Source organism: Benincasa hispida, chromosome 9 (genome assembly GCF_027475165.1).
Source record: "Benincasa hispida cultivar pf3 chromosome 9, pf3_genome.v1.1, whole genome shotgun sequence".
Taxonomy (NCBI): domain Eukaryota; kingdom Viridiplantae; phylum Streptophyta; class Magnoliopsida; order Cucurbitales; family Cucurbitaceae; genus Benincasa; species Benincasa hispida.
In genome coordinates this window covers 34,228,674-34,300,762 of record NC_143486.1, presented here as the reverse complement: position 1 = coordinate 34,300,762, position 72,089 = coordinate 34,228,674, and the positions used below count along the sequence as shown (strand labels likewise).

The 72,089-nt window shown below is 32.9% G+C and overlaps 5 protein-coding genes across 7 annotated transcripts in view; 2 read left to right on the top strand and 3 right to left on the bottom strand.

The window, feature by feature from the left end:
* Window positions 1–8,456, bottom strand: part of LOC120086808 (P-loop containing nucleoside triphosphate hydrolases superfamily protein) — a 16,016-nt gene extending 7,560 nt beyond the window's left edge. The window contains exons 1-8 of the mRNA XM_039043598.2: window positions 8,154–8,456; window positions 7,952–8,015; window positions 7,613–7,840; window positions 6,954–7,135; window positions 6,688–6,862; window positions 6,386–6,594; window positions 5,504–5,629; window positions 5,211–5,314 (exon numbers count right to left, since the gene is read on the bottom strand). Of these exons, the coding sequence (XP_038899526.2) occupies window positions 5,211–5,314; window positions 5,504–5,629; window positions 6,386–6,594; window positions 6,688–6,862; window positions 6,954–7,135; window positions 7,613–7,840; window positions 7,952–8,015; window positions 8,154–8,199 (1,134 nt within the window). The 5' untranslated portion in view covers window positions 8,200–8,456. The remainder of the gene's footprint in view (window positions 1–5,210; window positions 5,315–5,503; window positions 5,630–6,385; window positions 6,595–6,687; window positions 6,863–6,953; window positions 7,136–7,612; window positions 7,841–7,951; window positions 8,016–8,153) is intronic.
* Window positions 8,457–23,154: 14,698 nt separating this feature from the next.
* LOC120086597 (ribonuclease MC-like) lies at window positions 23,155–25,262 on the top strand. Its single transcript, XM_039043327.2, has 2 exons — window positions 23,155–23,482; window positions 24,647–25,262. Exons 1-2 carry the CDS (start codon window positions 23,195–23,197, stop codon window positions 25,070–25,072), a joined length of 714 nt encoding a protein of 237 aa, XP_038899255.2. The 5' UTR covers window positions 23,155–23,194; the 3' UTR covers window positions 25,073–25,262.
* Window positions 25,263–30,969: 5,707 nt separating this feature from the next.
* On the bottom strand, window positions 30,970–33,657 carry LOC120085108 (chloroplast envelope quinone oxidoreductase homolog). 2 transcript variants are annotated; one of them, XM_039040968.2, is made up of 4 exons: window positions 33,349–33,657; window positions 32,983–33,124; window positions 31,930–32,021; window positions 30,970–31,735 (listed from the first exon to the last, which is right to left on the bottom strand). In XM_039040968.2, the coding sequence occupies exons 1-4, from the start codon at window positions 33,412–33,414 to the stop codon at window positions 31,058–31,060; spliced, it is 978 nt and encodes a 325-aa protein (XP_038896896.1). In that variant the 5' UTR covers window positions 33,415–33,657; the 3' UTR covers window positions 30,970–31,057. The 2 variants fall into 2 exon arrangements, with proteins under 2 accessions (XP_038896896.1, XP_038896897.1); XM_039040969.2 differs by having other exon boundaries at window positions 32,983–33,119; window positions 33,349–33,586.
* A 12,921-nt stretch (window positions 33,658–46,578) lies between these two features.
* On the top strand, window positions 46,579–47,043 carry LOC120084670 (S-protein homolog 1-like). Its single transcript, XM_039040479.1, has one exon. The coding sequence runs from the start codon at window positions 46,579–46,581 to the stop codon at window positions 47,041–47,043; it is 465 nt and encodes a 154-aa protein (XP_038896407.1).
* Window positions 47,044–48,234: 1,191 nt separating this feature from the next.
* Window positions 48,235–52,081, bottom strand: LOC120086520 (chloroplast envelope quinone oxidoreductase homolog). Of its 2 annotated transcripts, none has more exons than XM_090317341.1 (4): window positions 51,660–52,081; window positions 50,599–50,740; window positions 50,095–50,186; window positions 48,235–49,132 (listed from the first exon to the last, which is right to left on the bottom strand). In XM_090317341.1, exons 1-4 carry the CDS (start codon window positions 51,735–51,737, stop codon window positions 49,067–49,069), a joined length of 378 nt encoding a protein of 125 aa, XP_090173467.1. In that variant the 5' UTR covers window positions 51,738–52,081; the 3' UTR covers window positions 48,235–49,066. The 2 variants fall into 2 exon arrangements, with proteins under 2 accessions (XP_090173467.1, XP_090173466.1); XM_090317340.1 differs by having other exon boundaries at window positions 51,660–52,024.
* Window positions 52,082–72,089: the final 20,008 nt, after the last annotated feature.

Sequence of the window (72,089 nt, the reverse complement as noted above, 5' to 3'; positions counted from 1 at the left end):
ATGGGTTCCAGAGAAGCCGTGTGAAGGAAAAGGAGATCTGTAAATTGGTGGTAGTGAGTCTATCGAAGATGGTGATTCAGGAGGACTTCCTCCGGATTGAGTTGGGTAATTTGGATTTGGTGCTTGAAATGCAGTGGCTGATGAAACAAGGAGCCATGACAGTTGACTGAAAAGCTCTTAGCATGTCGTTCACTATAGGTTCATCGAAGGTCGTGTTCCAGGGAGACCCGTGTTAGCTCGCATGGAAATATCTCTAGAGATGTTGTCGAAGACGTGGGAAGGAGGACCAAGGGTTCTTAGTTGAGTTCAAAAAGCTTGAGATCCAGAGCTCAGAATTTATAACAGACACGAGGTACCCTCATCTCGGCCAGCTGTAGACGGAATACGAGGACGTGTTTACATGCCAGAAGGATTACCCCAGCGTGGGCAGTCGATCATCGGATAACCCTCAAAGAAGGCCATGAACCAGTAAATGTGAGACTGTTTAAATACCCTTACACCCAGAAGGAAGAGATTGAATGACTCGTGGATGAAATGTTACAGGCAGGAATAATCTGATCAAGTGTGAGCCCCTATGCCAATTCGATCATTTTGGTAAAGAAGGACGGGAGCAAGAGGTTTTGTGTGGATTACCTTGCTTTGAACAAAGCTACCGTTCTCGACAAGTTTTTGATACCGATGATCGAAGAATTACTAGACGAGTTGCAAGGCGCGAAATTTTTCTCTAAACTCGATTTGAAATCCACTTACCACCAAATATGGGTCTACGAGGAAGATGTTTCCAAAACGACTTTTCAAACCCATAAGGGTCACTATGAGTTCTTGGTGATGCCATTTGGCCTCAGAAATGCCCTCGCCACGTTTCAGTCAATCGTGATTCCGTGAACCAAGTTTTTGTCCTCTACTTCAAAAATATTTGCTTGTGTGTGTGTGTTTTTAATGATATTCTAGTTTATATTCCTGATTTGCACACACATTTGGCTCATTTGATCGTGGTGTTCAACATCCTATGGAAGCATACTATGCCAACTATAAAAAAATGCCAGTTTCGTTGAGAAAGGATTCAGTATTTGGGCCATTGGGTCTCGGTTAATGGATGAAGGCAAATGGTGAGAAGATAAGAGCAGTGATGGAATGGCCCATTCTGACCACTATGAAAGAACTTCGGGGAGTTTTGGGGTTGATGGGATACTAACATCGGTTTGTCGAAGATTATGGGAAGATTTTCGCTCCACCGCATCCTCTAATAAAGAAGAATGCTTTTGGGTGTAACTCGGATGCTTCAATTGCTTTCGAATGATTGAAAAATGCTATGATGACACTACCAGTGCTCGCTCTACTGGATTTCTCGATTCCTTTTGTTATTAAGACAGACGCTTTGGGTATCAAGGTGGGGACCATCCTCTTGCAAAATCAACAACCCATTGCTTTTTTTAGTTAGGTGTTGTTCAAGCGAGCTCGAGCCAAATCCACAAACAGGAATTGATGGCGATGGTGCTGGGCATTTGGAAGTGGTGACATTATTTGCTAGGACACCATTTTTCGATACATACCAACCTACAGGCTTCGAAACATTTTCTAGAGCAGTGAGAGGTGCCTACAGGACACCGAAGGTGGATCTCACTAAACTCCTTGGCTAGATTTCGATATTCAATGCATGTCAAGCCTGCAAAACAAAGTTGTGATGCTCTCTCGCGTGTGCCACCAGTGGTTCACCTAAATGCTATTTCGGTCCCCTCTCCCATCGATGTTTCGATTGTCCAACAAGAGGTACTTGAATACCAAGTTAAACGGTTTGGTTCGACGACTCATAGGGGATGCCGACAATGTGCCTCGTTATTCCTTGCAACAAGGTAATCTATTTTATAAAAATCATTTGGTGTTATCCAAATCCTCTTCTCTGCTCCCCACTAGAATGCACATGTTTCATGGTTCGGCCCTCGAGGGTCATTCCAAATTTTTCCACACGTATAAGCGGGCGACCAGGGAACAATTTTGCGAAGGTATGAAATCGGATATCTGGAAGTATGTGGCAGAATGCACCATTTATCAATGAAATAAAACTCAGGCTTTACCTCTGTCGGGTCTCCTACAATCGTTACCTATTCCCGAGCGTGTTTGGGAAGATATTTCGATAGATTTTGTGGAAGGATTACTGAAATCCGAGGGATTCGACGCCATTCTAGTAGTTGTGGATCACTTAAGTGAGTATGCACATTTCATCACGGTCTCCCATCCTTTTTCTGCAAAAATTATTGTTGTTGCGTTTATAAAGTGGTCCGTCATCATGGGTTTCCCAAATCTATCGTGTCCGACTGAGATAAAATTTTTATTAGCCATTTCTGTACGGGATTGTTTCTATTGTGGGGTACTTAACTCAAGCAGAGTACCGCTTACCATCCTCAAACGGATGGATAGACGGAAATCGTGAATATGTGCCTAGAAACCTACTTACGTTGTTTCAGTGAGGAGAAACCCAAGTCTTGGTGGGAGCTCGTTCCCTAGGTTGAATTTTGGTTCAACACTAATTTTCATGCTTCCATTCAGACGAATCCATTTACAATTGTGTTCAGCCGAGAGCCACCACCTATGTTGGGTTTTGGAAACTATGATACGATCAATGGGACATTGGAACAACGACTTATGGAGAGAGATCGGGTGCTGACGGCCTTAAAAGCCCCAATTGTCGCTCGCACAATAACGAAAGAAATAGTTTGCAGACTTGAACCGTCAAGAGCTTGAGTTTGACGTGGACGATTATGTTTTCCTCAAGTTGCGCCCTTACTGCCAATTATTCTTAGCTTGAAATGCTATGAGAAATTGGCCCCCATGTTCTTTGGTCCTTGTAAGGTTTTGCAACATATTGAGGTCGTTGCTTATCGCTTGGACTTGTCGGCTGACGCGGCCATTCATCCCATTTTCCATGTCTCCCAGCTCAAGAGGGTTGTTGGGGACAACGTGCTTATCCAACGTTTTCCACCCCGAGTTTTTGATACTTTCAAATGGATGGTTCAGCCAGCGGAGGTGTTAGCAGTTCGTAAGTCGAATTTGAATGGGAGGGTTTAATTTCATGGCAGGGGCAATCGGATTGTGATGCCATCTAGAAGTCTATTACCCATATGCAGTGCCTATTTTTGGAATTTCACCTTGAGGACAAGGTGGATTCGAAAGGATTGGATATTGTCAGACCCCCAATCGTGAATATGTATGTTAGATGAAAGAAGCGGTTTGATGACAGTGGGCCTAGCAACTAAGTAGGCTGTTTGTGTTTAGCTGATGCTTTGGGCTTGTCTATTTTGTATCTATTATGTTAGTTGGGTCTTTATATATATTTTGTGGGGTTGTGCCCTTGGTATGTATGTTGTACTATTGTATGTCCCTGGTATTGGACAGTGACTTAGGAGAGGTCCGATGCTCTCGAATTTGGCCGATTGGTGTGTATCTTTTCAGTTAAGTATGAATAATATCACAAGGGGACCTAGTGTCCTTACACCATTGTAGAACTCGAGAGGAGTTTTCTTTTGATTTGTATTTAGAGGAGCCTAAGTACATTAAAGATGAGGAAATCTCACTTAGGGAGAAGCCTAAGTGTGTTGTATTGAAAGGATCTCATACAAAGCTTGAAAAAGCGTTATTGTGGAAGTAGGGGGAGCTCAAACTTAGGGGGGTCTTAAGTTAAAACTGAAGAAAAAGCTATACGCAAGTCATTGAAGAGGGAGTCTATCAGATAATTAATTTTCATTGTAATTGCTAAACTCTTTATATAGTTAAGTTTCTTTTCACCGGGCACACAGCCTCCTAGCTACCAATCCCTATGTCTTTATATTTTTATTTGTTTTTGTGTTGCTCACTTATCATACATATTTGTGACATTGTGCTTGACATTTGTACTCTATGTTAGAACCATTTTATTTTTTCAAAATGAACTAAATAAGAGACATCTGAAACTTTGGATAGGAGAGGAGGAAAAAGAAAATTAATCCCAATGATGTTTAACATGTGGGCAAGATTTTATGTTGCTTAGACCAAATACCTAGCAGATGATTCTGTCAAGGAGAAATGAAGCGAAAGGACAACACAGAAAGTAAAACTTCTAACCTAACCTATTCTAAATAGGTTCCATTATTCATAGGCACATGCGGGAAAATAAACAAGGGTCTAGCAAGTGAACTATCCAAAATAATTAGAGAAATAACATTACAGAAGTTCAATAGCAAAGTGAAATCATAACTGAAACCAAATATATAAGATGGTAAAAAAAAAAAAAAAAAAAAAAAAAAAAAGACCTCTATGCAGGAACCTAGTAAGATAAATCTTGAAAATCTTTCCAAGGCTCAAGAACAAAAATGAGCCTAAAATTTGAGTGCGGGTGGCTGTTCAAAATTTAAGTGTGAAGAGAAACATCCAGGGTGGAAAAATTGTATAATATTAATGTACAAAATGAGGTGGAAGGCGTTAAACAACCAGCAAGGGTTTTCCAACTCAGCAAGTCAGAAACAACCTCTTCCAAAACTTAGAAAGGCCCCAACTTCCCATGTACCACCATATAACAACTATCATATTGTCACTAAATGCTTTTAAAGACGGCAGTTCCAAAATGTGATTCCAAACCCTCAAAAATTTCATGTCCAGGCGCCGAGAAAGAAAATATTGTCCTTAGGAAGGCGAGAAGGGTGTTGAAAGAAGAATTCAACTCTCTTTCCTCAAGACTCATCTGGTTTCTCCCATTACCACGTGGGCCTATAGGAATGAAGACTGTTGACTTCTAAAAGGTTCCACAGAAACAGAGCAAAAATGACTGAGATTTCAAGAACAGTTAGGTTGAATAATTGCAAAGGACAACTGCCCTGTCTGTGCTTGACCAAAGTGTACACCAGTAAAAGACACTCTCTCAAACACACAAAAACCCAGCTCCAGCAAGAAAGACCACTTATTCCTCCCTCCCTCTTCAACTGTACCGAAAACAACTTTTCTTCAAGAATGAAGAAACACTCATTGTCTTCCAACAACTGCATGAGAATGGCCGTCCTTCTAGTGCCTGTGATGTTTGGCCTTTTGCTCATCCTCGGACAAGGAATATTTCCAATTCAATAAAACCAATTTGACCAAAAAAAAAAGGTCTAAGAAGATAGCATATATCCAAATCCATAACAAGAGAACTAAAATGAGTAAAAGCATATGCGTAAATCTCACGAGAGGAAGAAAGAAACCTTGATCACCGTCCAGCCCTTAGGAGGAAGGTTTTTATCGGCATGCTCTAGACAGTAATGTAAAATATCAATTATTGTCAACTCCGTGACTGGATCATACCGATCTGCTAGCACAATGGAATACCGTTATTTGTTATTATTGATAAAGAAAAGATTAGAGAAAGGATTCCAGTTCCATTCCATCGATACCAAAAGAAGTTTTCAAAAGAAAAAGGAAGTGGGATAATAATGAAACGAATGAATAAATATATTAATTAAATTTCACGAGGATAATGGACACAATATTATGATACCTGGGATGTCAAATATTTGTTTTGTCGGCGGAATCCCTAATAAATTTCCTAAATGACCACGTACACGAACACGGTCCGTAAAGGAAAGTAGATCTCCATGAGTTAAAACAACAACTGGTTTATCATCTGTCAGAAGGAGAATAATTATCCTTTCTCACTAGCATGGCAACAGGAAAAGAAAAAGACAGAATGAAGGGGGAAAAAGAAAAAGATAAGACATACAACATGCAACCACCGTGAAATGTGTGAAAAATACCAAATTTTACACAACAAAAATCATCTGGTTCTTGCCTTTCAAACATGCAGTACAGATGTATACATATTGATAGGCCACAACAGCTTCCCAAACACAAATTCTCATAACTTGTATGTTAAGCCAAGTTGGACATATGGAAGTTAAGTGACTATATAACAGTAATCACCCAAAAAAAAAACATCATACTCCTTGATAATCAGTGTGGCGCAAACTAAACACATGCATAAGGAGGTATATTTAGAGTAATATAGTAATTTTCACTAACGGTTAAACTTCAGTACTTCACCCCATGCCTAGAAAAATTTGTTTGACAACATTGACCACCGACCAGTTTCACAATAAGCAAATACAATAGAATTTCCCAAAATTTTTTGAGATCAAGATAGGCTCATGTTGATAAAAATAAGTACTTAACATGAATATATTCTCCAGATATTTTCTATATTCAGATAAAGTAATCATCATAATTTAACACGACATCAAAAACCAAACGGTAAACATACTGTTTTATTTTATGATAAAATAATGACAAGTTATTCTTAGAAACATGAATCTCTTTTTAGGATAACATCCAGCTACTCTTGTCAACATGATATAATAACTTATTATGAGTGAGATAATTTCACCTCCATATGATAAATAAGGGCAATTGAATGCAGTCGTTATCACTTTGCCATAATCCTTCTGTTTATCATCACCATCTATTGATTGAAGAACTGAAAGCCCATCAACGACAAATATGACAAAATTGATCATTCTGATCACCCTAGAACGAGGGAAGCTTTGGCGAGCTTTACACCTCATTCTATTTATTAAACTTGAAGCATCAGATTTCCTGGGAAGTTATTTACAGAAATGAATGAATTTAATGAGGATTGAATTTAAAACTGACAGCAGAAGAAAAGGGTTTCAATGTTAAAACTTCAACCTGGTGACAAGCTCCCCATGGCGAACACCCTTGGTCATCCATTGTTTCAATATTTCAATGTTATCGGATGGATCATCAGACAGACCGCGTGTGTCATATAAACAAAAAGATTTCGACTTCCTGAGGATCATATATTCTTGAAGGAAAAAGGTTCCATCTTCACCAGATGAATTACCTACATCCAAAAGATATTACAAATTTTAAGTTCAAATACTAAGTACTATTTTCATATACAGAGAACACCTCAAATGAATTTAGAGAAATACATGATACTTGTGCCCTTTCTGGGGTAAAATGGTCCTCCTCAAACACCTTGGAGATCCTATTTATAAGACTACTTTTACCGGATCCTTTTGGACCAATCAATATAAGTGATGTTGTTTGTGGGATATCGTAGTCAGATAGTTTCATACCACCTACCTGCTCAATCCATGCTCCAGGAGAATAACTGCCAAATAAAGGCTAGCATGTCAATATCAGCAAAGTATAGCAGCAGTCTTGAAAATTGTAAGTATAGTACGCATTAACTATCATCAACTTCAATAACTTCGTCCTCAACTCAAACAAGGCGTTTACACCACAATTTCAGGATTACTAAGGATAATAAACTCCTTTCTCCTTCAAGAGATGTTTAGACCTTTATCCTAACACAAGTACAGGAAAGGACCATTAGGGAAGCTCTCTTTATAGCTTTCACATAGCTTCAACATTTTCCAGCTTTATGCTTCACAATTTTTTCGTTTTCATGTAATTTGAATGCACAAAAACAATAATGGTAAGAGTACAAAACCTGTTTGTTTTCTTTTTTAGAAGGTTCTCACAACTTTTAGGACATTCCTCAACAGTCAATCCCCCGAAACAAAATAAAACGATTACTAATTTGAACATATCAAGATATATTTGAGCTGAAAATTAATAGAGATACCTCAAAATTTTTTGCTTAGCCTGGTTGAAGTTCTCACTACGATTCCGTAATTGATCATAGCTCTCGATGATCTCTCTATGTACCCTATTTATCCGCCGACGACAGATATCCACATTTAAAGCAGCCGAAGAGTATTCAGACTCAATCTCATCAAATTCTCCGATGATACATCCATTTTCCACATCCATTTGATCATCCTCAGTTTGCATGCTCAGGTTATTGTTACCCCTTTTTCATCAAGAACAAGACCGAAAATAAACAAAGCCATAAAACTCATAGGGTTTCAACAGGAAAATGAATGATCCAGAGAATCTGAAACAGAGCAAACAAACCGTATACCTGAGCAGAGTGGGCAGTTGAGTAGAAATTTGCGACTGATCATGCTCCAGAAAAGAATCCCCATCTGCAATTGAGATATAAAGTAAAATCGTACCGCAAAACTACTTCGGAAAGAAATTAAACTTGCAGAAGAAACATGGAAACTAGTCCCCAACTTCTTCGATCAAAAGAACAGAAAATCGAAAATACGAACAGAGATTACCGTGAAGGATGGAAGGAGTAGAAAGAGGAACTGTATCGCCGCCCATGGTTGCGCGGAAGCTTAGGCTGTGGGAGGATAGAGAAGAAAAATGAGGGTGCGTTTTCTAGTGCGCTAACATTTTTGACGTGCTTCGTTTACAGTTGCAGCTTTCATTGTTGTTCACCAAGTGTAATTCTGAAAAGGACTGCCTAATATAGAATACCTATAATCAAGGATCAAATATCCGTCAAATTTACATAACACTTGTTCAATGTTGATGTGCATCTAAACTTTAAATTTATAAATCTAGATTGATATTTTCATAAATTTACTTAAAATATTTTCTAACGGTTTTACCCCATAAAATAAGGATGGATATAAATATTTAAAATTATATTTACCTAAATAATCATTATATGCTTTGTAAATAAGTTTTGTAATATAACACTGATGGGGAGGGAAATCTTTAGATCCTGCGTGCCGCCTACCACCACCACTAAAATATGTAAATTATACTCCCAATAGTGACATTTTATTGTTTAATTTTTATATTTATTAAATTATAAAAAAAAAAAAAAAGAAAAAAAAATCTATGAACTTTATATTTTATGTAAAAAATACCTCTAAATTTTTAAAAATTTCAAAATATCCTTAAAGTTTCAAAAAGAGTTGAAAAATTATGCTTGCTCTTAGTTTTGGATAGAATTCAACTACTAACCCGTACAAATCTATTAAGATATTTAAGTCCATAAGTCCTTTGGTGCTTCCTTTATTATTATTTTTTTTATTATAGTTCATATATATAATTGAAGTGTGCAGTTGCATTTATTTATTTATTTTAGATAAACAAATGTCAAAGAATTAATAAAAAATGGGAGTAAAAGGTTATTGAAGAAATTGGAGAAAAACAGATAGAAAATAGAGAAGTAAAACAGTATTAACAATTTCTGTTCATATAACAATAAGGATATTTTTAACTTTTTTAAAAGTTTAAAGGTATTTTTGAAACTTCTAAAAGTTTAGGGATATTTTCGACACAAAATACTAATAGTTTCCATCCAAGATTAATGGTAAAGATATTTTTTAACTCATTATATTATTTTTATGTGTTTATGATTTTAGAATAAACATTCATGTCGTTATATTATTTTTATTTTCTTTTTTGATTGATTCCAAAAGGGGAGATGTAATAAGAAAAATTAAAATAGGTTGTTATTGAAATATTCATTGTTTTCAAGTTAATTTAAATTATATGTGTGTTGAGTGTGATTCTTATTTATACTTCATATCATAAACCTCTTTTGATTTCATTTTTCTTGTGTCATGTCATCATAAAAAGGAGAGAGTGATTTGTTGGCTTTATTACCTTTAATCTTATATTAATTAATTTTAATTACTAATAAACCTGATTTTATTTACTAACAATCTTAGTGTTTGGATGAGTCCATTACGTAGAACTCGAATTTATGGATCAAAAGCAATTTGAATAATTGAAATCGGAGCTGAAACGAAGAAGATAAAATTAAGTTTAACAGAAAAATATTCATGTCAAAGATGTGGTGGCAAAATTAATCAAATTAGACTCAATTAGAAGGTGACATGTGGATGAATGGAAGAGTGACACTAAGTGTGCTTTAGTTGGATTAAAAAGAAGAAGAAAAAAAAATGAATTTTGATGTTTGCTTGATTTTAATTTAAATTAAAAACAAAAAGAATTTAAAATGAAAATGATTTTTTTAAAAAAAATTATTATGTGTGCGTGTGCATGTGAGGTAACGGTAAAAATTGGAGGGGTAAAAAACAGATTTATCTTTTGCAGCAGGTGACCGTTGGTGAGGTTGATTTTTCTTAAAAATTATTATTATTATTATTATTATATTACTTTAAAATTTTTCAATCTCAACCTTTGATTTAACTTTAACAAGGTCTAAGGGCCCAAATTCAATTTGGTTTTTACCTGCTTTTCTCTCTATTTAAACTCTCATTATTCTCCAAAATTCCTACAACAATTTCACATTATTTTTCAATCTTCCATAACTTCAAGTCACCATCATTATTCTCTCCATGACTCAATTTTCTTCTTTTCATCTAATTTTTTAGAGAGATATCTTATGTATTGTAAGAATTTGTTGTAAGCTAAAATTTGTAAATTCACTCTCGTAAAGAGTTTGTCAAGTATACTCTTTATTTCTACCAACATTTTGTAAGGGTTGCTCTTGATCCTAGAAAAATAGTCGTTGTAACGATTTGATCCTCAACTGTAGAAAAGATCGAGTTTGTTCTTGCACTCGGAAAAAGAATGTTGTAGTAGTTCGACTCTAAGCTGTGGAAAGAGTCGAAGACTTCTAGTGAAGTACTTAAGAGGAGTTTGGGAAGTGGACGTAGGCCAATTGTGCTGAATCACTATAAAATTTCTAGTGTTAATTTCTCTATTTCTCTTTTATTTTAATTTTGCAATTGATTTATTGTTATATTTTATTGCATGAAATTATGTGCAATATTTGTTCCTTAAATTAATTGCTTAATGTTTATTTAGGTTGGTTGAATTGATCTTTACATATCTCATACCAATTTTTTTTTTATTAAATTCAAATTGGGTGCTTAAAAGTGTGAGTTTCAATTATTTGGCTATTTTAAATTAAATTTATTTGTATGAATTTATTGTTTAAACTTACTAAATTTCTTCATATCTTTTGTAGACCATCCAACCGAAAAGCGCTCATGAGTTCATCTTGTAAAGTTGAAGTCTCCACCAATGCACTGTGGACCAAATAGTAACTTTGTATAGATTGAAGATTTAGCCATAAGCATTTTCTCTCTTTATAGTCACATGGACCATAAATATTACAAATCCAGCAATAGTTTTTGTTGGGGTCAAGAATTTCATGGATAAGGAATAATCTCCTTTTAGAGTTTCCACCCACCCTACGTTACTTTCATCCCACATGGTTCCTAATCCTCCAGATTTTTTTACAAGAATCCACAAATGACAAGTTAATATCTTTTGACCTCCATATTGATATAATTAAAGAATCCACTTCTTCTTTCTTAGTCTCCTGAATTAATACCACATCTAAATTGGAAAAAATCGGCTATTTGTGGAATCAATATAGAAGAAGATAAGCTACAGACGATAGCCTTGTAAAACGTTGCACCTTCCTTTTCTATACCTTGGTCTTCCCTTGGGTGGATACCCAAAAAAAAAAAATGGAGTTTTGGCAGCCGGTTATCGATAAATTTCAGAATAAACTGGACAAATGGAGAAGATATAACCTGTCAAGAGGAGGTAGGACAACTCTAAAAAAAATTGTTAATTTGTTTAATTGGGTCCACATTAGGAAAAAAAAATTAATTAGTTCAATTAAACCCTGTTCACCCCCTTTAGGGTTGCCATACCGATCCTATATTGTCCTCTCATTTTGAGCCTCAGTCATATCATCAAATTGTTTAATGGGATCACTGGCAAGAAGCTATTCATACTAAATTATTTTCCAGGAAAGAAAATAAGACTTGTCTATTACTTCTTTACCTCATGGTAAGCATACTATTGGCAGTAAATGGGTTCATAGAATTAAATTCAAGTTTGATGATTCAGTTGAACGTTATAAAGCTCGTTTGAATGCCAAAGATTACACTCAATAGGAAGATTTAGATTTCTTTGAAATTTACTTTCGTTGCTAAACTTGTCACTATCAAGTTTTTGTTTTTAGTTGTCGCTATATGTAATTGGCTGCTTATTCAACTTGACGTCAATAACGCCTTTTTAAATGGGGATCTATTTGAAGAAGTATATATGGATCTTCCTCTTAGATATCACATGTCTCCTAAATCTACAGTTGAAGGTGAAAGACTTGTATGTAGACTGCATAAGTCTATATATAGTCTTAAGCAAGCTTCACGATAGTGGTTTTCCAAATTTTCCAAGATTTTATTGTTTCATGGTTTTTCTCAATCTGAGCCTGATTATTCTCTTTTTACTAAAGGCAGTGGTGATTCGGTGATTCGTTTATTGCCTTATTGGTATATGCGGATGATATCATTATTACAGGTCTGAATGTTGATTACATTTCTGCTTTAAAAGGCCTCTTGCATGATAATTTCAAATTAAAGGATCTTGTATCTTTAAAATACTTTTTCGAATTAGAGATTGCTCAGTTTGTTAAAGGCATATTTATTGTTAGAGTATATTAACATGCGGCAGAGAAAAACAGAATCAATAAGCACTCTAATTATACATAATTTGAGTTTAAAATAACAATTACAAAAGAGGGTTTATTGAACACAATAGCTTTGAAGAATCCTCTTCAATACCAGCTGAGTTCCACGTGAAAGAGCTTCAATCTTCAAGTAGACAACCATGAAGATCTTCTCCACTATTCTCTTGCAAGGGTTGTGTAGTGTAAACACTAAATTGAGCTGGGTGAATATAAGATATGAAGAGGGTTTGAAGGATAATAGATTTCTATATAGAGTTCTTCAAGGAAGTCTTGTAAGCATGAATCAATTATTTAGCTCAACACTTCAATTTATAGAGCTTTCATCATGCAAATTCATGACTTATATGAAAGTTAGCTCCTACTTCATAGAGAAAATGGAATTGAGTGAATAAGGTGGTTTATATCATAGTGGAAATTTCCAACTTTTGGAAATCTTCACTTTGAATTTTTTATTTTCAAAATGTTTTTTCAAAAATGATTTCCAAAATCATTTTTTAAATTAAACTTATTTAATTTCATTTATAGTTTTATAAAAATTAATTCAATTAATTAATTTTTAAATAAAACTAATTAATTAAACCTTTTAATTAATTTTGTTAATTTAATATCTAATATTAAATTAAATAATAAACAATTCTATCATTAATGAAATTAATATTATACAATTAATATTTAAATCATATTTTAAACATTAACCGTTTCTCCAATTTCGTTTAATTTCAATAAAATTAAACATTTTAATTATACCGAATACAATAAATAGAAATCCTAATTGAATTTGAACATTTCAAATTCTAAATCCTAATTTCAAATCTTATCAAAATTACTCAATTTATTAATCCATATTACGAGCTAGTAGAGGGACTTATGGATCTACAGATCATGAGCTCCAATGACTTGTAATTAATTGGTTAAACTATTTTAACCGAATTAATCACACTATTCATTAACTACCAAGACATTCCACTAAAACTCGATCATTACATTCTTCTCATTGTATATATATTTCTGTTCATTTTAACCATAATCGGTAAGTCAATCCTTCACAGGCCGTTCATATTAACAGTTGGGTCAAAGATTACCGTTTTGCCCCTGTAAATACAACTTACTCCTTAAGCTCCCACTGATCCTCCATTAAACAATTGATTTATAGTCCAACTTATAAATCATAACCATCTCTTCCATGAGAGGGCGGGGCCCTATTGTTCAAGACAAGGCATCAGCGCTTAAGAGAACAACTCATCTGCTAACCCTAAATCGGGTAGGAGTGAATTCCATATTGCAAAGCTATGTCCCCATCTATCTATCTGGTTTTATCCCCAAAATGGGAGGCTTATTGAGCAGTGTTGTTCGACTACTCTCACCTATGCAGATCAAAGGATAATCTCAAATAAACAGGAGTTCATAGTTAGCTCAAGATTAAGATCGAGTTACCCTAGGTCATTGAGTTTGAGATAGTCAGTTTTAACAGTAAACGATTGTTATAAATAAAAGTGACTATTCGAGGTCCGGTCTTATGCAAACTTATTGCACATGATGCCCCAACTCACATGTCTCTACATAAATGATTTTTGGATTACATCATTTGTATCAGTATACAAAATAGGCCGCATCCAATAGTGTCACTACAATGACATACCCAATCTCATGTGTATACTTATAGACCATTTTGGCTACATGCTAAAACTTGATCCATTTTTATGTCACCACATAAAGTTAAAGTATTCATGTTATAGACATGAATTCGTTTGTTGGATTTTCATAGAAGGAGGCAATATCAATAGTAATTTGGTAAATAAAAAACTCAATAACATTTTTATTGATAAATAGAATATGTTAACAACATTTACTAATTGCGTGTTTAGGTCATTCCCAACATTTATTTCCCAATGCCATTATGCCTTACAATTAGAGATCTCCAAAAAATCCGCTAGGTTGGTGCCCCGCGGGGACCTGCCCCAAACAGGGCAGAGAATTCTCGAATACACGAGGAATGGAGGAGAGAGTGGGGAATTTTTTTCCCCATTTACAATTCGGGGTCGGGGACGGGGAATATATTCTCCGTCTCCAGCTCCGACCCCGACCCCACCTCTCCCCCTCGACTTTGTATATAAATTATAATTTATTAATATATATATATATATATATATATATATATATATATTAATATTAATATTGTAAACTTTATTAAGATAATTATGAATGTTTTAATTATTTAAGTTTAAGTTTTTTATTAATTTAATTCTTTAGATGTTGTAATATTTAAGATAGGATGCTATAAATATTGAATTTTAATTTTTAGAAATTATGAGAATTTAGCATTTTAATTATATTTTAAAATTGCATGTGTATTATTGTTTTAATTAATAAAATTGATAACATTTCATTTAAATGAAAATTCCATTGAAAATATTTAAAGAATTGTAAAAAAAAATATTTAATTGAAATTAAAAAAATGTTAGAGAAAAATAAAGCCAGGGAATTTTTCCCTCCGGTGAATCCCTCCTCCGTTCCGCGGAAAAATTTGCGGCGATGGAGAATGGAATGGGAGCGGGGGAAGCCCCGTCCCCGCCCCACCCCACCCCGTGGACATCTCTACTTATAATTATTGAAAGATACTGGCTTTTTAGGCTCAAAATCTACTTCTTCTTCTATGGATCCAAATTGTAAGTTGAATTCTTTTGAAGATGACATGTTATCAGAATCTCTTCTATATCGACATCTCATAGGGCGATTGTTATATTTGACAATCTCTCATCCAGATATTACTTTTGCTGTGCACAAACTTAGTCATTTTATTTTACAGCTTCAACAATCTTACTTGGATGCTGCATATCATCTCTTACGTTATTTGAAGTCTTCTCCAGGGCAAGGTTCAATTTTTTCTACCAGTTCTTCTTTTATATTGAGGGCCTTCGTTGATGTTGATTGGGGTTCTCTTGTCCAGATTCTCAATAATCCATATCGGGATTTTGTATCTTTTTGGGTAATTCATTAGTTTTTTGGCGTACTAAGAAATTGTTGGGTGAACATTTAACTTTAAAAAACAAGAGGGAACCAACCTTTGGTTGGAGAATCCCACATTGGAAAATTTGGATTTTGAAGCCTATGTACTTCAATCTTGAGTTTTGGATTTGGGCCTAAGGGGTACCCATGTTTTGGAGGGAGTGAGGAGATAGACCAATGTTTGTGTGATTATTAATTTTAATACAAATATTTTTATTTTTATTTATTTTTTATTATTTAAATGAAAAAAAACAAAAGAAAAGGACCTCCCTATTCGTGCAAGTCTGCTTCGTCCGCGCAAGCGATTCGTCCATGCATGTTCTGAGGTTCATCGCCTATTTCGCTCCCTACCGTTCCACGCTGAAGGCCTATAAAAGGCATGGCCTTCAGCAATTCAAAAACACCTCTTTTCATTCACTCCATTCCAGTTTTTCTCTCATAACTCTTCCATTTTAGTTTTTGCCGGTGCATTTTCGGTTTCTTTAGTTGTTTTATCCTAGGGACGACATGGCATTTTTCAGACCTGCTTGCACACTTGGGCAGAGCCACAAAACGTCTTAAAGAGAGCGAGTTCCGCGACTCAGCCTATAACAAGTTTCTGTTTTTTAGGTTTTTGTTCTTTACTTGACCGCTGTGCCTTGACCGTTTGCTGTTCGTCGTTCTGAGGGTCTGCCATTTCCAACTGAAATATACTACAGTTTCAAGATCTTCTGTTGAGGCCGAATATCGTGCTCTTGGTACTATGTTAGTGAATTTGTGTGGGTCCAACAATTGCTAAAGGTTTTACAAGTTAATTGGCTCTCATGTTATGTGAGAATCAAGCAGCTATTCACGTTGCTTCTAATCCAACCTTTCACGAGCATACAAAACATATTGAGTTCGATTGTCATTTTGTATGTGACAAGATAAATGATGGTGATATCAAACTGTTGTCAATCCGCTCCCAACATCAACTTGCTGACACCAAAGCTCTTCCTACGAAGCTCTTGAATTTGCATTTGTCCAAGATGACCATTCTCAATCTTCATCGTCCATGTTGAGGGGGGAGTATTAGGTTCTATTATATGTAACGTATTTTTGTTATATATTTTTAGGTAGTCAACCGGTTAGGATTTAATTGCAGATTTTATTTGTGTATAAGTTAGGATTACATCTATATTTTACTCTATCTAAAGCTGCAAGCCTATGTGTAAATCGATTAAGAAGAAAAATATACAAAATATTTTTTCTCCATTTGTGGACTTACCCTCTCTCAAGTTCTCTTTTTAGCTCAAAACTCATATTTAAAGATCTTTTAGCTTAATCAATACTATTCTGTAACATTTAACTAATAAGAATGCAAATTTCCTCACGAAAGTGGTTAGCGATAGTAGCTAGATAATCCTTAGGAAATGAGAATTACAATATCGTCGAAGAGAAAGTGTAACGTGGGGGAGGAGTAGCTAATGGTGGAGGAGGAAACAAGCAAGGAAGACAAAACGGTGAAGTGAAAAACAAAGCGATATACACTTGAAACAGCGAAGAGAAAGTGCATTGAAGATGAAACGGTGAAAGCATAACGAAAAAGATGAAACAGTTTTGCTATTACTGCAAGCATCCTATTTCTTAACTAAAATTTATTTGTATATAAACCGCATAATTTTATTAATATTTATGTGATATCATGTATATTTTATTAACTATATGTAATAAATTTTTATCCATTTATTAAAATTTTGTTATTTTATATAAATAGTTTTCTTTATTTTTTTATTTTTAAGATCTCGTAGATTTATGTACCAAATAAAACAAAAATATTACCTCTGTTGCGCAGTACGTGTGACATGCTACACTGATTCAACTTTACATATAATAAATAGAGAAGTTTAAGACGAAAACTCCCACTATATCAAAAGAATCCTTCCAATTACCCCTGTACAATTGTCCACTTAATGGAACTAAAAATATATATTTTTTTAAAGTCCACTTAAATAGGACTAAATAAAAAATAAAAAAAAAAGGTTTGAAGCTTCTAGTGCAACTTATAAAAAAAGGGCACTTGCTTGTATAAGTAAAAGAAAATCTGAAATTCCAACTGTGTTCTAGGTTTTCTCTTCTACAGTTATAGCAAAATTTGAGAAAAGTCTAAATAGCTCTTAAACAAACATGGATAGAAATTAGTATATCAATAGATACTATTGATATATTGAATAGCAAGTATATTGTACTGTATGATATTCCATTTTTGGTATATATCAATAACATTATTGATATACTACTTATTTAGCTTATAACTTATATACTTTATTTTTAAAAATAAATATTAGATGCACTTTGATTTGTTAATAACTTTTTGCATATTTATGAAAGATTGAAGAATAAATATGTGAAATAGTATGAGAAAAAAAAATTGAAGAAAATCAACCTACGCAGAAAATAAACATGAATATCAATGTTATATTTAAAATTACATTTTGAATGATGCACTTCAACTATTATACATAACTCACACGCATATCATTATTGATATACAATTATATATCATTGATTTTCTTTATATTAAATATAACAATGACCTAAATACATTAGTACTGTGACATCCAAAATTTTAGGTAATTTTAATTTAGTTATGTTAAGTTAATTGGGGTAATATGTTGAATTTTGGAGTTGGAATTTAATATTTGGGTTGAGATAATCTAATTTGAGTTGTAAGTGATGAAATATTTTTCTCAAATTTGGATTGAGCTTGGATTTAATTTAATTTAGAAATTAGAAGGGGAAAAAGAAATAATTTAATTTATATATAGTTAATTGGAATCCATTTAGGGCTTGAATTTAAGTATTTTATATAAATATATATGGATGATTTTTTATTTTTTATTTTTTGTGAAATTTTTTGTGATATTATTCATGATTTCCTTGAAATTTGCAGTATTGTCAAATGCTTTAGATTTTTCCCCCAATTTCAGTGGGTTCTGTTATTTTTCTTTTGGCTATTCTTCAAAGGAAAAAGGAACATATAGATTCTTTCTTCTTAATTTACTTTGTTCGGGAAGTTGAAATGTATCTATATATAGATTTTTTCTTTTTTGTTAATTTATGTTATTTTGTAAATTGTGGTAGTAGTGGGTCTAAATTTGGCATAAGTTCACCCTCTGGCATATGTGGCAGTCGATTTTATTTTAGGTTTTCCACTAAATTTGCATTTTTGTAATTATATGTATGAACAATGGTAATTTAAGTCGTGAGTATTGCACAATTTATGTTATTTCTTTCATCGACTTATATTGATATGTTTTAATACCAAACATAACGTGCTCTTGTCATTATGTTTCAAACATAATAAATAATATCTCAAGTTATATTTCTTGAGAACTTGTTCGGTAAAATTATTTACTTTGGTTCACAATTATTTGATGATCACTTTCACATGAATATCATCAACGATACAATATCTTGCACCATTTTTTTTTTTTTATAGAAATCATAGAGAAATTTAATAGCAACGATTCCAAATGATGACAAGATCTTTGACTTTGTCAAGATTTTTTAAAGAACATACTATTGCAATGTTTGGAGGAGAAACCAACAAAGAAAAGTTCCTTGCACTTGAGGTATAGAAACATATGTAAAATATTTATGCAAGAGCCACATTTTGAGTGGACCTGATAACACACTATATAATGTATGTAGTGGTGGATTTGGCAAAAAACTACAGAATCATTAGAGAGAAATAATATATATATATATATAAAAGATAGAAGATGTCATAACAATGAAATTTATAGTCAGAAATTTTCTAATCTATAAAATGATAGATTCCAAAATTAGGATAAGACATATTTCTTGAATGTCTCCCTATAATTAAAGGTTAATTATATTTTATATGGAGTTTCATATATGAAAATATAGAAAATTCTTTATGAATTATGGAAAGGTTGAAACCTTCTTAAAATTTTATTTTATTGTGGGGTATTTGAGAAAAAATGGCTATTCCAATATTATAATCCAAGTTTTAGAATATTAGATAATAATTTTAAAAAAGGTTGGAATATGTTTGAGTTGCATACAAAAAGTTTTTGTATACCTCTTTAGTGAATAATAATAAGTCTTGATATAACTGATAAAACTTAATACAATTAGACAACTGTTTTCTAGTGAAATTAGCACAATTGACTTTGTAAGGTCAAAAGATAATATTGTAGATGAGATTGTAAAAGGTCTAACTAGAGAGTTGGTTGAAAGTTCATCCAAGAGAATTTATAGCTTAATTTTAAAAAGTTAACTAGAGAAGCAATCCAACCTAATCAATTAGAGATCTCAAGATCTAGAGTCAGTGGGCAAACCGATCTCCAGGTAACTTAATGAGTACTTCGGTGAATTTTTTTTCCTTCTTACCCATTCTTAGGATGATGAGATGGTGCAAGTGTGGTTTTAAGGGTAAGCATTGTGCTTTTAATTATTTCTATAAGTTGTTGAATCACTATTTATGAAAAGAGCATATACGATGTCCTTTATAGGAATCATCTATGTGAGCGTGAAGGGGTTGCTTCTATGAGAATTTTAAGGCAAATTCTCTAAAACACTCATGAGACCGACGGTGTTCAAGGCCAAAATAAACACAGTTATGAGAACAAACTTTGTTATAATGAGAAACTGTATGACTTTATTTGTCTTAGTTTACTCTAGAATAGTTGACAATTAAAGATACCGAGTCCACTGATTAGCTAAGTAAACTCAATTTATGTCCACTGGAGAAAGTTCAAAGTGTTTACTACTTATTTTGATGTAGATTTTTCATTGAGAAATACCAAATTTTTTTTTTCTTTTATCTTAAATTTTCAACTTACCATTTATGGAGGGAGAGATTGTTGGAATAAATAGTAGTGTTCATTCGTGTAGAATTGTATTGTTGCATAAATGAACATGTTTTTTTCGTAATTAACCAACTCGAAGAAGAGCCATGACTATTCAAATGACCATGAATAGTCTATAAATATGTCTTTTCTTCAAATTGTAAAAGAGAATTTTTAACCATTGCTTTTCTCCTATAAAAACATTTTCTCTTGTTTTATAAATTGGTTCAAGTTTGATTTATTTTCACGAAATATAGTTCGTTGGATCTTGTGAATGGGTGCTACTTTCATAAGAAAGTTAATTTGTTATATCCTAGGAGACAATTACTCAAGAATCTGAGACATTAGAGTGAGTAAAATTATTTTAAGGAGACAACGTGAAGTTATTCAGCTCAAATTTTCTTCTATATACCGGATTCTATATTGTTTAATTTTTTATGAAAGTGCTATAAATATAACAAATACTTTATCACTTACAACTCAAGTTAGATTATCTCAACCCATATATTCGATTCCAACTTCAAAATTCAACCTATTACCCCAATTAACTCAAGATAACTAAACTAAAATTATCTAAAAATTTGGGATGTCACAACTATAATTCATCCATTATTGATATACATGATATACTCAATCATAACTAATAAGGATAAGAGTTAACTAAACGCACCATATTTTGTTTCAAACGAATGTTAAAGGAAATATACAACTCATAAATTGCTAATATGCTTGAAATATCAATAAAAAGATACACCCATGTAATAATTCAAATAACGATTGATTGTTATCAGAATACTACGAATATACTTAAATATTAATAAATGAATGGTGATTGATGTCTCCTATACTGCTCATATAAACTTTAAATGTCAATAAAATAAACTACGCATGCTTTAATTCAAAATAAGTCGATGATTGATGTTTGATTTACTATTGGTAGATTGTCATACTTGAAATATCAATAAAATGATCTATTATTTATTTCAAATAATGATCGATTGTATTAATAAAACGTTACACTATTTATTTCAAAATGAGTCATTGATTGATGTTTGTTTTATTATTGATATATTTCTAATGTATATGAAATATCAATAAAATGAATATTGATTTTTATGAGATATGTTGTTGGTATATCATTGATATACTAATGATAGACGTAAACTTAAGTATATTAGTGGCATAAACCCACGTCATCAGATATGCCTTTGCAAGTATCCAAAAATTCAACGACAAATTTCTTAGACTTTTCTTCATAAATCATCTTTCTCTACGTGCAAAAGAAATTTAACGTGATAGGTGAATGAGCTAGAATGATAAACAACATCAACGATTAGAGATTATTGTATTATATTAGTTTATACTATATTTAAGTATATCAATTAACTGGTATATATAAAATATATCCGACAATATATATATATATCAAACAATATATTCTCTCTTGAGAGTATATAGTTGTTCGTTTTTTAACAACAAAGCTAGTTTAGAGCTGATTATAAAACCAAACTTTGAACCTAAACAATTCAATTATGAAGCAAAAACATAGTCTATGAGTTGTATGACTGCAAAAAGGAAAATATTTAAAAGGGAAAAAACTATAAAAACAAAATACAAAAATTATACAAATCAATGAAAAAAAAATATACAGATAATATATTTTAAATTTGATATATTAGTTGATTGACATACAAAAAATGTGACTTTGTTAAAAGGACAAAGTTGGAATGCAAAATAAATGAAGATTTAAAGTTGAGAATTTTTCCATATCTACAATTTTCGTATGTTGAAGACACACCCTTAATTATACATTTTGAATTTGCCACCCATTGCTAGAAAAAAAAAAAAAACCCTTTAGTTATTTCTTTTAAGACATCTAGAATAATGAATTAAAAGAATCGGGTTGAGTTCTAGATTTTGGCCCAAAACTTTTTCGAGTTGTGAAATGCGACCAAAGTCTCACATTGACTAGATATAAAGGAAAGATTCATACTATGTAACTAAGGATAATTATCTTTCTATTGGTATGAGATCTATTAGATGAAACAGAAAACAAAGTCATGAAGGCGTTTATGCCCAAATTGGACAGAATATCATACTACTGTGAAGATATATTGAAGAGTTTGTGTCCCTAACAAGTAGCTAGTTGGCCTAGTTGAAAGTGATTACTCAGGAGTAAAACACTAACGACAACTATTTTAGGAGAGGATTTGGTGGTGCTTCGTTCGAAGGAAGGATTGTTGAAGTGCGTCATTCTAGGGAGGGATTGTTGAAGTGCGTCATTCTAGGGAAGGATTGTTGGAGTGCAACCAAAGTCCTCACACATTGACTAGATAATGGGGAAGATTCATAGCATGTAATTAAGTGAGGACAACTATCTCTATTAATACGAGACCTTTTGATTTGAAACTAAAAACAAAACCATATAAAGGTTTACATCCAAAATATAAAATATCATACCATTGTAGAAATATGTTGGAAGAAGGTTCGTTTTTCCTTAACAATATTTTTATAAGTTTCTCTGTTTTAAAAGTCTTGTGCACAAAGTTATTTAAAAGTCTTGTGCACAAAGTTATTATTCTAGAATTTTATCATATAAAAGATTTAAAATTTATAAATTTGTAAACACTTTTAAAATTTAATGGATATATAATTATAAAATCTTCATTGTGAACGTAGATAACATCATTAATAGAAGTGAGTTTAGTTTAATGGTATTTGACATAATTTTCGTACCTAAAGATGGAAGGTTTAATTTTCGATTTAATAGCTAAAGGTTGATTACTTTAAACTTTACATAATATATGGATAGAATTTAAGACATAATGGAAAAGCCACCCAAACCCACTATAACATGTGTAATCCTCCACTTCTTAATGGCATGCACTATATGAAAAGAAGATGGATCAAAGTTTTTGATGCCACTTGTACAAGACATTTCACAAGAACAACCAACAATAGAAGAACAATTGGCTATATATTGCACACTATAAATAGTGTTCTTATGGATGAATTGTTATGTGTCCATGAATCTCAAGCCAAAACTAGTACTATGATGAGAAAGAAAGCAAGTGTGTTCCTTGTGAGTCTATTTCTTTCGATAGCTTTGTCCAAACAAGATGCCTTTGACTATGTTCAAGTGGTGTATGAATGGCAACCAGCCATATGCAACCTTGGAAAGAGCTGCAAAATACAACCCGAGAACGAGTTTGGCATTCATGGTGTATGGCCTAGCGTCTACTCCAAGGGACAAATTGGACCTTGCTCTGGCCCTTCTTTTGACCCCCTCAAAGTAATTCATCATGTCTATATTAGTATTTATATATGTTTCTTTGTCAATTTAAGTTACACTTGTTTAAGATTTACCTCTTTCTCAATGTTAAGTGTGTTCCGATCCCTACAAAATAAATGAATATGTTCTCAAAATTAACCAAATGATCACAATAATTAACATCTAATTTGAATAGCTCACAATATACTCGATAAGAAACTGAGAAAAGTTACCTTTCTAGTCCCCAAGTTTTGAATATATAGTATGTGTATTTGATTAATAAGTTTTAAAAATGTACTTTCTTAGTCTTCGTGTTTTTAAGGAAAGTATCCTTTGGTCTCTGAATTTTCAAAATGTATTTTTTTAGTCTCGAAGTTTTTAAGAATAGATTTGAAAAATTCATAAAATAATTTATTATTATTATTATTTAAAATAATTATATGACATTTTAAATTAAAAAAAAACTTTTTAGAATTATTTCTTCTCTAAATTATATTTTAAAATATTTTTCTAAATATCATATAAATATTTAAAATAATAACTAAAATTAATTACTTCAAAGAACCTTTTAAACTCATTCTTAAAATTACAAGAATGTTTGGGACGCTGAGTTGATTATTTTGGCTTATAAATTATAATATTTCGTATTTAGAGTGCAGACTATTTTAGTTAATGTAGGAAATTATAGACATTGTAACATCGAGGGAAAGATAAGAAAAGTAGGAAATAGTAAGCAAAATTGCATTGAATAGTACTTTTAAGAATAATTATTAAGTGTATGACAATATTTTTAAAAAATTACAAATATAGTATAATGATAGACTTTATCATTGATAGATTCCAAGAATCAGATCTAAATTTTGCTATAATTACAATTTTTTTTGCATTATGTTATATTTATTAATACTTTGAGCCACATTGAAGATGAAATAGTAATCTTATAGTTAATTGTAAGTTATGATAGTAAGAAACATCATCTATTAAAATTGAAACTCAAACATAAAGTGGACTTAATAAGTTGGAAAATAAAGTTTGAAAATTCATGAATGAAAGGTACATATTTAAAACTCATAAACTGCACACACATGTTCTTCCAGACTTGGAAACGACGAAATATAATATTTCCAAAAATAAAGCTCCCTCTAGCATAAGATTTCTAAACTTACTCCTGATTGGGTTATCTAGATCGTCTCATTGCAAGACCGGATGAGCCAATACTGGCAAGACCTGGAGAATGGGAACCCGATAGAAGCGTGGGCGAGTAAGTGGGCAATCCACGGGACTTGCTCGGCGACCGTGTTTGATGAGTTCAAGTATTTCTGCTTGGGTTTGGACACCTACGGCCGCCATGCCATGTTGTCATTTCTAGTCCATGGAGGTTTGGTTCCCAGCTCTAGCAAGTATCTAGACAAGACTAGCTTTGTCAAAGCCATCGCCGACATGACCTCGAAGAAGGGTGGCGTTATCTGCGCCGTTGATCAACGTGGCCGGACACAACTTCAGAAGGCAGTTTTATGTTACGCCAAAGATGGTGATACTCTCATCGACTGCCCAGATAATGTTAGTAGTTCCTGCCCTGATAACTTCTTGTGGCTTGCCTTGGGCGATTGAGTTATGTAATGGAAGCTTATAAAAGTATTATAAGCTAAGCTAATATACGTAGTTAATCTATAGTTAATGAATAAAACTATTCTTCTGCCCATCATGCCTAGCTATGTAGCAAAATGAGGCAGAAGGGGAAGCTTTGTGTTTATTTCCATGATGGTTATAATCTAATTGCATATGGATCTTTGAGTTTGAATTTCACCTTTTACGTTTCTGTCTTGTCAGCTTCGAACTTTTCCCTCAAACTCACGAATGCCCAAAAACTAAATAAATAACAACTGAACTTCAAAACCCGGACGTTACCATGAGTTCTTCCCTTCAAAAGGTAGAGAATCATTGAGAGGTGTGGGCTTCGGGAGATTAATTTTGAAAGGGGAGAACTTTTTGATTTTGAGAGCAATTTATTTATGAGAGTGCACATGGGAGCCAATTCAAGTTGTGCGTTGAATGTAGGAGAAGATCAATGAATATCCCAAAAAACCTCTCATGTACCCCATTAATGAGAGAATCAAAAGGGAGTTATCAAATAACACCCTAAAAAAACTTATTATTTTCAAATAATTAATTGAAAAACTAATTTTAAAATTAATTAATTTAATAGATATGTGTGTGTATATATTGTTGGGTTTTATGTCCTAAAACTTGTGGTTTGTAAACAATAAACTTATTTTGTAAATCGATAAAGTTGTTATTAAATATATGAATTGCTTATTTTGTTTTAGAAATAAATCCAATAAATTAAAAAATCCATGACTATTTCATGAGTACTTGAACTTTATATGGAGACACAAGAGTGAATCAGGTTCGAGTAAACAGTCAAAATGATCTATAGTTGGGTATCTTATTCTGGTAACATTATTGGATGCAACTCACTCTGTAGTTGTTACAATTTGTTGTAAAGTGCTACAAACGAAGTGATCCTGATTCGTTCATGTATTGAAATGAGAAGCAGGGGCGTCATATGCAATGAGTTTGCATAGACTGGACCAAGAATTATGTCACTCTTACTTTATAATGTTGTTTACTGTTTAAGACTGACTATTTCAAAGTGATGACCTAGGTAACTTGACCTTAATCCTGAGCTAACTATGAACTCCCGTTTATTCGGGATTATCCTTAAATTTTCATGGGTGAGGGTTGGCTCAACAACATTGGCTCAATAAGCCTCCCATTTCAGGGGTAAGACCGGGTAGATAACTAGGGACATAGGGTGCAAGACGAAATTCAATCCAACCCGCTTTTAGGGATAGTAGAGAGGTTGTTCCCCTAAGTGCTGACTCCAGGTCTTAAACAAAGTTTGTTCCCCTAAGTGCTGACTCCGGGTCTTAAACAAAGGGCTCCACCTCTCATTGGCCTAAGAGAAAATCACAAAACAATTGTTTATTAGAGGATCAGTGGGACTTAAGAAGCAAAATGTAATCTCAGGGGTAAAACAACTTTTGACCCAACCGTTATTACGAACAACCTGTGAAGGGTTAACTTACTAATCATGGTTATATCCAGTATATGTCTACAGTGAGAGGAATGCAACTACTGGACTTTAGTGGAGTGATCTTATAATTAACAAATGGTGGTTAATTAGGTTAAAGAGTTTAACCGATTAATCGCGGATCGTTGGAGTCCATGATCTGTAGGTACATGAGGTCCCCCTACTAGCTCATATTGAACCAAACCTTAAAACAGTGTGACGAACGAATTGAAGTGTTCAAATTCGATTTTTGGAGCAAAACATTAAACATATACGATATATTTAACTTAATGTTTAATTGTGAATTATACATAAAGAGAAAGAAAATATGAGATATTTAAATAAGATTTAAATATCAAGATTATGAATAGGGATTCATATAAATTGGGACTAGTGTTGGATTTAATATTAAATTAAATTATATTAATTATTTTATATTAATTTAATTTTAAAATTGATTATTAGAGTTAATTTTGAAATTAAATGGAATTGGTCAAAATTGCATTAAAAATCAAATTGTTGATTGGTAAAAAATGCAATGGAAGTCGAATTGTTAACTTTTGATTTTTGAATGTCAAAAAGTCAAATTTATTGACTTTGGACTTTGAGAGTCAAACTTTGACCAAGTTAGTCGAAAGATCCAACATTTGTGAGTGGGAAATTCCAATTATTGAATTATTAAGTGTTGTCTTCATTTGAAGACACTTGCCTCACTTAATCCCACTTTCAGTTAGTGGATATTTGAGTATCAAATTCTCATCAAACTCAAAGTTGCATGTTTTGCATGTAATGGTCTTTTAAAGGGAGTGGTTATTGAATTTCAAAAAAAAAAAAAAAAAATGGCCTTAGTGGAAATTGATGGGATTATTCCCTTTTTCCTCTCAAAATTCTAGCTTTTTCCTCTCCAAATTAGTCACTCATTGGATCCCACCATCCCATTCTAAAGTCGAAGAATAGTCGAAAAGACTCTCGTGGTGGTCTATGCATCATTCGTGAGGAGATTGAAAATAATTTGGAGAAGATTTAAAGACCACAAAGGTTGCATTCTTTTCCTCTTTTATTTGTTTCTATTGCATGCTTATCTTTATAATTAACCTAATTAGAGTATTTTAGATCCGTTTTTCTTCCGCTGCGCAAGTACTCGTTCCATCATATATATCATAACTAACTTACTAAATACATAATATATTAAACTATATGTTATATCTAATATAACATACAACCTATAGTTTTTATATGAATCACATTCATATAATTAATATTTGAATCAAAATTTAAATATTTATTTTCTCTCAAATAAAACTTAATATTATAATTTATCAAATACATTATATTAATTATATCACATATAATTAATTTATATTGATTGTATCATATATAATTAAATTTTCTCAATTAATTTGAACAATTCGAGTTAATCCAAAATTAATTGGATTCTCATTAATCCCAGTTGAGTTACTGATGAGACTTTATGGACCTATATTGAAGCTCTAATAGACTTGATTAATTAATTAAACTCTTTAATTAAATTAACCAACTTCTATTAACTGTCGGTCACTCTACTAAAGACCGACAACTGCAGTCTTCACACTACAAATATATTTTGTGTCCATTGAATGTAACCAATGAACGATGTGTTGACCCTTCACAAATTGCTCATAAGTACAGTTGGACCAAAATTACCGTTTTGCCCCTGTAATTACATCTAACACCTTAAGTATCACTGATTTCTCTAATGAACAATAATTCATAGTCCAACTATGACCAAACCCCTCTTGGGTCAGGAGAGGGTGTGGCACCACATTATTCAGAATTAGCCTTCAAGGAGCAATTTCTCTACTTTCCTAACAGTGGGAAATGAGTGAATTCCTTCTTATGAACCTGCATTCCTAGCTCCCAAATCAGAAGAATCCCCAAAATGGAAGAGATATTGAGTCGACGATTCTCACCTATCCAAATCAAATGACCGTTTTCATAGGCAAGAGTTCACAACTCACTTAGGATTCAAGTCAAGTCACCTATGGTCATCTTGATGAAATGTAAGTCTCTTCTATCAACGGTATATATAGAGAGACTATTCATTTCATGGTCCAATCTTATATAAACTCTTTGTATAGAATACCCTCACTCACATGTCTCTACATGAATGATCAAGATCAGATTATTTGTAGCACTTTGCAACAATTGTAACAACTACAAAATAGGTCATATTCGTAGTGTCACCAGTATAAGGACCCAATCTTATCCATCTACTATAGACCGTTTAGGTTATCATTTAAACATGATCCACCTATATGTCTCTACATACATGTTTAAGTTACATAATAGAATCTTGAATCTTAGTTTATTGATTTTGTGGGTTAATGCCAAATAAAATACCCAAATTTTATTAGATAAATAAATTGTTTATATAGTACAATTACAAACTACAAGGCCCACGAGATTTAGGGCATTAATCCCAACAATCTCACTCTTGTCTAAAGTTAATGGAGTGTACATGATAAAAGTCAAACTATTACAAAAGTACACAAAAACAAGAAACTAGGACATACAATACGCGCTCAATACAAAATCTCCCACTTGCACTAGACTAGACTTGGTTTGTCTCGTATACCATACTTTCCAAATGACCCTCAAACACCTTAGTCATGAGAGCATTTGTAAATGAATCAACTACGTTGGGCGCCAAAACTATCTGCGTGACAATCACATCCCCTCGATGCATAATATCCTGTATCAGATGATATTTACACTCAATGTGCTTCCGCATTTGTGACTCCTAGGCTTCGTGGAATTAGTCACAACACCACTATTATCACAATAAAGGGTGATGGATTTTAACATATCTGGAACTACTTCCAAATCAGTCAAGAATTTCCTGAGCCAGACATCCTCCTTCACAGCTTCACAAGTTGCTACATACTCTGCCTCCATGGTGGAATCAACAATGCATCCTTGCTTGGTGCTTCTTCAGACTATAACTCCTCCATTAAGAGTGAACATTAATCCTGAAGTGGATTTCCTAGAATATCTGCAAACTAGAGTTTAAAGGAGAAGGAAAAAAGTTAAAGCATGTTTTAATTCACAATAAGTTGTATACGAAATAAGACATCCGAAAGTTAAATATATTAATTGATGAGAGTTGGTAAATTATGTATTGGAAAGAGTTAGATATGTTCTTGAATTTTAGTATGAAATGTTTAATTATGGTGGGAGTTATATGGATCTAGATTTGTTCATGACAATCCTATAAATAAAATGGACATTTATATTGTTTAAGTAAGTGTGTGACGAAAAACTCAAAGAGAGTTCAACTAAAAGGTGTTAATCAAGTTTGAGGAATTTTCTAAATGCAATTGTTTTTGTGTCCTCTCAAATATTCTTTTGTTGATTATTTATATGGGTATCTTTCACACACTTCCAACAATTTTTTACTCAAACTTAAACATAGCAAACCTTTTAACACTCATTCGACCTTCTATAAAGGATCTTTAGAGTCTAACCTCCAACTATATAAATAAGCCGTTATGGCTATTACACCTAAACATAAATACCTTGAAATTCAATTATACTAAACCAAGAAAACATAAATGCGATCAGTCTCTTTCAATAGTAAAGAATTACAGAATGAGCTTTGAATTAATCTCTTCTTCAACTTTCAAGACGTCTCTCTAGACTCCAATGTGCAGAAGTTGTAAGAAATTTTTTTCCTTTCCGATTGGTTTCATCAAGACATCTTATACGAGAGAAGATTTATTTTATTGCAGAATTTGTATAAAAGAAACCTTTGGTCAGACAACGAGCGTCGTGACACGACTCTCACACCTTTGGACCATCATGACGCTCCTTTAAAGTGTTGCAGCGCTTCTCTGGCAATCTTTGTATATAATTTAATTTGGTAGAGAATCGATGACATATTGTGAAACAAGAATAGCAAGAATCTAGAGAGTCAATATGTAATTCAAAAGTTTTGATAAGTTTTAATGACCACCATGTATAAAGTTAGCAGAAACCACACCAAATCCCAGTAATCTGAAGGGTGATTTATGTTGACATTACAGAATGTATATCTATTTCTAGGTATGTTATTCATTCTTTGGCATTCTTCTTCTGTCTACGAGGGCTCTATATCCCAAAGAATGTCTTTTACTTTTTTTTAATATGTCAAAATCGAACCACTTAGCGTTTTCCTCTCTCTAACGAAATTACTTGCTCTTAATATTAGTCTCTCAATCATCTGATTAGTATGAGACTTACAGTACTATTTTCAAGTGTTTAATTTTTAAAAAATATCATTTTGAAAAAAATTAAAATATTTAACAACCACTCGTAATAGCTTTTCAAGTGTATTTTAGTCAATTTTTATAAAAAATATTTAAATAAAAATGATTTTGTTGAAAAATATTTTTTTCTCGAATCAATCCAAGCGAAACCCTTAAATTAACATCATTTTTATTCATTTCATTTAAATGCTCTTCCAATAATCATTTTTTTTTTATTTCCATCAAGTAAATTAAATAAACCTAAGGCTCAACAATAATTTTTCCAGTGGCATGGCCCTCAATACTCCTAGCCCAAGCCCTTTCTGCCTCACTCAAAGGATGCTTTGAGTCGATCACAGTCTTGAGCTTCCCTTCTTTCATTAACATAACCAAATATTCCAAATCCTTACCTTTAGGATTTAGTAACAAAGGCACCAACTTTTTCTTTGAGAAACTCACCTTCTGAAGACCATAACTCAACAATGTCCCAAATCCAGGAGTAATATCTATCACTTTCCCATTAGGACTCAAATTAGGCTCGAACCTTGACCACGGTATCCCAGTTGCACAATGTACTACAATGTCGTATTTACGCTGCGACGGGCTGTTTAGAGCAGCACCGTCCGGGGTTGTGTAGTCAAGAACCTCATCTGCCCCTAAGTTCCGGACTAGTTCGATGTTTCGAGCCCCGCAAGTTGCTGTTACATGTGCATTTTGGAGCTTTGCCAATTGAACGGCATAGTGCCCGACCCCGCCAGAAGCTGCGGTGACCAGAATGTTTGGTTGGTGACTGGGGACTACGTCGAGATGTGTGAGAGCTTGATAAGCGGTTAGACCGGCAACGGGTAAGCCTACAGCTTCAGAAGGTGAGACTTCTGGTGGTCTGTGGGCTGTTATGCTCTCTTTCACAACTGAAAACTCAGCCAACCCCCCTCCATTCTGTCATTGATAAAAACAGAATGTTTGAGATTTAAATCTTAGGTTAGTCTCTAAACTTATTTTAGTTTTTTAAAGTGTCTGTTTTTGAATTTTGCATAACAGATCAATTCTCTTAATGTTAATCCTTTTTTCTTGATTCTTGAAACCTTAGATTAGAATAGCAAGAGATGGTAAAAGATTATTATATAACTCACAAAGGGGTTAATCATAGCTAACACTTTATCACCAGCTTTGAATTTGTTTACTCCCACTCCTACAGCTACTACCTCTCCAGCAACATCAGTACCTAAAATTCAATAATGAAAAGGAAAAAAATGTCATTATAAAGCAATGTGTCTTAATAACTTCTATAAGTAAAGTTTCAAAATAAAATATTTCCCATCAATTCAAGCACAACTCAGTAGTTAGGGCCTCTTTGATTGGAAATCTGAATTTTGCTTTATATTTTTCAAATTTACCTGGTTTAGGAAATAGATGTTTCACAAACCATCAGAATTTTGTTTTTGAAAATTTGTTAGGATAGAAACAAATTGATAAGCAAAAAATAAAGAACAAGAAGAAACTGGCACACAAATTTTCATAGTTCACTAACAGTGTAGTGTTAGCCACATTTATGGGTAGAAAGAATATCAATTTTATTATCTGTGAAGAGAAGAGAATACAAGACCCGCTACTTTTGTTCATTCAAATATATAATTAAGTAGTTAGAGCAATTGCAAATATAGCAATCATGCCAAAAATATTAACGGATATAGCACAATACAAAAATAATTTACAGACATAGCAAAATTTAGATCCAATTTTCGGAGCCTATAAGTGATAAGAGTATATTGTTAGACTCAACTGATAGATTTTGTTATATTTGCAATTTTTTAAGAATGTTGTTATACACTTAATTGTTAGTCTTCAAATTTTACCCATTGCAATTACTAATATTCATTAGAATCTCAAATGTGGATGGTTTGATCTCTATTTCAGCCATTAAATTCTTATACACTTGATTTGAAGGGATTCATTTACAAGACACGCTACTTTTGTTCATTTGAATACACAACTAAGTAGTTAGATCATTTGAATACACAACTAAGTAGTTAGATCATTTCCAAATATAACAATCAAGCTAAAAATATTAATAGATATAGCACAATACAAAAAACTTTGTAGATATAGCAAAATTTAGATTCAATTATCGGGCCTATCAAAATAGTAAATAAAAAAAAAAAAGGAAGTTGGTTAATTGTGTTTACCAGGAATAAAAGGGAATTTACGTGGAAGAAGTGGTCTTAACATCCCTTTTTGGACTTTCCAATCAAAAGGATTAATACTTGCTGCCTCTACTTTTACAACTACGTCATCTTTCTCTGGACTTGGAACTCCGAGTTTCCTGTGCTGCACAACACAAGCATCTGAATTAGGTCTGGTTTGGCAACGATTTCATTTTCTGTTTTCTGTTTCTGAAATTTATTTCGTAATTGACAAATTTTTAAAGAAGAAAACTAGAAATTTGGACGAATTACTTAGAAAGTTTGAGATACAATTAAAAACTTCCCATCTCTAATTACAGTCCAAATCCGGTGGAAAGGGAAATGTGTAAAGTGAAAATTAAAAGTTACCTTTAAAGCAGACGGTCCACCGCCATAAGCATCATATTGAACTGCGCGCATGAAGTTCTCAGCCATCGGTGGAGTTTCAAACTTCAGAAGGAATTGAATTATGAAAGAATGAAATGGTAATATAGAAATTGTAAGATTGTATAAATTGTGAGGTGTGGGCTTTGGGTAGCCAACGTTTCACACACGTGGAGGATTCTCCACCCTCCAATGAAATCAAGATTCTAGTTTGTGAGAAATTAGTGGAGGAAGGCCAACTTCATTGTATTTGTATCTCTCCCTCCGTTGGGTGTCATATGACAACTTCTCTCCGGAGAAAATTAGGTTTAAATTATTTCCGTCTTAAATTTTGAATTTGGTTCTATTTTTACCTTTAATCTTTTAAAAACGTTCATTTTAGTCTCTGATTTTTTTTAAAAATATTTATTTTAGTCTATACTATTGAATTTATGTTAACTTTTAAATAGAATTGTAAAATGACTTGTATTTATCTGATGACTACATTGCCAAATAAGTAAGTCAATGCTAAAAAATCTAGGGTTTCATTTGAATTAAGTGTTCAAGTGATTTTTTATATGAAATCTCAAAAGTTATTGTGCATTCAAGATTTTGGTCATTTACTATTTTGGTAGGTTGGTTGACATTTTATTTCACACTCATCTTGCTCAAACTATGCGAAGATGGAATTTCATCCTCAAAGATTTAATATCTTAACAACAATGACCAAATTAAATATTTTTTAAAAGTTCAATGGCTATATAGACATTTTCATAGTTTAGGTACCAAAATAGAACAAGATTTAAAAATCTCGGACCAAAATAGGATTTATACATAAAAAAATATATATAATCTTTTGGTTTAAATCCTATTTTGGTCTCTAAATTTTAAATCTTGTTCTATTTTGGCCCATAAACTTTTAAAAATCTCCATTCTAGTCCTTAAACTTTAAAAACTTGCTTACTTTGGTTCTTGATATTAAAATTCTATCGACGTCTCTTAATCAAAATGGTGAGATGTCATGTATTTTTGAATGATTAGGTTGTCAAATAAGTTAGTCACGCTAAAAAAAACTTGGTTTCAATTTTGAATTAGATGGTAAAATGATCTTTATAGGAGATCTCAAAAGTTATTTTAGGTTCAAGATTTTGACTGTTCACTAATTGTGCATATTGATTATTGACATTTTACTTCATTTTCATCTTGCACAACTCATGTTAAATGCAATTTCATCCTTAAAAGTTAACCAAAACTTAATAACAGAGAAAAAATAAATACTTTTTAAAAGTTCAGGAATTAAAATAAACGTTTTTTAAAGTTTAGAGACCAAAATAGAACAAGATCAAAATTCATGGACTAAAATAGTATTTAAACTCAATCTTTTCATATTCCTAGAACTCTTAACATATTTCAAATAAGTCACATTTGAAGAATTCAAAGGACTAATTGAAAATTACGAAATACATTTAACGCACCACACCTATCTTAATTTGTAATTTTCAAAAATTTGGGATTTTTCTTTAAGGTAATAAATTCACATCATTTTGATAAAATCATCAACGAATAATATCTGATATGTTTTGTTACTGAATGATGAAGTTCTTGGGGCCACATAGATATGCTTTATGAAGTTCCAGGGAAAGAAAGTCTCTGGATTTTTCATCTTCCATTTTGGGAAGTCCAACCACCATTTTTTTTTAAGTACAAAGACTATTGGATGTAAAAATGATCATACCTTATTAGATGCCAGAAGTGAAAAATATTTACCACTATCAAAGTTAACAACATATATTTTTTTTTGGAGCAATTGACCAACATTCAACAAATTTTGAATTATGTCATATAACATAAAGAACATGTGAAATGCACCTTGTGCCTCCTTTCTTGGTAGGAACAACAATGACACTCTTTCTTTCTTCTTTCTACGTTTTAACATTGTAAGCTTCACTTGAGATCTAAAACTGTGATCATGCTTGACAAAGAAGTTTTTATTTTGTATAATGTGATTACTTTAGATTACATCATTCTTTTAGAATTGGACTGTAAGTCTTCTTTTCGGCAAAATTTAGCTTGGTATAAGAAGCTTGCTCCACAGATTGACTTGGAGAATTGGTCAACCTTTTTTCATGAGCTTGAAGTGAACCCCATTAGTTCAAAGATTGCCAACTTGACTCTTCTATGGCAGCAACGACATGATTAATTTGGTTGATTATTTCTAAAAAGCAAAAAAAGAGTTCTCGAATGTTTTAACTTTTGTTCATCCCCAAGTTGTCAAAATCTCTCCACAATGATTGCAATTTGATATAGAAATAACTTTTTTAGTTTCGAGCTTTTTTTGAAAAATTTTACAACTAGTTTTAGCTTTTTCTTAATTCCAAAAATTTGAGAAAATGGACTTACTAACACTTTATTCAATGAGATGAAGAGCTAAAGTATATACTATTTTGTTTTTTTGTTCTTCTCAAACTCCTCCTTATTTGGTGTCTGCTCTAAAGTGCCTTCATATCTTCTTCTACAAGAGGTACTTAATTAGTTAATTCATAATCTTCTTCCAACAATTTTGATAACTCTTCAAATGAGCTACCTTTCTAGACCTAAATCGTACTAGTTCTAGTAAAATTAATATTTATTCTAGTGCTTAGATAGGTTGTCGAACATAAGAAGTCTTCGAGATAGTTTGGATGCATTTCGAACTTAAACGGAACATTTAGCAATCAAAATAGAGCAAAGCGGAGAAGTTGGGATGTAGGCCGCTATGTCATGCAGCGCTTCGGCGCCATGTACGGTGTTGCATGGTAATAATTGCACAAGGACAGAGCGTCACGACACTATCTTACGGCGTTGGGAGCTCTAGAACCAGACGAATGCGCACATAGTGTTGCATTTTGGCAGAAAGGCCCTTTAAGGGCCCAGTGCCACAACATTGCCATGATACTTCATATATACTTCTTCATTTTAGGTCAAATCAGATTTTCTTCCACATTTCCTCTTTTCTATTTGTATTTTCTTTATTTCTTTCATGTAATCGATAGAGACGATGCTGAGTTTTGTCTTCTCCATTATCATGGGGAGGTAAGATCTATGGTTTTCTAGTTAAGGGGATTTTGGAACCGTTGTAATTTTTGGTGCGAGAGTATTTTCTTAATGTATAATATTTCTTGTCTATGGGTTTCTTTCTGATTAAATTGCTTGATCAATTGTATTTTCTCATGATCGTCTAACAAACTACTTAAGAATATATGATTGGATGTTTTAGATTAACATATAATATGTGACATGAAATTATAGGTTAATCTCCAAGAAGTAATAGATTGGATGGGCTTGTGATTTATAGTCAACAACGAAGAGTATTTTTCTATTGACCTAGAGAAACTATATTGAATGTTTAATTAGGTGATTGTAAATTAAATGTTCATCCTAGCGTAATCCCTAAAGTGTAATGTGGTTTATGTTCAAGTGCATAGAATGGATTTTTCTACTCATGTTGGCTAATTAAGTAATTAGGACCATTAGATGCAAGTGGCTATCTTTGTAGTCATAACACTTGCTTTCCTCACGAATAAAGGTATTATTGACATAACATCTACTAAAAATTAGTTTTTAAATCAATTGGGCTAGGCATAGGCAAGAAGTTAAAATCATGCTTTGATAATTCGATGATCAAAATTACATTGGACAATTGCATTTCCCTAAACTAGAACGTCTTGATTCGTTGCATTTCTATCATTTACTTTCATATGCTCCTCCCCCCCGCTTTAACTGAAAATGGGCTTTGAGCAACTAATCTTCGCGCTTCCCTCCAGATCGACTAGACTTACCACTTGTACTGCTCAGTAGTATATGTAGTTAGTTCGATATATAAATTTGTATTTGATTGATAGAAAGCCTCGACAAATTTCTATCTATCAAATTGGGGTCGTTTTCGGGGAAGCCAATTTGTTCTTCTTAGTTAGTTTTTAATTAAAGCTTCCTTTTGCTTTGATTTTTTCCTTTTTGTGTTAGTTAATAATGTCAAGAATTCAAAATTGATTTTGGATGTCTGAAGGCAAAGCAATAGATTTTGATGACGAGATAAGTGAGCTTAGTCATTAAATTACCAAGTTAGCCTTCTTGGTTAGCCATGTGATGGGATAGAGTTCACAGCAAGTAGAGGTGTGCAGGAATTGCCTTCTCAATAGGGGTGTATAGAAACAAAAAAAAAAAAAAAAAACCAATGAACAGGACCAAATCGAATCGAATTGACTTGTTCTGTCTAGTTTTTTTTAAAAAAAATATGTAAACACCGATTGATGAAGAATAGAACCGAGTGAATCGACTCGATCCTCAATCTACAACTCTAAAAAATCATGGAAAATTGAACCAAATCGACCCCATTATATTAATAGATATATTATAAATATATATTAATATCATTCTTATTTCAGCCTTAATTCATGCAGCTCAATCTTATTCTTATCTTAACCCAGCCTAATCTTATTTTTATCTCGTACTTAACCCAATGTAAAAAAAAAAAAAAAAAAATTAAAACTTTGATTTAAAAAAGAAAACCCAAGTCGACGTTCTTCTTCTCCTCAACTAATCGATCTTCAGCACTTCTCCTTCCTTCTTCTCCTCTGCACGCTGACCATTGCATCTCTCTATCACACCTTCACTTCTTCTAATTAATCTCTTGTCGATCGCACGATTCCACCATCCATCTGTTGGGATTGGTGTCCTAAATCTCTCTTGTATTCTTGTAGTTTGTAAATTTTGTATATACAAATTATTATGAATAAAATATTATTATTTTATGATCATACACTCAGTCCAATAAACAAAGATCCTAGGTTATTTTATGTAATTTAAACATGTATGTAGGGACATATAGGTGGATCATGTTTAAATTATAACCTAAATGAACTGTAGTAGATGGATAAGGTTGGGTACCTTATCCTTGTGACACTATGAATACAGCCCGCTTTGTAGATGTTACAAGTGTTGTAAAGTGCTACAAATGATCTGATCCTGATCATTCATGTGAAGACATGTGAGCGAGGGCATCCTATACAAAGAGTTTGTATAAGATTGGACCACGAAATGATTAGTCTGATTATATAACATTGTTAATAATAGAGACTTATATTTTACCAGGATGACCATAGGTGATATGACCTGAATCTTGAGTGATTTATGAACTCTTACCTATGAAGGCGGTCCTTTGATTTGTATGGGTGAAGGTGGCCAAGTCACTGACTCAATATGCCTACCATTTTGAGGATTTGTCTAATTGGGGAGCTAGGAACACAACTACACAAGACAAAATTCACTTCTTCCCTGATGTTGGGGTAATTGCTCCTTTAAGGGCTGATTCCAAGGCTTGAACTATGTGGCCACATCTTCTCTTGGCCCGAGAGGGATTTGGTCATAGTTGAACTATGACTTATTATTCATTAGAGGGATCAGTGGTACTTAAGGAGTTGGATGTAACTATGGGGATAAAACGATAATTTTGGCCTAACTGTCCTTACGAGCAATTTGTGAAGGGTCATCATACTGTTGACTAGTTATATCCATTTGACACATAAATATTATTGGGTTTTATGTCTTAAAACTCGTGGTTTGTAAACAATAAACTTATTTTGTTATCAATAAAGATGTTATTGAGGTTTTATTCAATAAAGTTGTTATTGAATGTATGAATTGCTCATTTCGTTTTAGAAAAAAATAAATCTAATAAACTAAAGATCCATGACTATTATATGACTACTTAAACTTTATGTGGAGACATAAGAGTGGATTAAGTTCAGTTAATAGCCAAAACGGTCTATGCTATATGAACAACGTTGGGTACCTTATTCTGATAACATTATCGGGTGCAGCCCACTCTGTAGTTATTATAATTTTTTTAAAATTTTGCAAACGAAGTGATCCTGATTTGTTCATGTATTGACAAGAGAAGCGGGGATGTTCTATGCAACGAGTTTGCTTAAGATCTGACCAAGAAATAAGTCACTCTTACTTTATAACATTGTTTACTATTTAAGACTGGCTATCTCAAAGCGACGACCTAGGTAACTTGACCTTAATCCCGACCTAACTATGAACTCCTGTTTATTCAGGATTATCCTTAGATTTGCATGGGTGAGGGTTGGCTCAACAGCGCCATCTCAATAAGCCTTCCATTTCAGGGGTAAGATCGAGTAAATAGCTGGTTACTTAGGGTAGAAGATGGAATTCGCTCCTACCTGCTTTTAGGGATAGTATAGAGGTTGTTCCCTTAAGTGTTGACTCTGAGTCTTGAATAAGAGGTCCCACCCTCTCATTGGCCCGAGAGGGACTCAGTTTAGTGATTGGATCACAAACCAATTTTCATTAGAGGATAAATGGGACTTAAGGTGCATGATGTAATTTCAGGGGTAAAACAGCTTTTGAGACAACTGTTATTACGAACAACCTATGAAGGGTTGACTTACTAATCATGGTTATATCCATGTGGATATAATATATCTACAGTGAGGGGAGTGCAACTACTGGGCTTTAGTGGAGTGACTCGATAGTTAATGAATGGTGGTTAATTAGATTAAAAAGTTTAGCCGGTTAATCTCAGATTGTTGAGCCCATGATCTATAGGTTCATGAGGTCCCCCTACAAGCTCATATCGGACTAAATCTTAGAATAGTATGACGAATGAATTTGAAGTGTTCAAATTCGGTTTTTGGAGCAAAGCGTTAAAAATATACGTTATATTTAACCTAATGTTTAATTGTGAATTAAACATAAAGAGAGAGAAAATAGGAGATATTTAAATAAGATTTAAATATCAAGATTATGAATAGGAATCCATATTAATTGTGATTATTGTTGGATTTAATATTAAATTAAATTAATTAAGTTGTTTAATTAATTATTTAATATTAATTTAATTTTAAAATTAATTATTAGAATTAATTTTGAAATTAAATGGAATTAGTAAAAATTGTATTATAAGTCAAATTAGTTGACCAGGTCAAAATTGCATCAAAAGTCTATATATTGACTTTTGACTTTGAGAGTCAAACTTTGACCTTTGACTAAGTTAGTGGAAAGATCCAATAATTGTGAGTGAGAAATGTCAACTTTTACATTGTTAAGTATTGTCTTTATTTGAAGACAATTGGCCCACTAATCCCACTTTGAGTTAGTGTTTTTTTAAGTGTCAAATTCTCATCAAACTTAAAGTTGCATGTTTTGCATGAAATGGAGATTTGAAGTTATGGGTTTAGATCTTATAGCTGATTCCTATGGCTACTATCTCGCATCCTTCTTCTTGATAATGATCTTGTTCTTCTTCTTGCTTCTTCATTTCAATTTTCTTCTTCTTCTTTCTTTGCTTCTTTTAGTTTGGGTTTTATTACTAACTGAGCTCTCTACTTACTAAACTGGGGGTTTCTTTGTTTCTCAATCTTTCCCTCTCTCAAATCGATTGTTACAGGAGGAACATTGGCATTGCACCTAACACTTTATAAAATTTTTGTGGAATGCTTAGGAAAACCACAATATTTTCCTTTCAACACTTAGATGAAAAAACAAGCTTGATATTGTTCTTAAAAAAAATCATTCAATTTGATTGATGTGTATATATCTCTATTTTTCTTCTTGATGTAGACAAGAAATATGGAAGAGGAAATGAAAAGAAAAATTATTGTGAATACATATAGATGTGCTTTTCCACTGGAGATGGATTTGGACAAGAAAAATCTTTCTAGGTATGGCCATTCTTCTTGTATATATGTTGTATCACTTTTGGTGTGTTATAAATTGGAGCACTTTTTGAAAAGCTATAATGCATCATTTGCAGTTCTGTTATGGATTTTATTTTGTTTACTAATTCTTCCAACTCATGTATCAATCAAGCATATCTATTGTAATTGGCCTGCTTTTAATAAAAAAATATATATATCGCAATTGAGCTACTTTTATTACACCACCATAGTTTTGTTTCTTTAAGTTTCGTTTGTTTATCTTATTTTTTTTGTAGCTTGACTTATGATTTTGTTTGTTAAAATTTCAGTTATTTTATTTTGTATCGTAGAGAATTAGTCACTTTTCATTTTTTTAATGAATAGTTTTGTGTACTTTTATTAAAAAAAGTTGAAGAAATTATAGCACTTTATTGGCTTTATAGAACATTGAGGCGCCTAGTTTGCTCCCACCAAAGAAGAGCATACCACAAATGCCTGAATTTCAAGTAATTTGTTTGAGCATGTATTGTTTTCATTTATTACGCTGATGTTTCTATAAGCGCCTTCGTGGATATTTTAATTATTTTGTACCATAATTTTATTGTTGTTAGCTTTTTATTTGATTGTTTTAGGTGTTGCATCTGAAGATATCATAGAGGGTCTTGCATCACACATATGATAGGAGCTATCATATTGTCTTGGGTAACATTTAGGTTATAAAGTCTCAGTTCAAACTCTTTGTAAGTTCTGTAAATTAGTTTATGACTCTTGAAAATTCTCATTCTGTAGTTGGAACCTGATTCAGAGTGTTCAAATTAAGAGTTAAGGTTATTTTTTGAGGTAAGAATTATCTCTGGAACGTTATTTCAATTTTGTTTTGAGGACGTGATTTGTGTTCCCTCTATTTCTTGGTGAATGATTTCTATTGAATTCTATGTTGATTCAAAATGGTGTAATTCATGTTGGAATTTCAACCAATTCATGAAAATTATTTGGGATGAGTTTTTCGGATGCTTCATTGTCTGCATATTGTTTGATACTTTCTTATAGGAAACGTGATTTTTGTTTTTGTAGTAATATATGCTGAAAATATTTTAGGACTGGTTTTATTTTATATTTCACTTGTTGGGTCTTGGCTTATGTAAGGCTTATTTCATGGTAGAAATTAAATTTTGATTTTCTTTTGTTAAAAAGATATGTGATGCCTACATATGCATTTTGAAGTTATTGGTATTGAACTTTGGAATAGGGATTTAATCCATATTTTAGTGGTTGATCTTTTCTTTTAAGTACCTGAAAACTTAAGGTGAGAGGTTGTTTGGATTTCATGTAAATTATACGGACACTATTAGGAGAAGACTAAGATCATGGTTAAAAAAAAAAAGTTGATTTGGTACTTGTTGTGTGATTAAAGTATGCTTTTTAAGCATTTTTTTAGTGTTTAAAGTATGTTTGGAGCTTAATTGTGTGATTGACGTTTGATTTGGAGTTTAGTGTGATTAAAGTATACTTTTAAACTTTTGTTGATTGAGGAGTTTGAAAAAATGACATTTAGTTGTTATGTTTCTTTGTGTTAGTATTAAGTTTTATTATGTTGATGGATTTTGGGATTTTTTTCATTATTACTTTCGAGTGTAAGATAGATGTCATTTCATTCGTGTGAGTTTGAGACTTGTAAAAGAAGAATATAGTATATGGAGATATGGCAGAAGCTTTTTAACATATATATTGTATCAAAATTGGTTCAACGATCTTGAAGATGAGATTAGAATTGCCAAGGTATTGATTGCATTTAAGGAATTGGGTATTTCATGATCTGGTTCTTTCTCTTTTTAAAATTTTTGTCACGCCTACTGAATTTCTGATGGATTTTGAGTATCAATGTGATATGGACTTAGAGTTTCTCTTTTAGGCATGACTTTAAAGTTGGTACCTTCCGTTTCCAATATTTTTGGACATCAACCAGCTGTTGGGGATGTCCTAAAAACTCGCCGTTCGTAATTCTGTTAAACATTCTATTTATCAATAAGATATTATTGAGTTTTTTATTCAATAAAGTAGATGATATTGCATTCTATTAGAAAATCAAATAAACAAATCTATGACTATAGTATGAATATTTTAACTTTATATAGTGACATAAATAGGATCAAGTTATAGTGTATAAGTATATGGATGAACTTGGGTATCTCATCCTAGTAACACTATTGGATACGGTCCATTTTATATGCTGATACAAATGATGTGATCCATATATCATTCATGTAGAAACATGTGAGTAGGGGCATCCTATGCAATGAGTTTGCATAAAGACTGGACCTCGAAATAGTCACTTTTCTTTATGACTATTTACTGTTAAAACTAACTATTTCATACTAAAATAACCTAGGATAACTCGATCTTAATCCTGGGTTAACTATGAATTCTTGTTTATTTGAGATTATCCTTTGATCTACATAAGTGAGAGTAGTCTAAATACACTGCTCAATAAACCTCTCATTTGGGGATAAGACTGGATAGATAGCTGGGGACATAGCCTTGCAAGATGAAATTCACTCTTACCTGTCTTAAAGTTAGCAGATAAGTTGTTCTCTTAAGTTCTGATTCCTAGTCTTGAACAACAGGAGCCCGCTCTCTCGTGGTAGAGAGGGACATGATTCATTAGTGATATTATGAATCAGTTGTTCAATAGAGGATTAGTGGGAGCTTAAGGAACTAGATGCATTTACAGGGGTAAAACGGTAATTGTGACCTAGCTGTAAATACGAACGACCTGGATCGACTTACCGATTATGGTTAAAATGGACAGAAATATAACTACAGTGAGGAGAGTGCAACTATCGAGCTATACTGGTATGCCTTGATAGTTAACGAATAGTAATTAATTTGGTTTTAAATAATTTAACCAATTAATTACAAATCTTTGGAGCTCATGATCTATAGGTCCATTAGGTCCCTCTACTAGCTCATGAATTGGATTAAAAAATTGAGTATGTTTGGATGAAATTAGGGTTGTGAATTTGAAACGTTCAAATTCAATTTTTAGGGTTTCAACCAATTGTATTTGATATAATTGAAACTTTTAATTTTATTGAAAATTGAACAAAATTGGAGAATCAATTAATATTTAAATATTAATAATATGAAATTGAATCATATTGGTGGAATTCGTGTTTTACTAATTTAATATTAAAATATTAAATTAATGATTTGTTAATTTAATTAAAAGGTTTAATTAAAATTAAAATTTATTTTATTTGAATTAATTATTTTGAATTAATTTTACAAAACTAATTCATTTAAATGAAATTGTTTTATTTAAAAATAAATTCATTTTGAATTGAGTTAGTGGATTTTTCCAACATTTTTTTGGGAAAAATCCACTAACCTCATATTGGGTGAAAAAACACCCAGTTCCACTCACTACTTGCATGATGAGATTTTGAGAGAGATTAGAACTTTTATGCAAAAAGTTGTCTGCACCCTTGGTAAACCTTTGACAGCCCACTTAATATCATCCAAAATTGAGCTCAATTAGAGTGTTTCCACCACACATTCCTTTTTGAGTTTAGTAGAGAAGACCTTGGTGGTAGTCTACTTGAAGTTTCAAGCTCAGATAAGTGGAGATCCAACCAAATTCGTGGAGAATTCTACAAAGGTATAGTACTATTCAAACCCTCTAATGAACTTTACTTATATAGCATGTTTAAAAACTCATATTAAATTTAGTTAGAGTGCTTATTGATTCTAGATTCTTCTGTTGCATGTTATATTACTCCTTCACCAGCAAGATTCGAAGATTTCTCAAGCGTTTGATGGTTGTGTCGTTTGGACGAATGGTTGGAAGACGTTGGATGTCATTGGATTGGTGATTCACTTTGGCAAATCCATGACCAACTTGACGAGATAATCAAAGACCATCAAGCCTTCGATACTAGTTTTAATATATATTTTTTTTTTCTTGATTTGGTTTATGGTAGTGTTTAAACATTACTCTTTGTAATAATCATTCATCAAATTTCATATGGTGGAGAAGAACTTGATTTTCTTTGTTGTTAAACTGGTGGGAATTTAGTTTTCTTTATTGTTGACATAAAATTGTGAATATATATTATTTGTTTATATGGTTGACAAGATTGAAAATGCCATTTATTTGGTTGATGAATATTGTTTATCTTATATATATCAATGTGATTATTGGACCTCAAAACAGGAGCAATTATATAGGTAATTTCTAATAGTATATTTTTTTTTTAAAAAAAACACATACAAACTTGACAAGCAAAACATATCAAGTATTCATTAAGTTATCAGTTTTTGAATGTCAAGAAGAAATTACATTTGACAAGTAAAAACCGTCAAGTTGTAAAAACATTGATCCATAATAAATGTCCTAACACTTAAAATAAGTCAACAAATCTCATATGTTTGACAGATATAACATATCAAGTAAATTACAACTTGACGCTTTCAGCTAGTAAAAAAAAATTTCTTATTATTGACACTGAATTATTTGACATTTTTAAAAACGTCAAGTAACACTGATACCTGACTACAAAAAATCGTCAAGTAATATAGTTTTTGTGGTAGTGGAATCACTTCAAACTCTTATTTATGCATAGGGATATTGTATAAATAATTTGATGTGTTTGAATATTTTTTAACTTTTAGGTATAGATTAATAAATAACATGATATGATTTATTTCATTAAAAAGGTTTAAGAATTTTTCAAGAGAAATTATCCATTTAAAGTAGTATTCATAATTAGGAATCAACTATTTGAATAAAAATTCATAGTGAATAATTAACTATCTAGCTAAAAAAAGTACTTCAGAAATTATTTCATTAATTTCTTTCTAAAACAAATTAAATAGGTAAAAATTTCAGTTACCGATAAGTTATGCTCATTACATGGCATGCGAAAGACAAGTAATTTAATTCTTTTCTACTTTTCTTATTACCTTGACGAGGAATATAACATATTTTTATAGAAACTCCTATGGTGAGATAAACATATTTTAAACTTAACGGCTTTTGAATTAATCGTTGATTTATTTTGAGACGTTTGTAAAATGCATTTATTTTCGTTCATTGATTCTAACCTTTTATTATGCGATTTTTTTTCTCTCTTTTCAAATACATGAAGCACGACTTAATTTAGACATACATACACTACTATTAAGTGTACAATTTAAATATCAGGATGTAACAATAAAGAAAAAGATAACTGATAATAAAAACATTACAAAAATTTCCAAATATACCAACAAATTTATTACATGGTTTCATACAAAATTGAATCATATTCATGATCATCCTAACTTATTTCCTTTCTTGCAAAATCATAAATAGAACAAAATTACCAAGTAAGGAATGTAGATTACTATTGTCACAAATTGCATATCAAGTAACTTATTTTCCTTCTAAAGGATAAATGAATTTGCACATATATATATTGAATGATATCATTTAGCAAAATCATATAAATTCACCAAAAAAAAAAAAAAAAAAAAAGAGTTAGGGTAAAGAACAAAAATGGGTTCAAGTTATATGAGAATGGTTTCTTCACTTGTATTATTGGGTTTGGTATTGATTCAACAACCATTATTGTTTGCAAAGGGAGATCCAGTTCCACTACCACTCCAAAAGTGGCATGTTCATGTGGTTAATGGGCTAAAGAATGCCACTTTGTTTGTGCATTGTAAGTCTAAAGATGATGATTTGGGACCCCAACACCTAGTTAGCAATGGAGCTGAATTCCAATGGAGTTTTAAGATCAACATTTGGAGAACCACTTTGTATTGGTGCTCACTACACAAGCCAAATGCTGATGTTTCATTTGATGCATTTTGGGTTGAGAGGAGACATATTTGGCTCCATTATAGGTGCATGAATCAAAATTGCTTCTGGATGGCTAAAGATGATGGAATTTACTTGAGAAATAATCCTGATGCTGTTGATGAATTTGTTCATAAATGGGATGAAGCTAGACAAGTTTGATGAATTGTTCAATTTATACCTCTAAATTTTGGGAGTTGTATCAAATAAAACTTTCGTAAGTATATTAATTTACATTCTCTTCTAGATTTTGTTGGACCAATATCATGTAAAGTTTATAATTTGTATAGATTTCTTTAAATATGGTTTAACAAAATAGACGATTTTCAAAGAAAATTATGTGTATGAGTTTGAATTGATTCATTTACGAAAGTTCGATAGTTTATTGATACAGTTATAAGTTTCGGACGAGATTTTTCTAAATGAAACATAAAGAAAATTGTAAATCGATATATTTACAGAAATTTAAGGTTTAAATTGATATGATTATTAATTTAGAGTTTAAATTGATACAACCTTAAAATTTTTCAATTTTATTTTATGTTAAATCTTAATCTTGTCAAATTTTTTAGTTTTGAAATAATTTGGATATCTCCAACATGAATTTTGTGTGCTAGCTAGCTAGTTTGAGGTGATCTCATAGTTCTAAAAGTACTTTAGTTTATTATATAGAGTGAGAGGTCCCAATTATAAATGAAAAGAGTAACACATCTATTTCACGAAGATTTTTTTTTCCTACTAAATGACCTTTGAACTTCATGGGATCTGATGTCATTTCAAATAACATGGAATTTCATTTCCAAATCAAACAATTTGATGATAAGAAGAGCAATTCATATATCTTATAAATTAAAAATGTGAGGTATCTTGATTTTTTCAATGTGACATCCTTAACACCAGACATGTCTTCATGGGTAAAAAGAACATTAAACCCCACTGTAATCATTGGTTCTCTTTTAAAAAAAATTATAATAGTTGTTAAGGTACTTACAATCTTTTCACACCTAATCGATGGTGGTCATGGGTTGAAGTGTTCAGAAAAACCGATGATTCTAAGAATCTGATCAACCTATTTCAATCCTTATGGTTTGGGTTGGATTTTCAACTTATTGAGATTGGGTGGAATTCAAAAAAATGAAACTTTATAAATTGTATTGGTTCATGGGTTCACTTAAAATTAGATTGGATTGAACCAAATCAACCCGACTTTCTTATTAAATTTCTATAACATTTTGTTTTTCTATTGTACAATTGTATATGCATATATTTTTTTAATCTTATTTATTCAAAACCCTTTTTCAATCCTTTACTCTCCTAACAAATCTGATAAATCTTTAAGTCTGTGGAATGTAATTTATTGAAATTAATCTACAAATCTTAATTCAATATTTCAAAATAAATAAAAATATGTTTTACAAGTTATAATAATACATTAATTTCTATTAAAGCAAAAAAATTAAATAGATGACCTAAAGAATCGAGAACCAATCCGATTCAAGTATTTCATGGTTGAGTTGGATTTAATAATTCAATGAAAAGATTAATATCAATTTATTCACCTATGGCTCCACAATGATTTTACCAGTGGCATGGCCATCCATGCTCTTTGCCCAAGCCTCCTCAGCCTTACTCAAAGGATGTCTTGAATCAATCACACTCTTCAGCTTCCCTTCCTTGATCAAATTCACAACATACCTCAGGTTCTCACTCTTGAAAGACATCCACCACAATGGCACCAACCTCTTCTTAGAAAATGTAAGTTTCTTAAAGGCGAAAGTCAGCATCGTAGCGGCATTTTCGGGAGTAATGTCAATCACCTTACCGTTGGAGCTCAAATTAGGCTCAAATACAGACCAAGGAATCCCTGTTGTACAATGGATCACTGCATCATACTTCCTACCTGATGGACTCTTCAGAGCTGCCCCTTCTGAGGTTCTGTAGTCTATGACCTCATCTGCGCCCAAGCTCTTAACAAACTCGACGTTTCGGGCGCCACAAGTAGCGGTTACATGTGCGTTTCCTAGCTTTGCTAGCTGAACGGCGTAATGGCCGACGCCACCAGAGGCAGCAGTGATGAGAATGTTTGATTGAGGGCTATTTCTATCAAGCTTGATCCCAGCAGCTTGGATTAAAGCTTGATGTGCTGTCAATGCCGCGGTGGGCAGGGCAGCACTATCAGCTGCGGTCACTTCGGCGGCCTATAAACTGTTGTAGCTTCCTTTGCTATAACACATTCAGCAAGTCCACCATTCTGTCATTGCCATACAAGAAAAAATGTAAAGATGAACACTTACCAATCACATGAATCAGTGATATAATTCTTGAGCATTAGAACGTTCTCCATGTGGATTAATAAGAGATTGGTTAGGACTCATCCATATACCAAATATTAAGCATGTGGAAGAGAGATGTTTTGAAGGCTAAATCTACCAAGTGGTCCTTAAGCTTTTACATCATTTTCAATTTAGTCCTTAATTTTTTAAAATTCTGGATTTTACCCCAAACGTATGTAAACAACTCAATTAGGTTATTCCATAAAAGAATGGTTAAATTTTGTCAACAAAAAGTTGGTGTATCATTAAATTGTTGTTTTATTAACATATTCAAAACATGGGTGCTACTTGACTCATGAGTCAAATTCAAACCGTCTATCAATATAATCTGACCCCTCTCATTAAGAAAGATTCATTTCTCTTACCTCTTCAATCTCATTTAGGAGAGCTAACGAAGATTTTGAGACAGAAAGAAAACAAAAATATATTCTCAAATTTAAAGGTGTGAAAAAAAGAACGGCAATGAATACATGGGAACATATCTTTGGTTAATAATCCCGAAGTCTCCAAATTAGGTTAGGCTTTATGATATATATATGTTAAATCATTAATTGATCCAAAAGCTTAAGTTGATGGATGACGGTAAATTTAATATTATATCAATACTCTAACACTCTCAACCAATTGTGAGCTTGAAATATGTTGAAAACTCAACAAGTGAAAATCAATATTAATTGGGAAACAAACGAGACATTGCAAGAATTTGAACACAACAGGACCTCCTAGACTTTCCGCTTCGATACCATGTTAAATTACGATTGACCCAAAAACTTTTGTACAGTTTGATACTTATCAGCAAAGTCATGATTTCCTTTTGGGACCCTGCTTATGGTTAAGCTAGATTATTATTAACTGTGGAAAAGGGTGAGTAAATACTTACAGCATGGTTAAGAAATGTCACAACTCTGTCCCCAACTTTTAAGCTTTTCACCCCTGCTCCAACCTCTAAGACTTCTCCAGCCACATCTGTACCTGTTTCAAATTCATCACCAAGATTTTTGGTCTGTTAATGTCTTGGTTTTCATAAGAAAGGTATTAACAATGGTTTCACTCTCACCTCATTCCAAACTTACTTATTCAACTAGTTAACATCAATCTTCTAACCACCTTTATATTTTTACAAACAGGAAAGAAGAATATTTTTTTTCATTTTTCAAAAAAATAAATAGCTAACTATACAAGTTTTTTCCTTGGTCCATTAAAAAACGATATAAATTTGAGGTACTTCTCTCTCGTACATCCAACGGTTTAACTTTCGGCTACATTATGGTAACCTCATTGAATAATTTCTCATATTAATGTTACCAACTCAAACTTAGTATTTTGCACTTAAACAAATGTAACATAACAAGCTTTCAAGTCGAGTTGAGAATTCAGGACACACATGGAATATGAGGAAAGCTGCGAGGATAAAATGGACGTATGACTCCATTCTGACTTTTCCAATCAAATGGATTCAGACTAACTGCTTCTACTTTCAGCAAAACCTCATCATCTTTAGGTCTTGGAATGGGAACTTCTGCATGCTGCAGGAAACATAGAACATACACATGTGAACAACAAATCATAAGATTCATAACATAAATAATCGATATTATTACATGGGTGGGAGATTAGACAATCAATTTTGAGATGGTAATATGTGTCTTATCCACTTAGTTAACTTTCAATTGGTTCAACTTCCTCAACTTGACGAAGGGCCGTTTCGATACTAAATACATGTTTTAATCCCTAATGTTGGGGTGATACTCAATTCGGTCCCTAATCTTTTAAAAGTTCAAGTTTCACCTCTTACTTAACGAATTGTTTTCAATTAACAAGTTCTTTCAAATCATCTAGGGGTGTTTGGCTCAAAAAATTGGAGTTGAGAGGGTAGAGTTGTGAACTACTAAAAAACATCAATTTTTATGCTCATTACACTGTTGGTTCTACTACTTCATAACTCTCTACATTTCACAACTCCCCAAACTTCACAACTTCACAACTTCACTCTTTACCCAATGGGGTGTTTGGCACCAACATGAGTTCGGTGGAGTTTGATTAAATAATATCAACTCCTTGTTTTGTCCATCAACTTCATAACAAACTGTTAAATAACTCCACCTACCAACTTCAACGATGCTCGTCTTTATATATATATAAGGAAAAAAAAAAGTAAGCATCCCAACTTCAGATCTCCAGGTTAAACTCTACACTCTAAACACAAATATTCTCCAGACTAAACCACTTTTACACTTCAAACACATATCATTTAACTTCCAAACTAACTCTCCTGATTAAACTACTTCAAACATAATAACTCAATTCAACTAGTCAAACGCCCCATAATAATGAAGTAAAGACCCATAAACAACTTGCAATTTCATAAAGTAAATTTCGATATTTAAGTGACACAAAATGAGTAAAGAGCAAGAGAGAGAAGACATGAAAATGAAGAAAAGAAACCTTGAGAGCAGCCGATCCGCCGCCATAGGCTTCATACAGAACTGCCTTCATAAGCCTGGAAGTGGTGGAAGCCGCCATAGCCCAATTCTTACCAATACTTTCCTTTGAGAATGAGAAGCTTAACTACTGCTATTCTCTGCTTTCCAAATTTCAGGAATGAGCTAAACCATTTATGTAGTTGCCTTTGATTTCTTCTCTCTTTTTCTCTGCGTGTCTCTGTATTTGGGTTGAATTGAATATTCAAATTTCAACGTACAGCCATAACCGCCGGCCTTTTGGAAAAATCATCACTCCAATAATCTCTTGGGGTTTCTTTTTCTTTTTCTTTTTCTTCAAGAAACTGAACTTTCATCGAGTGATCGAGCAACAGCCACATGGGCTACAAACAATTATGTTTCTGTGAACCTAAACATTTTTTGGTTGAATGAAACAGTACCTCGGAATTTCTATATAAACTTCAATTAACCACGACGGTGTTAGAGCAAGAAATTAGTTATTATAGTGCTGGATTATTGTAGTTAGATTATAATAGTTGGAGTGTAAATTATTTTAGTTTAGATTCTAATAGTATGTATTTGAAGTATAAATTATTTTAGTTTGAAAATAAAATATTAAACACTATAACAAAGAATAAAAAGGATGATGAATGTAAAATAGTAAAAATTATAACAAATAATAATTCTTAGTAAATAAGGGTTTTGAAATAGAGTTGATTGTAGCTTATTAAGAAATATAAAATAATATTTACTGTAGCAAAAAGTGGTTATTATAGTATTAGGATAATTCCTACCCAAAACACATTTTAAATGGTAAAAAATTTCGACAATTATCTCTATGATAGTCAATAATATTAATAATCGATGACAACATATAATTTTCTATACTAAGGACTAAGATTTATAGTTCAAATCCTCAAGAACAATCGTTTTCATGGCAAATTTTAAAACAATGTTGAAGTTTAGGGTTACAATGTAATTTTTAAAGTCTTGCATCTAGGATTATGATCGGGATTTTTCTACGAATTACCTAAAATTTTTTACAAAAATAAAATTTGACAAACTTTTTCAAAATAAAACTTTCTAACCAATTTCTTTAGAATTTAGCCTCTAGGATTATAATCCGGATTTTTCTACGAATAACCTAAATTTTTTTATAAAAATAAAATTTGACAAACTTTTTCTTGAAAAAGTTTTCTAACCAATTTTTCAGAGAAAAAAAAGGAAGAAAATGAATTACTAAAAAGAAAAAGATTGAAAAGGTAATAAATCCTTATTTTGAAAATTTGGGTCCAATATCATATTGGCCTTATTTTTTAGGCCATTCTATCAAATAATCGATTTTAATTAAGACCTACTTCAAAGTTGGAGAGTATTTTATATAATTTAACCAAAGTTTCAAATTTCGAGTTGACTACTCTTGTGGGCAAGGCATGAGCTCCCTCATTGTGGTTCTATTTGATTCTTTAAAAGTCCTTGTGCTTACAGGGTGTTAAAATTGGATATTTCAATAGAGATTGAGTTCGACAAAAAAGGTAAATTGACATTCTCATTAAATGATAAAAATAATTGAGAAAGTGTTTTAAAAATCCTAAGAAAATATCACTAATTTTTTTTTAGAAGTTGTGTATTACAATATTTGTTTAAATTTAAAGGTTTCTTGGATTGTCTCTACATTTACCTTATCTGACAAAGAGATGTTTTCTGAAAATATTGTTTCTGCAAAATATTTTTCTTATGTAGAAAATCTTGGTTGTTGTATATTTGCAAATCTTTTGCCTTCTTTGACGCTTTTCTTTTTCTTTTTTTGGAAGTTAGAGTTGCTCATTTGAGTGTCTGTTGTGCATATTTAATGGCTTTCAGTCTCTTGAGTTAGGTTGGCCGTTTTTACAAAAGATATCAAGATTCGTTATCTTGTGAATTATTTATACTACAAATGTGGTGTCAATCTTTGAAGGCGTTGAAGATTGTATTACTGTAAGGTTGGAGACATACACCAAGCTATTTGTGTACTTCATCAATGGACTTTGAGAAGGGCTAAAGTTGAGCGAAGTCTAAACAAAATGAGTGAAGTGGTCTTTGATCGAGAGGGAAAGATAAAGATCCAGTGAGAGAGAATCTTAGGAGAGCTTAAGTTTAGTCGAGAAGGAGGCTCAATCTTAGAGGGAGCCTAAGAAGTTCTTCATTCATATTACTACTTAGGGGGAGCCTAAGTTACTAAGAGAGAGGGAGTCTCAAATTTTGGGGGAGCCTAGGTGAATGGTTGAGTGATTAAGCTCTACAGAAGTCACTATAATCTTATTGTCATTATAGATAAGAACTATGTTGTAATTTCTTGTCATATATATTAGTGAAGTTATTTTTTTTAGGCACACTGTCCCCGATGTAGGTGGTATTCACCAAACTAGGTTACCAATCTTTGGTGTTCTTTTTATCTGGTATTCATGTCTGTTTCATGTTCTGTAGAATGCTATAGCATTATTTGTAACGGCTTTTGATATGCATTAGGTACTTTCATATTATTTTCTTTCATTCTTTCTTTCTTTCCTTCCTTTTTTTCTTTTGTTTTTGTTTTTGTTTAACATCATGAATGTATAAGTGGTGATTCCAACCTTTATCTCTTAATCAAGAATACACTTTTAAGGGGAGCTTCATATCCTCTTGGTGATTGCAAATACCCATAAGGCTGATTCCATTATTTATATCTTGGATTTTTAGCCCTTCATTGTATGATTTTCAGTTTTCAAGTTGATTCCCCATGTTTATAGGCTATTAGTGGTAGATAACGTCATTAAAGTTTAACTGTATACTCTTTTTAAGATGTTTTAGCATATGTATGAATTGACTTTCCAAGTTCTAATTTAGAAAATAAGTCGTTTTCACAAGATTTATAGTGTTTGGTGATAGCACTTGAAAAGTATTGTTCTAGGATTTATAATTTGATGTAAATCCAACAATTGATCCATTATATGTACTCAAAATAGTTATCGCAAGAAGTAAGGCAAAGAAGATTCAAAAGATTTTCATATTACATATCTTCACAAGCTAGCTAATACACAAGAAGAGAAAAAAAAAATGTAGCCCAAATTTATGCTCAATGAGTCTGGAAGATAATGAAGTGAGGATGACAGAGGAAAAGTCGTATAGTTTAGAAGCTAGCACAAAGAACAAAAAACCTGTGCATAAATTATGAAAGAAGTGTCGTCAAGGAGTGCACTATGTTGGAATTCATTATATCAAACCTTATTAAACGTGCACATCAAGGTTGTGTTCTTCTAGAGAAAATATTTAAGACAAAGCATAGTTTTGTACTTTGATTTTCGAATTGAAGTACAATTGAATTTCAATTTCCTAGGTCTTATTTTTCTACATTTTTCATTTATTAGTTTTTTAATAACTCTTAGCCTTTACAATGGCAAGTAATGTTCTTGAAAATTAAGATCAATGATATCAAAACCTTGTGTTTCTTCAACTCCTTAGTGTTGCTTTTTTTCAACGTTTTACTTTAGATTTGATGATTAAATCGATTTATTGAACTATGTTAGTGTAGTGTAATTGATTGATATTATCATAAGACAGCAGTGTGGTTGGTTGATTTTATTATTGGGGTGTATGTCCTACAGCCTCGTAGTTTTATGTTAGCTTGATTAATGGTTGATTAGTTTTATATTACTTGTACAATAATCCATTAACCTAAGATCCAAGGTTATCTGATGTAACTTAAATATGTATGTGGAGACATATAGGTGGACCATGTTTAAGTGATAAATTAAATGGTTTGTAGTATATGGATAAAGTTGGGTGTCTTATCCTGGTAACAATACTGATACGACCCGCTTTGTAGTTGTTACAATTGTTGTAAAGTACTACAAATGATCTGATCCTAATCATTCTTGTGGAGACATGTGAACGAAGATATCTTATACAAACGAGTTAGTATAAAGACCGGACCACAAAATGTTCAGTCTCTCTTTATAACATCATTGCTAGAAGAGACTTACATTTCACCAGGATGACCATAGGTGACTTGACCTTAATCCTAAGTGAGTTGTGAACTTCTACCTATGAGGGCGATCCTTTGATTTGTACAGGTGGGAGTAACCAGATTCGCTGACTCAATAAATCTACCATTTTGGGGATTCATCCTGATTGGGGAGTTGGAAACACAGCTACACAAGAAGGAATTAAGGAATTCATTCCTTCCCTATAGTTAAGGTAAAAAGATAAATTGTTCCCTTGATGACTGATTTTGGGGCTTGAACAATGATACGCCTCACTCTTTCCTGACCCGAGAGGGGATCGGTCATAGTTGGACTATGATTAATTGCTCATTAGAGGGACTAGTGGTATTTAAGGAGTTAGATGTTACGACAAAGGTAAAACAGTAATTTGACCCAACTATACTTATGGACAATTTGTGAAGGGTCAACACACTGTTGATTGGTTATATCCAATAGACATAGAAATATATCTATAGTGCGAAAAGTTCAGCTGTCAGTCTTTAATGGAGAGACCGGTAGGTAATGGATGTTGATTAATTTGATTAAAATAGTTTAATCAATTAATCTCGTATCCATGGAGTTTCAATCTATAGGTTCATAAGATCCACTCTTTAGCTCAATGAGGATGGATGAGAATTCAAATTAATTTTGGTTTAATATGAATTGTTCAAATTAATTAAAGGGAAGTAATTGTATAAGATATAGTTAAATAATGTAAATTGATACATTATATAATTTTATAAGAGAAATAAATATTTGAATATGATTCATATAAAAACTATATTTTAAAGTTTAATGTGAATATGATTCATATTAAATTTATATAGTTTTATGGAATAAATAAATATTTGAATATGATTCAAATATTAATTACATGAATATTATTCATATAGGAACTATATGTTAAATTTAATATGAATACAATTCATATTAAATTTATATATTTTATTGAGTGGTGTTATAATTTGAATATGATTCAATTATTATTTATATGGATGTGATTCATATAAAAACTATATGTTAAAAGTAATATGAATTTGATTCATATTAATACCTTAGGTTATTTGAGAGAATAATAAACTATAGTTTATGTTACATGTGATATATATTAATTATATGTTATATTGTGATATAACATATAGTTAAAATATATATTAAATTCAAATTTAGAATTTGAATTTAATTCTTTGAAATATAATTAAATAAAGGGGAGGGTCCCTCATCCCTTAATCGTAAAAAAAAAAAAAAAAAAAAGCTGGAGAGAGAAACTATTCTCTTTCTCATGGTTTCTTCCTGCTTTATGCGTTTTTGCAGAAGAGTTTTTTGGCACATAATTTTTTCTCTCAATCATTTACTTCCCTCTTCCCAAAATTGAGTGCAAACTCACACCTCTGCACGATTCTTGTCCTTGAGAATAATGGGAAAAGCCTCGTGGTAGTGCTCGGTTGCAATGTTTGTGAGAAAAGATGACACGATTTGAAGAGGAACATGAAGAATTGGTCTTCAACGGGTATGTGATTGCTTAATCCCTCTTCTCCATTTTCACAATAGTAACATGCTTGAATTAATAATGTTTATCAATAGTTTTCACTACTCTGTTTTTTTTATATGTTTTGTAAAATGAATTAAAGATTGATGCATTCAATTGCTTCCGCTGTGGGGAATATTAATCCCTTCAATTGGTACCTGAACCATCTTGAATCTCTAAATTTCATTTTTGGAACTTTAATTTGGAGTTTTGGTGGGTGCATGATGTATGAGATTCATATTCACATATGAATGAGATTCATATTCAAATGCATTGGTTCATTTTTAAATTTCTTTACTGAATTATAACGGATAATAGATTGCATATAGTCGATTCATATATTTTATATAATTCAAAGTTATGTTTTTTCTCTAAAATTTTTAATTACCGATGTAAGTCAAAAATTTTATGAATATATTATGTCGAAAATTTTATCAACACATAATAGTGGTGTAATTTTGTCTTTTAATTTGGAAAATTTTTTCAAAAGAATTGCTGCAATTTCATAATGTGTTCATGAATAAACTTTGTAGCAATTACTAATTACATAACATATGATGCGCCTAGATAAAAACATGACAAAACATATTGTAAGTTGGAGTCATGGGAAGCTAAATGACCTAAAAAGTTAAGTATCATCAAGATTCCAAGAAAATTATAATGACTAGAGCTAATGAGGAAAAAGTTTCCTAATTAGTTTGGAATGTCAATTGTTGAGAGATTTTGGAAAATGTCTCAAAAAGAAGAAAAATGAGAACAAGTAAGTCTAATTTACTAAGTTCATGGTGGAGAATACAGATTCACCACCTTGATAGATGAATAATGATTCACTATCAAAATTTTCTTCATGACAATTAGATTGTAAATCTTGGCGAATACTTATTTAAATAGAATAGTTCTACTAATTGGCAATAGGATGCTATCTCAATTAAAATAGTGGAAGGCATTAAAATGTTATTTAATTTTGCTCAATATTGTGTTTTTATCACCATAACAGATGCTTTACCACCATGAGAGACATTCAATTTCTCCAAGGAAAAATTACTAAAATATTTCATGATGTATGAATAGTTTTGGTAACTAGACATGTTTTCAAAAGTTGTTTTGAAAATATGTTCAGCATTAAATTTATACATTTTTATGCGTTAAAGGTTAACACATTTACTACTCAACTGTGAGAGTAAAAGGATTAATGAATTTGGAAATAAAGACAAATTCTATTCTTTTGAAGGATACATGACTTTGGTTTCTAGAAATGAAACTTACGGGTAATTCTCTAAGAGTTAGAGTTAAATTATTATTACCTATCAAAAGCCTTGCTTCTCATGCAAGTGTATCATTAAACCTTATTTGATAAAGTTATCTAGCCAATGTGAGCCTTTCTTTCTTTGACCCAAATGGTCCTATGTTAGAAAACATAAGTTTGATTTCATAGATAATCCATTAATATGATTGATAAATATTTATGAATAAATGTAACTTGTTTTAATGCAACTCAGGTCTTATTTTCTTTGAAATGTTCAAAAGAAATTAGACTAACGTTTAAATCACTTAGCCAAACGTATTTTGACATTATGAACTAATCATAATCAATACTGAATATTTGATGTACTAAGCCTGACAAAGATGAGATGAGATCTCGATTTGGAGCATTCAGTACAATTTGGGTGAAATTATGCTACAGCAGCACATTTTATGTTCTTTGTTGAATTGAGTCCTAACGTTTTTAAATTACACTGATTTCTGACTCCATTAAGGTAATGCGATATAGATTGCATTGTTTTGAACATTATTTCTGACAATATGTTTGCAAAACATTGTTGTATCATAGAAGTGTTATAAAACTTGTTTATGACATTTCAGGTTTTGGGTAAGTTGAGACACTTGTGTCAAAACAAACTCTTACTGAAAGAAATGTTCAAAAGATGCCTAAGTAGTCCTTTGGACATTCCAAAAATATTTTTGTGTGACAAATACTAATTCATTTGAAAAGTTTAAAGGGTGTAGCATGTATTGATGAATTTATTTCAAGTGATGCCATGTAATAGTTAACAAGTGTTGTTAACTATTTGTTTCATTTGAACATCAATTTCTAACTGTCAAACAGATAAGTTTTCATCCTACTAGAAAAGTTATGAGATAACTAGACCTTTGCAAAGTAGACCTTTGCAAAGATTTACTTGAATTTTTTATTGTCATATAAGATGACAAAATGAAAATTTATGAATCTTTCAGTAGTTGGAAAGTCATGTGGTGACTCAACCTACGCTATGACTTATTGGAAGTCAAAGCTATCATATTTGATGACAAGTACCGAAGGAAATTGATAAGAAGAGAAACATTATTATAGTCATAAATATGAGATGAAATACTATAATTTATGAGGCAACCTCAAAAGATATGCATGGGTCTACGAAAAGGAAGCTTGGAAGTGTAGTATATGGAGATAAAGATCTTCAAAGTAAGACTCTTGGCGTCATGTGAAAACCCACGCTAGAGCTGTTGGGTGAAAATGGACTATAAGTCAATTTTCTACGTAGTTCTACAGCAAAGTCTTCGTGCCTTCATTATTGCATATGAGATATGTAAAAATGAATAGCTTCTTTTATGAAAAGAAGTACAATGCATTTACACAATGTCAAGAGAATTTTTAAAGATTGAATTGAAAAAAATGTTTGCAAAATTGTGATAATTTTCACATTTGGATCATTAAGAATAAGGTTTTGATATAGTATCATAACCGGTTACTTTGATCGATGACGATGTTCTTGTACAGACAAGAAAATGAAACATGAATATTTATCTGTTCTATATTGATATTTGCTGTTATGAATGAAGTAAAAATGAATATAAAAGTTTTCGTTGTTCAACCAATTTCAAATTATTGATTTGAAGTGATTTTGTATATTAAAAGTTCACATACAGATGTTTACGTCATGTTGTTCAATTTGTCTCGTGCATTTTACATTTACAAAGTAGTTGTTCAATGATCAATGCGATTATGAAAGATGGAATAGTAATGTACCAATCTACAATGACGTTGTTATGTCTAAGAAAAATATTTCCTAAGACACCTGAAATGTTGAAGGGATATCAATTTTACATGAGACTTCATTAACATTTAATATACAATTGGTTGGTTTAATCAGGGAACTCGATGGTATGACCATTGAGCGTTAAAAATTAAAAATTACGAATAATGAAACTTTAGTGTATATAGTTTAGGATTTGATTTTTTACGAGTTACACTGTTTCATATTGGATTTATTGAAATCCATGTTTTATCTTAGATGTGTCTATTGGACTAAAAGGAAGTATTTTGCTTATGAAGCAATAATTTTCCTATGTTCAGTGTGTCTTGAGATATTTGAAAATTGTTTCAGATATAACTTAATCTATTCACTTTATGCCATAACGTAATTCAATGATTAGGTTAGAGACCATATGTCAGCACCTAATGGAAGGAATAACATGGAATGTGGGTATATCTCGTTGGTGAACAAATGGTTCTTATTGACATAAATGTTTTTATATATAAAAGGATTCTCTGGGCTAAATTTGGAGAGGATCTCCTAGACTGTTTAAGACTATAAGACATGTCTCTAGTATGCTAGGGCAAGTGGGAAAGCATGTAGGATATAATGTATGCCCTAAGATACATCTCTCACCAACTCATATATTTCCCCAGCTTTAGTGCAAGTGGGAGATTGTTGGGGGTATATGCCCTAAAGCCTCATAGTTTTATGTTAGTTAAATCAGTGGGTTGATTAATTTTATATTACTTGTGCAATAATCCATTAACCTAAGATCCAAGATTATCTAATGTAACTTAAACATGTATGTGGAGACATACAGGTGGATCATGTTTAAGTAATAACATAAATGGTCTGTAGTATATGGATAAGGTTGGTTGCCTTATCTTGGTAACACTACTGATACGGTCCACTTTGTAGTTGTTACAATTGTTGTAAAGTACTATAAGTGTTCTGATCCTGAACATTCTTGTGGAGACATGTGAGCGAGGGTATCTTATACAAAATATTTTAAGTCTCTCTTTATAATATTGTTTCTAGAAGAGATTTACATTTCACCAGGATGACCATAGGTGACTTGACCTTAATCCTGAGTGAGTTGTGAAGTCCTGCCTATAAGGGCGATCCTTTGATTTGTATAGGTAAGAGTAGCCAAATTCGTCGACTCAATAACTCTATCATTTTGGAGATTCGTCTGATTAGGAAGCTAAGAATACAGCTACACAAGAAGAAATTCACTCCTTCCCTATAGTTAGGGTAAGAAGATAAATTACTCCTTAAGGAATGATTCCAGGGCTTGAACAATGAAGTGCCTCACCCTTTTCTGGCCTAAGAGGTGTTCGATCATAGTTGGACTATGACTAATTATTCATTAGAGGGATCAGTGATACTTAAGAAGTTAGATGTAACTACAAGAGTAAAACGGTAATTTGATCCAACTATACTTACGAACAATTTGTGAAGGGTTAACGCACTGTTGATTGATTATATCCAATGGACACAAAATTATATCTATAGTGCGAAGAGTTAGCTGTCAATCTTTAGTGGAGTGACCTGCAGTTGATGAATGTTGATTAATTTGATTAAATAAGTTTAATCAATTAATCTCGTATCATTTGAGCTCAATCTATAGGTCCATAAAGTTCCCTCATTAGCTCAATGAGGACTGATGAGAATCAACTTAATTTTGGTTTAATTTAAATTGTTCAAATTAATTAAAGATAATTTATTATATAAGATACGGTTAAATAATGTATATTGATCCATTATATAATATAATGTATGCTGATATATTATATAATGAGAGAAATAAATATTTGAATATGATTCAAATATTAATTATATGAATATGATTCATATAAAAACTATATGTTAAAATTTAATGTGAATATAATTCATATTAAATTTATATAGTTTTATGAGAGAAATAAATATTTGAATATGATTCATATAGGAACTATATATTAAAATTAATATGAATACGATCCATATTAAATTTATATATTTTATTGAGAGGTGTTATAATTTGAATGATTCAACTATTATTTATATGAATGTGATTCACATAAAAATTATATGTTAAAATTAATATGAATGTGATTGATATTAATATCTTAGGTTATTTGAGAGAATAATAAACTATAGTTTCTATAATATTAACTATAGGTTACATGTTATATGTGATATAACATATAGTTTAAATATATATTAAATTATAAAAAAAAAGGTGGAGAAAGTGTTCTCTCTTTCATGGTTTCTTCCTACTCTATGTGTTTTTGCATAAGAATTTTTGGGCACAAAATTTTTCTCTCAATCATCTCTTTCCCTCTTCCCAAAATTGAGTGCAAGCTCACACCTCTGCATGATTCTCGTCCCTAAAAATAACGGGGAATACCCAGTGATGGTGTTCGGTTGCAGTGTTCGTGAGATCGGAAGAAGACGACGCGATTTGGAGAGGAACATGAAGAATTGATCTTCAACGAGTATGTGATTGCTTAATCCCTCTTTTCCATTTTCACAGTAGTAACATGTTTAAATTAATAATGTTTATCAATTTTTTCCCTTACTGTGTATTTTGTATGGTCTATAAAATGAATTTAGAGACCGGTGCATTCAATTGAGGAAAAACTCGAGCAACATGTTGTGCAACATATCAAAGACATTGTCATAAGCATTGTTCGTGTCTGGCAATAGATTCTATAAAATATCTTTTCCATATCTATCTGAGTGATTTGCACATTTTCGTATCTTCCTTCCTTATTTTCCTGTAGAGAATATTTATTCACTCAAGAAATATATTCCCATATCTAGCCTTATTTATATTGTACTCTTATTCATTTTTAGGGTTAACCGCCTAATTAACAAAGTGTGTATTGAGAGTTTTGAGCTTAGGGATTGTCTAAGCCTTAACCTCCACTTATTATTATTGAAAATCTTTGTATTTGTCGTTGAGAATTTTGATTCGGTAGCCATTTTAGAACTCGGGAGGAGTTTGATTTGATATTGTATTTAGGAGGAGCCATTGAAGATGATGAACCTCATATTTAGGGGAGCCTAAATACGATGAATGTGAAGGGATCTCACTCTTAGAGGAAGCCTAAATATATTATATTGAAGGGATCTTATACAAAACTTGAAGAATCATTATTATGGAAGTGAGGGGAGCTCAAACTTAGGGAGAGCCTACGTTGAAACTAAAGAGGAAGCTATATGTGAGTCACTGAAGAGGGAGTATATTAGATAAGTACTTTCATTGTAATTGCTAAACTTTTTATAGTGAAGTTTTATTCCACCGAGCACACTGCCCTCAAGACGTAGGTGTTTTTGCACCATACTGGTTGACCAATCTCTTTGTCGTTATTTTTCTATTTGCTTTCATGTTGCCTATTTATCATACATAACTTTTGTGATATCGTGCTTGACATTGTATTCCATGTTAGATCCACCTAATTTTTTCTATTGGTATTAGAGCGAGTTGACTACTAGTTCATTGAGTTTTCAATGGAGTCGATCAGGGAAGGTGGTTCAACTACTCATCCTTCTATTTTAAATAGAACAAATTACTCGTACTGGAAAGCTTAGATGATTGCAAAGCTCGGATGATTGCTTTTCTCAAATCTATTGATAGCAAGTCATCGAAGGTTGTTGTGACTGGATGGTCTCCTCTTTAAGTTGTTACTAAGAATGGAGTTGTTAGTCCAAAACTTGAAAGAGGTTGGACAGAGGGTGAAGATGAAGCATTTTTAGAAAACTCTCATGCCCTAAATGCAATCTTCAATGGAGTGGACAAAAACGTATTCAGATTGATCAATACTTGTGTTTTAGCAAAGGAGGCTTGGGATATACTTGTTGCTCATAAGGGAACATCTAAGGTGAAAATGTCAAGGCTGTTGGATCAATACCATCATGCAGTGGAAGAAATCAGGATCCATAAGCATTCCAATTCATTAATTTTGGTTGAAAAGAAACATGATAAAAACAGAGTATAATGAGTTTCATGAACATACCTTGGCCGAACTAACAAAATCTCCATTTCTAGCTGTAAAATCCTTTGAATCCTTGTGTAGACCACCACAAGATCTTTCTTACTATCCTCTTGGTGCTCTAGATTGAGTTGTGGGACTCAAAATAAGCTGGAATCAAAGGGAATATGGAGAAACCTCACTGAAGAGAACCCATTACACCTTCTTCATTCGAATTTTTCAGCAAAAATTCATTCGGTTCTTCATACATTCTTCACTCCAATCTCTTCAATATATTGCAGACAATTATGCAAAGAGATGTGTTGCATGGGATGCAGCTCATGCTTGGAGTAAACCAAAGGAGAATGTGGGTTCCTTGTAAGATACTTGAAGATGACTTGAAAAACCCATTTTCAATTTTGTATAATTTTTCAATTTCCAAAAATTCATTTTGATTTTAAAATCATATTTTATTTCTAAAATCAAAATTTATTAATTTTACAAATTAATTTCATAAATTAATTTTCTAATAAAATTAATAAATAATTATTTAGACAATTTAAATAATTCTAATTAATTTAATATCTAATATTAAATTAATTTTTACACAAATTCATCTTCATATATTTAAATCATATTTAAATATATTTTCTCCAATTTTCGTTTGATTCTAATTTGAACGTTTCAAATTAACTTATCACAATACTCTAGAGCTAATCCATTTCCGAGCTAGTAGGGGGACCTTACGGACCTACAGATCATGGGATCCAACGATCCAAGATTAGTCAGCTAAACTCATTAGATTGAACTAACCCCCATTCACTAATGAGTTACTCCACTAAAGCCCATAGTTGAACTCCCCTCACTGTAGATATATTATGTCCACTCGATATAACCATAATTAGTAAGTTAACCCTTCACAAATTGTTCGTAATAACGGCTGGTTCAAGTCTCTATTTCACCCCCGAAATTACCTTTTATTCCTTAAGTCCCCACTGATCCCTTAATGAACAATTCTTTTGTGATCCAATCACAAAACCGAGTCACTCTCATGCCAAATGAGAGGGCGGGATCCCTTGTTCAAGCCCTTGAATCAACACTTAAGGGAAAAATCTCTCTACTATCCCTAAAGTGGGTAGGAGAGAATTCCCTCTTGCACCCTATATCCCCAGCTATCTATCCATTCTTACCCCTGAAATGGCAGTCATATTGGGCCGGCGCTGTTGAGCCAACCCCCACCTATGAAAATCTAAGGGCAATCCCAGATAAACAAGAGTTCATAGTTAGCTCAGGATTAAGGTCAAGTTACCTAGGTCATCGCTTTGAATAGTCAGTCTTAAATAGTAAACAATGTTATAAAGTAAGAGTGACTCATTTTGTGGTCTGGTCTCGTATAAACTCTTTTGTACAAGGACACCCCCACTTCTCATGTCCAACATGAACGAATTCGGATCACTTCGTTTGTAGCACTTTACAACTCCTTGTAACAACTACAGAGCAGACCGTATCCAATAGTGTTACCAGAATAAGGTACCCAACCTTATTCATGTACTATAGATCATTTTGACTATTTACTCGAACCTGATTCGCCTTTATGTCTCCACATAAAGTTCAAGTACTCATCCAATAGTCAAATGACTTTTAGGTTTATTGGATTTCTATTCAAGTAATAGATCTATTCAATAACACCTTTATTGATTTTCAGATTAAGCTCCATTGTTTACATTCCACGAGTTTTAGGACATAAAACCCAACAAACTCCCACTTGGACTAAAACTCCAATGGTAACTTATACATCCGATATATAAGACTGAGTTTCTGAGTTTTATAGAGAAATACAATAAACTAGGGTATCCCATACCCATCTTTTACCATTTGGTATCTTTATACCCGATATTTCTCCCACTTGTCCTAGGTTATCTGTTATTCCTAGTCCTACTATGTAATTCTCAAACACTTTAGCCGAGAGAATTATTGTAAAGATTGTTAGGTATACAATAGACTTTTGATAAAACTATAAGAGGATTGCATCTTAATCTCAATAATGGCCAGGAAGCACACTTTCCTCCCACTACATTGTGGTACTCTCAACTCTTTGAGCAAGATGCATCTGACCTGTCTCAACAACTCTTTGTTAACAGTCAGATCTAGAAATCTTTAAACTTTCTATACTTTGATCTAGCCATTTAGATATCTGAATATCTACAAATGGCTTTTCATAATTTGATTCTTAATAGAGGTTGCTTGATAACGGGCAGAAATGCACGTTATTACAGTGCTAAGTTCCTAAACAATTCTGGCTTGCGTTGATAAAATATGTTAGATTGCGTCCAAAACGCGTTAAGTTTATACCATCGCGATCGCATGCGTTCATCGCATAGAAACAATTAATTTTTGTATTTTTATGCAGAATATGCATTGAAGCAAGGCGAAAAGCGCAATCACAAGAAATCAACCCGTAAGGCTTTACGGTGATTTGTATTCGCAAACATCTGCTCAAGAAGGATTTCCGCATAGAGCCGGTGCAACTTAGTGGGCGCATCTGGGTGAAAGGCATAATTAATCACGATGGGACAGAAAGCTGATGACAGTCGAATCCGAATTAAGTTGACAAGCGCTAACGATAACAAGTACACTCAACTTTTCGGTGACAAATATTTGGCGCATCAATCAGAGAATTAAAACCATCCCATCTGTGCAATCATAAGAGAGAAGTTTCCTTTCACCCCAAAGTTCTATAAATACCGAAGGCAACCTTCAGAAAATGAGTTCAGCGAGTTCAACAATTTTGGTTCTTTTTGTTCATAGTGTAGCCTTGTCCATAGTTTTCATTTTTATTTTAAGGCGGAGCAAGAGAAGGGAAGAGACACCGGAAGATCGCTTAGAGAAACTCGAGAGAGTACTCAGAGGCGTAGAAAGCAGAGAGCAGGCCGACTCTCGTGAGAGCGAGATTATCTTCATGAGTAGAAAAGACAGTGTAAAAGCCAGAGGGGTTTACACTTGGATTCCACTGAGAAAACTTGAGTGCTCAACGCATTGTCATCATCACATTTCATCCATAATTCCACCTCATAAAATAACGCATCAAGTTTTTGGCGCCGTTGCCGGGGACTTTGATAAAATAGTGTGCTAACGGTGATTTTTCTGATTTCTTTGCAGACTCTCAATCTCTGGCAAATTACGACCCAGAGATTGAGAGGACATTCAAACGAAGATTAAGAGACAACCAACAACAACAGTCAGACCACTAAACGAAAATAACGTCATGGCGAATCTAATCCTTCTGGCTAACGATCGTAATAGGCCCATTAGGGACTATGCATTGCCAAATCTCTAAGATTTCTCTCCAAAAATCATGAGGCCTGCCCTCGACGGAAGCCGATTCGAAATGAAGCTAATGATGCTACAGATGATCCAGATTGCAGGACAATTCAGAGGATGGCGTAGCCCACACGCCCACCTCCGTAGCTTTATAGAAATCTGCAATACTTTTGTGTTCTCGAATATCTCTGCCGAAGAAGTTCAACTAATTTTGTTTCCATTTTCTCTGTGTGATCAGGCAAGAAAATGGGCACATTCCCTCGAGCCGGGAGAGATCACTTCATGGGAACAAGTCGTAGAGAAATTTATGAAGAAATATTTTCCACCTACTGAGAATGCTAGATGAAGGAAATTCATAACCAGTTTTGAACAAGACATGGACGAATCGCTCAGTGATGCCTGGGCGAGGTTTAAGAGATTGGTTCAGGATTGTCCACACAACGGATTGCCAGACTGCCTTCTGATGGAAATCTTTTATCATGGTTTAAATCTCGCTTCGTAGACCGTTGCCAATGTAGCAGCTGCTAGTGGTCTGCTTGACAAAACGTATGATGAGGCTAAAAACATCTTGGATCACATCTCTAAAAACACCGAAGATTGGAGAGAGAGTGATCAGAGACTGAGAATCAAGGATAACGAAGCAAGTAATGGTGCTATTACTTCACTATAGAATCAGATGACCGCAATAATGAACTTAATTCAGTGAATTGCGATCAACAATCCAACACCGCATAATGGGCAAGTCAATGTAATTAGTCAAAACACCGTAAGGTGTGCAGCTTACGGTGATGGGCACGCAATGGAAGAATGCCCACAAAATCCACAATCTATTTACTTTGTGAAAAATAATCTATTTTCTAATACCTACAACCTCGGGTGGAAAAACCAGTAGCTTGCAACCGCCGCAATCATCCTCTTTGGAAAGCCTATTGAAGCAGTATATAGAGAAAAACGAAACTTTGCTTCAAAGTCAGGCTACGTGCATCTACAATTTAGAATTACAGAAGAGCCAGATTGCAAGTGAGCTAAAGAACAGACCGCAAGGGGCTCTGCCGAGTTTAACCGAACTCCCACGCAACCCGGGGGATCAAGTAAAGAGCAATGTCAAGCTGTGACATTGCAGAGTGGAAAAACTTGAGGGAAAAAGAAGGAGCTTAGTCGCATTGCTCCCATTGCGTTGGAACCTGAAATTGCAGTGACTCAAGAAGAAGAAGGAGAAAAGAAGTAATAGAGCCAGAAGTTGCGTCCACCTCAAAGCCAATAGAGAAGGGGATCGTGAGAGTTCAATTACCATCTTTCTCGCAGAGACTCAGAAAGAAAAAGAATGAAGAGGTATAGTACCAACATTTTATGTCTATGTTAAAACAATTACATATTAATATTCCATTCAGTGAAACGACTGAGGAAATGTCTGCATACGCGAAGTTTCTGAAGGAAATGGTAACCAAAAAGAGAGGTACTGGTAGGTTTGCCACGGTGGCCTTAACACAGAGTTCGAAATCAATAATTCCACCGAAGATGAGCAATCCTGGGAGCTTTACTATACCTTGCTTCATAGGAGGACTGTACATCAGGCAAGCCTTGTATGACCTTGGAGCCAGTATCAACTTGATGCCTCTGTCGATCTTTAAGCAGTTGAATGTGGGGCAACTTGTGCCCACACTGTGACTCTCTAACTTACAGATAGATCTCTGGTGCATCCAGAGGGGAAAGTGAAGGACGTGTTGATCACCATCGACAAATTTATCCTACCAGCCGACTTCATCATCTTAGATTACGAAGCTGACAAAGATGTGCCCATCATCTTGGGGCGACCATTTTTATCAACAGGTCATGCCCATATTGATGTGCAGAAAGGGGAGATAACTTTGAGCATAAATGGACAGAAGCTCAACTTCAACATAATCTGTGCCATGAAGTTTCCTGACGAAGAAGACCTACATGACTCAGACGACGACCAGAATTTGACTGAAGAAGAAAAGCTAGACGAAGAGAATGAAGAAGAGGATGCAAGCGCATCCATTGCTGCCTGTAATGCGATCATAAAAAAAACAAACAAGGAAGTTGAAATGATCGCACCTCAAGAAGAAGAGCCAATAGCAGAAGAAGAAAGAAAAACAACGCAACCGTCCTTAGTAGAACCACCAACAATGGAATTAAAGACCCTGTCGAACCACCTAAAGTACGCATTTTTTGGGCAGAATGAGAAGCTACAAGTAATTATTTCCTTCGAACTTAATGAATACCAAGAGAATGCGTTGATGAGCATTCTAAGGAAACATGTGCGAGCAATTGGCTGGACACTTGCCGACATTTGAGGAATTAGCCCAACCTACTGTATGCATCAAATTCGTCTCGAAGAAGACCACAAAGCAACGATCAAACATTAGCGCAGGCTCAATCCTACGATGAAAGAGGTCGTTAAAAAGGAGATCATTAAATGGTTAGATGCATGCATTATTTAGCCGATAGCAGATAGCACGTGGGTCAACCCCGTGCAGTGTGTGCCAAAAAAGGGTGGCATGACGGTAGTCCCGTACGAAAATAATGAGCTGATATCGCAAAGAACTATCACTGGGTGGCGTATTTGCATGGACTACCGCAAGCTGAATTCGACAATAAAGAAAGATCATTTCCCTCTACCGTTCATTGACCAGATGCTAGATCGTCTAGCCAGAAATGACTTTTATTGCTTTCTGGATGGCTATGCCGAGTATAACCAAATTATGATTGCTCCAAAAGACCAGGACAAGACCACATTCACCTGCCCATATGGGACCTTTGCTTTTCGCCGCATGTCATTCGGCCTTTGCAATACGCCAAGTATATTCCAAAGGTGCATGATTGCCATCTTTTAATAATATCTTGACGACTCCATCGAAATATTTATGGACGACTTCTCTGTCTATGGGCACACCTATGAAGTCTGTCTGGCCAACTTGGAGAAGATACTGAAAAGATGCGAGGAGACGAATCTCATTCTTAACTAGGAAAAATGTCATTTTATGGTAAAGGAGGGCATCGTGTTAGGGCACAAGGTTTCTCGGGACAGGTTGGAGGTGGATAAAGCAAAAATAGAAGCAATTGAAAAACTTCCACCTCCAACAAGTGTGAAAGCTGTACGAAGTTTCTTGGGGCATGCCGGATTTTACAAACACTTTGTCAAAGACTTTTCAAAAATAGCACGACCGCTGAGTGCATTGATGGAGGCTGACAAAAAATTTGATTTTGACAACAATTTCCTTAACGCATTGAGGATTTTGAAGAATGAACTGACTACCGCACCCGTGTTAATCGCACCGAATTGGACACTTCCTTTTGAATTAATGTGCGATGCAAGCGGGTATGTGATGACGGGAAATTGGGAGTCAATTTACACGACAACCAACTTCCCTTGGACATGGTGTGCGAAGCATGTTCCTAAGATATGCGTTGATAGTCATGCGTCGATGGTCATGCATTGGAATGAAAATTGTGTTAACGAATGTATGCGATGACCATAGGTCCTGCCACAAGTTTTCTTGCGTTCACGCCAAGTATAACATGAACACATGTTTCTCGGGTAATGCGAGGTCGAACACAGGGACTTGTAGGTATATGTTTGCGGTGATGTGCATGCGCCAGTTTGAATAAAAGAATGGAGGAGATGTTGCTATGTTAATCCTACTCCTACTCCTATCTATCAGACAACGCAATAAGAATATGCATGAAAGGTAGAGATGCGACAAACCTTAACATGAAATAAATGTGTGGAAAAATAGATAAAATGCAGAGATGTTTTCATTGCAAAACTTAAGAGTGATCGCAAAGGCAACCCTAGTCAATGCAATCCATGCAATCATGCTACAACCATACACGAAAAGTCATTTTTCAATGGAAATGTGGTGCTCCTAATTCTAGGACGCATATGTTGAAGGCAAAGTGTCCATAGAGCTTATTTTTAAGTCTCTACTCTTGTCCTATGCGATGTTGCAAAATGCATGAAAGCAAGATGACCGCATTCAATCGTATCCTATTTCTAGGATGCATGCTATGTGTTAATAACAAATAGTGCTCATTCCTAAGTGCCTATCTCTTGTATTATCTATTCTAATCTGACTCTCCCGAGCCTAGATTCTGTCCTTAGACTACCCTTTCGAGTATTCCTAATGGATGAATGAAGCATACATAATACAAGACAATCGCATAAACTTCACTGACCTATAGTTGTTACTATCCCTAATGAACAACGCATACCTTGCTTAATGCGTCCAACCACTTACCCTCCCGGGCAGTTGATTGTTGCTGACTTTACTTATAGACAAGCAATACGTTAGCCTATAGACTAGCGTGTAGCAGCTTCACACTAAGCAAATAAGGTTACTCACACACTTGCGCAATGCACACCTCTCGGTGGGTTGCTACATGCTTCATATCCCTAATCCACATGACTAAGTATGCAATACCCATGCAATCCCACTAAGTGTTGTAATGAAAGTAAAGATGCTAAGCAAGAAGATGGAGATGAAGTCGAAGGAATAGAGAAATTCATTGAAAAACACATTGTATTAATTTCTTAATTCAAAATGTCATACAATACAATATAGGAAA

Excerpts from the sequence above, each read along its gene's own strand:
- LOC120086597 (XM_039043327.2), top strand. The coding sequence starts at position 23,195 with ATGGATGAATTGTTATGTGTCCATGAATCTCAAGCCAAAACTAGTACT. Across the intron at positions 23,483-24,646 it reads CTTCTTTTGACCCCCTCAAA|ATCGTCTCATTGCAAGACCG; the intron begins GTAATTCATCAT and ends TGGGTTATCTAG.
- LOC120085108 (XM_039040968.2), bottom strand. The coding sequence starts at position 33,414 with ATGGCTGAGAACTTCATGCGCGCAGTTCAATATGATGCTTATGGCGGT. Across the intron at positions 33,125-33,348 it reads GTGGACCGTCTGCTTTAAAG|CACAGGAAACTCGGAGTTCC; the intron begins GTAACTTTTAAT and ends TGTGTTGTGCAG. Across the intron at positions 32,022-32,982 it reads TAAATTCCCTTTTATTCCTG|GTACTGATGTTGCTGGAGAG; the intron begins GTAAACACAATT and ends ATTGAATTTTAG.
- LOC120084670 (XM_039040479.1), top strand. The coding sequence starts at position 46,579 with ATGGGTTCAAGTTATATGAGAATGGTTTCTTCACTTGTATTATTGGGT.
- LOC120086520 (XM_090317341.1), bottom strand. The coding sequence starts at position 51,737 with ATGGCGGCTTCCACCACTTCCAGGCTTATGAAGGCAGTTCTGTATGAA. Across the intron at positions 50,741-51,659 it reads GCGGATCGGCTGCTCTCAAG|CATGCAGAAGTTCCCATTCC; the intron begins GTTTCTTTTCTT and ends TGTTTCCTGCAG. Across the intron at positions 50,187-50,598 it reads CAGCTTTCCTCATATTCCAT|GTACAGATGTGGCTGGAGAA; the intron begins GTGTGTCCTGAA and ends AATTTGAAACAG.